General features: G+C 37.2%; 2 protein-coding genes across 3 annotated transcripts; both read right to left on the minus strand.

The window, feature by feature from the left end:
- Positions 1-6,795: 6,795 nt before the first annotated feature.
- alg6.S (ALG6, alpha-1,3-glucosyltransferase S homeolog) lies at positions 6,796-30,260 on the minus strand. Of its 2 annotated transcripts, XM_041591339.1 has the most exons (15): positions 30,109-30,255; positions 28,545-28,643; positions 24,185-24,269; positions 22,087-22,176; positions 19,752-19,840; positions 19,009-19,091; positions 18,527-18,591; positions 16,142-16,327; positions 14,921-15,056; positions 10,934-11,019; positions 9,988-10,072; positions 9,549-9,619; positions 8,454-8,522; positions 8,165-8,363; positions 6,796-7,134 (listed from the first exon to the last, which is right to left on the minus strand). In XM_041591339.1, the coding sequence occupies exons 3-15, from the start codon at positions 24,250-24,252 to the stop codon at positions 6,940-6,942; spliced, it is 1,422 nt and encodes a 473-aa protein (XP_041447273.1). In that variant the 5' UTR covers positions 24,253-24,269; positions 28,545-28,643; positions 30,109-30,255; the 3' UTR covers positions 6,796-6,939.
- An 18,745-nt stretch (positions 30,261-49,005) lies between these two features.
- foxd3.S (forkhead box D3 S homeolog) lies at positions 49,006-50,730 on the minus strand. The gene has a single exon (NM_001085609.1). It carries the CDS (start codon positions 50,549-50,551, stop codon positions 49,436-49,438), a length of 1,116 nt encoding a protein of 371 aa, NP_001079078.1. The 5' UTR covers positions 50,552-50,730; the 3' UTR covers positions 49,006-49,435.
- Positions 50,731-72,089: the final 21,359 nt, after the last annotated feature.

Consider the following 72,089-nt stretch of genomic DNA (forward strand, 5'->3'; position numbering starts at 1 on the left):
GAATGGGGGGAATGTGGGGAGAGCAGTGACATGTAGGAAGTGCTGAATGGAAAGTGAAAGTAATTGTCTGCCCCGCCTCTATGCCACTGGCATAGAGGAGTGGCAGACAATATTTGATTGACAGCTAAGATTTTTAAATGAGCTTACAACAGCTATGAATGCTTTAATAAAAAATAGAAATTGGATTTCATGTTTAATTTGAAAAGGACTTTTATTATACAAATTTTTGTGTCTGGATGACAGGTCCACTTTAAGGTCAGACGTTCAAGGTAGTCAAGAGGTCAGAAAAACCTGAAACGTGAGTATTGTCAGCATTGTCCCAGAGTTACATTTTCATCTATACGTTACAAATTAATCTGTGTACTTAATATTCCTCCTTATTAGATAACTGACATTTATATTTGAGTTATTTTTTTTGCATATGAAAAACCTGAGTGACATACAAAGTAATTGTAAAAATATTTATATAATTGTATATCAAGAATAAGAGGATTTTCTTGGTAGGGAGGAAAGACTATTTTAAAGCTAGTTTCAATAGAGAAACAATATGAATTTTACCTTGTAAAGGGATTGCTGGCTGGAATAAGATAAGACAATATTGATAGACCGATCAGTCTTTCTATAGAAAACTTGTTTTTTTGTAATAAATGTATTATTGAGGTTCTCTTTGAGGTAATATTCTTCAGACAGTGCCGGCCCTTTTTCAAAACACTATACACACAAGGTCACAGTAAAGACGATGACTTCAAAACTGGACCATCTTGGACACCCTGTTCTAATCTACTGTATATGACCCAGGGGGGATTTCTCTGTGTGACACAGTTACAGGGAGGACTTCAGTTTAAGGGCAGCCAGCTTTCAGAAACCCTGGAATATTGCAATTCCAGGTCATTTTTGAGACATGAGGCACAATGCTTAAGGAACAGTAACTGACCATTTTTTAATATAGGAGCTTAAAACCCAGTTAAAGGAATAGTTCAGTGTGAAAATAAAAACTGTGTAAATAGATAGGCTGTGCAAAATAAAAAATGTTTCTAATATAGTTAGTTAGCCAAATATGTAATATATAAAGGCTGGAGTGAACAGAAGTCTAATAAAACAGCCAGAATCCAACTTCCTGCTTTTCAGCTGTATAACTCTGAGTTAGTCAGCGACTTGAAGGGGGGCCACATGGTACATTTCTGTTCAGTGAGTTTGCAATTTATCCTCAGCATTCAGCTCAGATTCAAAAGCAACAGAAATGACCCATGTGGCCCCCCCTCAAGTCTCTGATTGGTTACTGCCTGGTAACCAGGGTAACCAGTCAGTGTAAACCAAGAGAGCTGAAAAGCAGGAAGTAGTGTATAGACTGACTGGTTATACATCAAATCACTCCAGCCTTTATACGTTACATTTTTGGCTAACTAACTATATTAGAAACATGTTTTATTTTGCACAGACTATCTATTTGCCCAGTTTTTATTTTTACACTGTACAATTCCTTTAATGTGCTCCAGTTAATGTGTGGGTCAAGTTATGGCCAGCCTGCATACAAACAACTTATAAACTATAGAAAACGTATATGTATATATATATATATATATATATATATATATATATATGTATATGTATATATATATATATATATATATATATACAGGGCCGCCATCAGGGGGGGACAGGGGGGACAAGCGTACCGGGCCCGGGCATGAAGGGGGGCCCGGCAGCGCTGCATTTTTTGAAGATCCGGGCCCCCCTTACGAGCGCCCGAGCCGTACGTCTTGCCTCTTGCGTGCCGAATGCGGAAGTGCCGATGCGCCGAAGCCGATGCGCCGAAAAGACCCGAAGTCACGGAAAAAGCCGAAGTCACGAAGCGCCGAAAAGACCCGAAGTCACGAAAACAGCCGAAGCCGAAGTCCTGAAGCAGCGCAAAGACCCGAAGTCACGAAAACAGCCGAAATTGAAGTCCTGAAGCGGTGAAAAGACCCGAAGTCACGAAAGGAGGCGCAGTTGAAGTATGAGTTCAATCCTACTGAACACCAGTTTGTGTTTTTTTTTTTTTTTATCCCCTGGCCACCAATGTATTATTTTAATATTCTATAGGCCCCTGCCACCAATCTTTTTTTTAAAACTTTTTTTTTGGGGCCCCAATTTTTTTTTTAACTCGTAAGGGGCCCCTTGCCACCATTGTATTTTTTTTTTTTTTTTATATAAAATTAATTTTCTTAACTTGTAAGGGGGCCCCTGCCACCAGTTTTTTTTTCTCAAAAAAAAATTATTTTTTTTTCAAATTTTTTTTGGGGCCCCAATTTGTTTTTAACTTGTAAGGGGGCCCCTGCCACCAATGTTTTTTTTTTTCAAAAAAAAATAATTTTTTTTTTGGGGCCCCAATTTGTTTTTAACTTATAAGGGGGCCCCTGCCACCAATGTTTTTAAAAAAAAAAATATGTAATTTTTTTTTTGGGGCCCCAATTTTTTATAAGGGGGCCCTGACCATCAATAGCTTTTTACAACTTGTGTGGGGGGGGTTTACTTTTTTAGCGCTGATGTCTGTGTGGTCTTTTAACTACGATGTGGAGTGGGCGGGATATGGGGTGGAGCTTGGTCGTCAGTGTGGGCGGGGCCCAGGGGGCCCCAAAAATTTTGTTGTACGGGGCCCCGTGATTTCTAATGGCGGCCCTGTATATATATATATATATATATATATATATATATATATATATATATACACACAAACATATAAAACAAGGGAAAGTTGTGCTCACCACTAACTTTTAAAACCATTAGGCGGGGGTGCAATGAGGGTGTGACCACAAAATACATATAGACAAATACAAGATTCCTCTGCACTCAACCCATTATCAATATATTTAAGACAGAGACATTTTGTGCATACTGCTACTGAAAAATGCCTTACCCTTTAAACAAAACAGAGATTGTTTGTCCATATATTGCAATATATTTAAGCTGGCCAACTACGTCAAGGTCATCCCATATCTGGCCAGTCCTATGCTTAATTTTCATCTGATTCATTAAGAATTCTATTGCTTCATTATACATTTTACAAAGGGACCAAGTTTTACCTGCAACTTACAGAGGACTCTTGTATTTGTCTATATGTATTTTGTGGTCACAGCCTCATTACACCCACGCCTAATGGTTTTAAAAATTAGTGGTGAGCACAACTTTCCCTTGTTTGTTATAGTTATACAGGAGCAGTGACCAGCTCCATGTTGTAGCTCCCACCCTTCCCAGCTATAGTCAGGTGATCCCACTGGTGTCTAATAAAAGGGCAGCCAAGTTTTCGAGTTTTACTTTGAAAGCAGCTAGTAAGTTGCAGGTAAAACTTAGTCCCTTTGTAAAATGTATAATGAAGCAATAGAATTCTTAATGAATCAGATGAAAATTGAGCATAGGACTGGCCAGATATGGGATGACTTTGACGTAGTTGGCCAACTTAAATATATTGCAATATATGGACAAACAATCCCTGTTTTGTTTAAAGGGTAAGGCATTTTTCAGTAGTAGTATGCTACATGCTACAGTAAGACCCCCCACACACTACAAACAAACTACAGACAGCTGCAATTTATGTCACATAAGTAATTATAGATCTTGTATCTTTAGCTACTGTTCTGTAATGCTAGAATCACACATGTCAATTTAGTTGCAACGGTTGATTCTAGAGCCTTTTCTTCTGCCAGGAGCAAGAATGTGCCGAGTCTTCCTTTGTACTTGCCACAGGCACAACTGCAGACTGCCAAAGGACCTTACTGGTAATGTGTCAGTAGCTGCGTTGCTATTAGTTGCTCATCAGGTTGGATTTTTTCATCAATCACATTTTTTGTTTTGTTTCCATCTCTGCAGGTTTTGGTGGTAAGATTTTGTACAATTTTGACAGTTTTAAGCTGCTACTGTAGAAAAAAACCCACAATCCTAATTTACACAAATCACATGGTCAAGATAATGAACGAATCAGGCCCTTTTCTATTTTAATAACTTCTCCAAGCATCTCTGAGCCTTGGGAAAATCCATCAACACCTTTCTGGGCCAATTTAGTAACACTGATAATTACAGGGAAAAGAATCTGGGCAGTTACCCATAGCAACCAGATATATGATTTGAGTTTCTTTATTTTTAACTACAGCAATGCAATTTAGTGATCATATCAACCCCAAAATGTTTTCTAAATCCATATTTGGTCAGTGTAATTTGGTCTTCCAGAAGTGGTCTTGATGAGTGATCATTCAAAACATTTCTGTATACCCTTCAATATTACTGATTTGGCCATGACCAGTTCTGATGAGACTTAGGGAACCCCACCCCTTTTCATGTCCATGAATTGTGATTCTCACTGGAATAGTCACAACTGGCTTCTATACAGAGATCCCCATGAATCAGCTATAGATGCTAAAGAACTAACAGAGCAATTTAATTCAAGGAACAATATTTGTTTGTTTCATTTAGGGATGGTAGGCTATGTCTCCAAGGAAATGAATATGCCATCAGCCACAGCCCACACATCCAAAATATTGCCATGCACAGATTTGAATAAGAGATTGTCATATTAATATGAGAGGGCCTGAATAAAAAGAGTAATAAAGTAGCAATAAAAATATATTTGTAGCCTTGAAAAGCATCTCTTCTTTAGCTGGGGCCAGTGACATGATTATGTCATAATTTTTATGGTGCAGTTTTTAAACTACAAAATTTCATTCCTAAGTAAGTTTTTTTAAGTTGTAATATTGGTGTGTAGGCAGTCATCTCAGCCTGCCTATGGAATTTTTTAAAAACATATTTATCAATGATGAATGAATAGAATGTGGGTGAGTTTTCTGTGCTAAGCTCCCATTAGGAGCAGCCATGTTGGGGCACACCCATAATGAGCGAATGCCATGACTTGATTATTATGTGTGCAACATCAGCAGCACATTATGCGTACGTGCTATGTACAACATGGCCACTCGCACCGGGATCTCCCTCCTAGTGTGAGTGTCCTAGCACTGGAGGGAGGCAATTTTGTTTGGAAAAAAAACAAACAAAAAAAACTACTGTTACACTCAGGCTCTATAAGCACAGACATTTGGTTGGGGGTTAATATTTTTTGCCCAATAGGTGTCCTTTAAGACATGGTGATCCAAATTACAGTAAGATCCCTTATCCAGAGAACTCTAGGCCCCCAGCATTCCAGATAATGGATCCCATAGATAAAATATTCTTGAATTTGTCGGTTTTCTATAATCTCTGTGATGGTATTCCTTTACTTAACTTGTAATTTCAGTCTTGGCTAAATTCTTGCCAGCTGGGTGAATGGCATGTCAAAAGGGGTGTGGTCCAATATTAAGTTAAGGTTGTGGCCAGGCTAAATTATGAATGGCATAGTTGCAGTAGGGACCCCTAAATTTGATCGTTTCTAGTACAGATGGAGATAAAACTAATAATACCATGTTAGAAGGAAAGATTGAGTCTTTTAATATAGCATTGTTTAATGAATTTCCTGTCCCATCTCTCCACTGCTCTACAAACAGATATTACCATAACCCAAATTGATGCCGATGTGATGGAATTATTAGATGGTTGGTGAAAGTATGCATAAAGGCTACCCCAGTGACTCGGATTACTTGGAGAATAAGATTTGGAACAAAAGGAGTTTAAAAATCCTGTTTTTAAAATGTGCATATCCCCAGAAACCCAATCAAACCAAACACGTTGGTCAAGGATCATAAACACGATGCATGTCATTGCTATTTGCATTGTGAACATTATCAAACAGTTCAACTAGAACAATTAGTTCCCATTGGATATTTTAAATCGCTGTTACAAACACTGAGTCACTTCCAAATATCTAACACATTAACAAATTAGTTAAAACATGAAGAATACTTCCATATCTAGTGTTGCTGGGTGCATTATTTCTCTTAAAGGTGTGGTTCACCTTCAAATACTTTTATCCAAATCAGGTGGTTTCTGAGAAACCAGAGAAACGTTCTACTTTATATGTGTAACCATTTTTTTTAATATTGAAGTGTAAATTTTAATTTTTCACCTTCTAAAGCAGCTCTGGGAGGAGGGGTTGCTGACGCTTTTACTGTTCAAAACTGATACATTTAGTTGATACATTTGTTATCTTTGCCCAAGCTGAGCAGAATCCCTGAGCTTCATTAAAGGCAGCTGTTATAATGATACAATAGTTGCTAATATTCCACAGATACTGCTGAGAAATGTGTCAACTAAATGTAGCAGATTGTAACTGTTCAGAATGCTCCTGGATTACTTGAGCTGCCAGACTGACACTAGAGACAGGAATTTTAAACTTTAAATTTACATTTTGGGAAAAAGGTAAAAAATAAAAGTTTGAAAGCAATTAAAAAAAAGTCTTTGTTTATGGAGAATAATCTGATAACAACTGAACAGGAAAAAGTATTTGGAAGGTTTACAACCCCATTAGCTGCCTACAAATGAAATTAGTCCGATTGGTTTCTATGAGTTACTGTTAGTAAATGAGCCAAAATTACCCTTGTGTATAAATTTGTTTATATATACATATATACATATAGTTTACCCTATGATATATATAGTATATTGTACTATAAACCTTACAATTGGATGATTTAAAAGTGAAATTTACATATCAAATTAGAAGCAAAAACAATTCTGTGTGATCCCAAACTTTTGAACAATAGTTTAACTAGCTAAATATTCATCAGCATTACTCTCTATGGACCGAGGTTTACGGTTAGCAAGAATAAAAGCGTATATAAAAGGAAAATACATAAGGTGAGAAGCACCAAAACACTTCCACGTGCTACAAGGAAAACAGGTGATTAAAAAATATTTTATTCATGTAAACCAAATGGCAAAAATTTTATGAGCATTTTCCAATAATTAAAAAGGGAAAATAACCTGTATCGAAATGCTAGCCATATATACATTAAAGGTATATAAAAAAACATTTTGGACTTACAGTTTTTTCTTACTACTTTCATTTGAACTATCCCAAAAATAAATAACGTTAAAATAAAATAAAAACATTAAAAAATGAACACAGGAGTAGCTGGAGACAAGTACAGGGAAAAGGTCAGGAAATCTTGGTGGTGGAACCAGGATAGCACTTGCAAGAGTCAGAGAAGCCATTCCCATCAGCGATGTGTAGAACTGCAGGCATAAACAAACACATTTTAGAGATGGATTTCACATCAGTAGATCTGGGTTTCCCACAGAACTAACATAACAAACAATTAAATGCTTCACTTTGCACCCCCGCCTAATGGTTTTAAAAATTAGTGGTGAGCACAACTTTCCCTTGTTTGTTATAGTTCTACAGGAGCAGTGACCAGCTCCATGTTGTAGCTCCCACCCCTCCCAGCTATAGTCAGGTGATCCCACTGGTGTCTAATAAAAGGGCAGCCAAGTTTGGGAGTTTTACATTGAAAGCAGCTAGTAAGTTGCAGGTAAAACTTAGTCCCTTTGTAAAATGTATAATTAAGCAATTGAATTCTTAATGAATCAGATGAAAATTAAGCGTAGGACTTGCCAGATATGTGATGACTTTGACATAGTTGGCCAGCTTAAATATAATGCAATATATGGACAAACAATCCCTGTTTTGTTTAAAGGGTAAGGCATTTTTCATTAGCAGTTTGCACAAAATGTCTCTGTCTTAAATATATTGATAATGGGTTGAGCGCAGAGGACCTCTTGTATTTGTCTATGTATATATATATATATATATATATATATATATATATATATATATATATATATATATATATATATATATATATATATATATATATATATATATATATATATATATATATATAAATTGATGAGACAGCTTCTTTTTTATGTGCATGTGACCTAACATGTATGCTTTGTTTGTGTGCACCGTGAATCTTAGGATCCCAGGGGGCGGCCCTTATTTTTTAAAATAGCAATTTTCTATTTAGGATAACACAATGGCACATACTACTAAAAATGTATTTAATGAAAATGGTTTATTTACATGATGCAGGTTTTTACACATGAGCAGTTTTATGCAATATAATTTTATAGAGACATTGTTCGGTGGGTATAGTTTTCCTTAAAGCAATATCCGCTGTAGTAATAGTAAATGATGATGCATCGTAAATCACAAGCAGTATCAGTGCGGCTATAAGATCAGACTTGACCAAATAATACTTACCGATAGTTTGATCAGATATCCTGGAAGCCTAAACCAAGGCAGATATCTCCTTACAGAAATACAGAATGGTTTCAGATTTAGAGACTCTTCCGACATATTTTCAGGTGCTGGCAGCAAAGACTTGCTTGCCAGAAGGAACAATAATGTAGTGATGATATACGCCATTAACAATCCATCCTTCAGCAAAAGGGGGAGCATGCTGTTATGTAATGCAGAACTACAGTTAAACAGTATCCATCAGCTAAAACATCTTGTATAAAATGTTAATATTATTCTAATAATGTCTTACCTAAATGTTGAAACCAGTAAAAACCATGTAGAGATCCAAGGAGCATCGTTTACTATTAAGCTGACAGGCCTAAATGCAAGAAGCAAAGCATGCTAAAGTATAGTTTCTAAATATGGATACTAATATATGTTATACTGATCAGTTACACTCTACAGTCACCACACTCTACAGGACACCTATGATCTATCTATCTATACCAGTGATCCCCAACCAGTAACTCGTGAGCAACGTGTTGCTCTCCAACCCCTTGGATGTTGCTCTCAGGGTCCTCAAAGCAGGTGCTTATTTTTGAATTCCAAGCATGAAAGCAAGTTTTAATTGAATAAAAACTAAGTATAGTGCCAAGTAGAGCCTCCTGTAGGCTGCCAGTCCACATAGGGGCTACCAAATAGCCAATCACAGCCCTTATTTGGCATTCCAAGGGACTTTTTCATGTTTGTGTTGCTCCCCAACTATTTTTATATTTGAATGTGGCTTACGGGTAAAAAAGGTTGGGGACCCCTGATCTATACCATGGCTTTTCTCATAAAACTCAGTAGCACATGCTGATGTTATGCTAAAGCATTTTATATCAGGAAAAGTACAATGGTTATACTAGTGAGTTAGCATTCTAAATCACTGTAAAATGTATTTACAAATACACCAAATATTTACATTTATCAACATTCAAATTCCACTTTTTACAGCAATTGCAGTTTTTTTGTTGGAAAAATTCTGAATATGAATTTCTTAAACTTCCAAGATTTATTAAGTGCAAGCATCTCAAAAATTCTAATACAAAAATTTGCCTCTAAAAGCGGTCGAGTTCATTTATAAGTCAATGGACATATTTAAGAATTTTTCAATTTGAGTTTTCGAGACTACTTAAAAATGTGGGTGACTCATTGAAATTGATAAATAGAATGTCATTTCAGATTCAAGTTTTTAATTAAATATGCAAATATTTGAGATTCTAGATTTAAAAAAATGAATTAGAAAAAAGAACTTCAACATTTGATTTTTGATAAATCTGCCTCAAAGTGCCGTTCTTAACTCTATAGTCTATTAATAACCTTTAAACAGCTTTAAACACTTATTTTTCAAGAATATACTTACAATGCTGCTAAAAGTATTGATTTCTCATGAACTTGAAAGGAATATAAGAAGAATGACAGTGCACAAGTAACCTGGAAAAACAGAATATGGTATTTAGTACATAAATATGTTGCAAATGTGTGCGGTATTGGGTCACATGATAAGATGATTAATTAGGGTCATACCTTAACATGCCCAAGTCCCCTTTTGATTATGCAGACAACCCTCCCTTACCAGGTTGCTTGGCACATGGGCAAGGTGGGTGACACTAGTATGCAGTGGAAGGCAGGAAAAGGGAAAAATATGTGGAAGGTTAGCATAGGGGACTATAATGCAAGGGACTGCCATAGAGCAAACTGCATATAGGAACTCTACGCACTAAGTGGGAGTAAGGTTATCTCCTTTAAACACAATTTATTTATACAATAATATTACAAATGTTAAATAGGTGAGTACTTACCAGAGCAAATTTAAATCCCCGAACAGAAGGATGCACTGTTAGTTTAATGCACGATGGCAATACACTTAACAGTGTACAAAGAAAGCTAAAGAAAATGATACAAATGTTTTTATTTGGCAAGTATAAAGAGGTAACACATGAGTGCTCTTTGATAAAAGTTATACTATACAGTGTTTATTATATATTAATTAGGTTTAACGCTTAATATAATGTAGACATTGATGTTCTAATACAATGGTAAGATAATTAAACTAGGGCTTAATTGTATTTAAACTGGAAGTGAAAATGAATTCTTAAGAATGGGTCCAGAAGACTGCGGATTATTTAAAGGTGAATTTCATTTTAAGGTTTTCGAGATAAGTAGCTAAGAGACAGGTCAGTTATATGAAAACATGCATTACATATACGAGTTCAGAAACTATGCAGGAACAGAAGCAGGGATGCAAATTGGTGTCAAACTAGAAGAGAAATATTATTTTGACTAATCAGATAACCAAACAGTTATTGTTTTAGTAGTATGCAGATAATGATCACACAATTGAACATTTAGTTCTCAGGATTACCCTAATTTGAAAAAGACTAAAAAGGGAATGCTATCAAAGCTGCTACTGGAAAAAATGATGCCCCTTCCCAACCTGGGCTGATATAGTGTATTTTAAACCTAAGCCCAAATTGCGAGGGATATGGGCAATGACATCATTGGAGGGCTTTGTATAAAGGCAGTGACATCACCAGATAGAAGGATGTGGTAAAAGTAAGCCCACAACCTGCCTGTGACAAGATTCGTTTGTCAGCCTGTGGTTTCCAGTTGACCCATGCACCACTACTACTGATGCATCACATTCATTTATGTTTAAGGCATCACTGCAGCAAACTATGAAAGCCATTATGGAACAAACAATGCCACTACATGTTGAATGACATTCAGCCTGCAAGGAGATTTTACCTGAGCTGTAACTGGGATTCCGAAGATAACACTTTCTTTAGTTTGAATATTGTACTTAAACTGCACCAAACATTGGCTACTTTGTCCTGGGGGGGAAGAAAGAGTAGTTCAACTTGAATTTAGTGTATTAATAATTTAAATGTGAAAAAAATAATAAATATGTTGCTTCCTGCTGCTTATACATGTCTGTTAGAGAGCATGTGACTGAGAGGTATAGATAGCTACAACAGGGAAGATAAGTACTGAACATGTCAACGCTTAGTAAATATATTTCTAATGGGGTTACTAACATGAAATTTACACCAGATGTCGGCAACAACCCAAGTAATCCACACATACCAAGAACATCAAAACAAACAAGTCCATAAATTAAGTTATGTGTAGTTAAGTGGAATGACACAGGGAATAAGTATTGAGCACACTGAAATGTATTTAATACTTAGTAGAAAAGCTTTTGTTTGTAATGACAGCTACAAGACGGTTCCTGTATGGAGAAAGTAGTCACATTCATTGCTAAGGTGTGATTTTGGCCCATTCTTCCACATAAACTGCCTTTAAACCTTGAAGGTTTCAGGGGCCTCTTCTATGAACTCTGGTCTACAGTTCTTTACATCGATTTTCAAAAAAACTATTACATGACGGGAAAAGCTATCTTTGCGGGTTAGCGCAAACAGCGGCAACTATCTAGGAACCCCACAGCAACAGAAGTGTGCAAAAGCTTAGTTAAGGTTCATAAATCTCCTTTAAAGTTAACTTTTAGAATGATGTTGGGAGTGATATTCTGAGACAATTTGCAATTGGTTTTCATTTTTTTATTATTTGTGGCTTTTGAGTTATGTAGCTTTTTATTCAGCAGCTCTCCAGTTTGCAATTTCAGTAATCTGGTTGCTTGGGGTCCAAACTACCCTAGCAACCATGCACTGATTTGAATAAGAGAAAGGAATATGAATAGGTGAGTGCCTGAATAGAAAGATAATTAATAAAAAGTAGCAATAATAATAGATTTGTAGGCTAACAGAGCATTTGTTTTAGATGAGGTCAGTGACCCCCATTTGAAAATAAAACTGGAATGCGTCAGAAAAAGAAGGCAAATAACTATGAAAAATAAATAATATAAACCAACTGAAAAGTTGCTTAGAACTGGCCATTCCATAACATACTAAAAGTTAACTAAAAGGTGAACCACCCCTTTAATACTACGCAAGCAGTACAGCTGCTCTTCTAGTAGTGAGTAGAAAACACGGTGAAGCAAAATGTCAATAAAACATCTTAAATCAAAGCTGTCAATCCTGTGGCCTCCGTCTGCTCAGCTACAACTCCCAGCATCAACTAATGCTTTAAAAGAGAACTCAACCCTAAAAATGAATGTGCTTAAAAATGTAATTTTATATACTGAATTTATTGCACCAGTGTAAAGTTTCAGCTTGTCAATAGCAGCAATGGTCCAGAGCATCAAACTTGTCACAGGGGGGCACCATCTTGGAAAGTGTCTGCTCTGAGCAGCTGTTGAGAAGCTAAATGTAGAGGTCGTCACAAATTGCTTTCCTCTTGTTCTTAAAGGAAGGCTCTGGCATCAGGAGAGCTACAGAAAGACCAGTGAATGCTACTTTACATTTAAGAAAGAAATTTGTATGTAAAAGACAAAATAAACCACTTCCTCATGCAGAAGAGACAGTGATACCAATTCTGGTATGGCAGTGGCAGGGTTAAAATGTAACAAATCAGGAACTGTAAAGACATTAACAGTTGTGCTAGGATCACTTTCAAAATAAAATCTGTAACCACAGCTATCATGCTCATGAAACTCATCCGTCGCACAGCTGCTGGATTCACAGCTGTGTAGACACAGAAACATCAAGACCATTTCTCGCACCAGCACATGAGCCACCATCCTAGAGCCCGAGCAGCAACACAGATTATGCTGAGGGTTACAACGTGAACAGAAGGTTTGGCAGAACCAACAAACAAGGCGCCTACATCTTGGGTTATATGTGGTTTTACTCTCTTCGTTATTTGATACCATTCCACTGAACTGGTACATGTGAAAAAAATATATATATTTTTTATTATTATTAATAATGTTGGTTTTGCACAAATATATATATATGTATATTTACTCTATTCAACTGGTGCACTCTTAACAGTCCACAACCGCCTGGGTGCCGGTCAACCCACTCATATGACAAAAATAAACAAACCCCACTCCAGGAACTTCTTATTACAAAACCAAATAAAAAATTGCAAAAAATTTGCAAAATGGCAAAAAATTCCCCAAACGTATTGAAGTCAAAAGGTTTTGTTTCACGCAACATCTTTTAAACCATGCAACTTTTTTATTTTACTGTACATTAGAGTCTATGGGGATTTTTTTCACAGTGAAACATGGTGAAATATTTCGCTCATCCCTAGCCATCAAATATAACTGGTAAAGGCTTACGATATATATATGTACACGTCAAATTCGATAAATAAAAATGAATATTGTCTATAGTACCCTTACAGTCACCCCCAAAACTTTTGCAGAAATTTCAGTAAGCTAAGTAAGTCCACATTGATAATAATGGAGATATTTACTGCCACCATTTCTGAAGAGTGATTTGCGAAGATGTTTACGTGTGCTCCATCAGAACTCAGTTGATGAGATTAAAGTGGACCCGTCACCCAGACACACAAATCTGTATAATAAAAGTCCTTTTCAAATTAAACATGAAATCCAATTTCTATTTTTTATTAAAGCATTCATAGCTGTTGTAAACTCATTTAAAAATCTCAGCTGTCAATCAAATATTGTCTGCTCCGCCTCAATGCCTAGGCATAGAGGCGGGGCAGACAATTACTTTCACTTTCCATTCAGCACTTCCTACATGTCACAGCTCTCCCCACATTCCCCTGTTCTCTTCACCATTTAATTGTGTAGCCAGGGCATGGGAATGGACATCAGGTCCCCCATTCTGGTGCACAAACAAGATTCTGAGATGATACAAGACTTGTCTTAATAACAGTGTCCCCAAAATGGCTCCTGCCTGCTTGTTATAATTATGACTTCCCAGACTGATGGAAACAAGATTCAAATCATTTATATAGTGTAATTAAAGTTCATTTTGCTTGACTAATGTAATAAAATAAGATTTTGAATAATTTTTTTCGGTGACGGGTCCACTTTAAATATCTGAATTGTGTTCTGTAGCAGTTCTAAAATGCGAAATAATCTGTACACTGAAAACAACATAATGCTCCCCTTGAGTTTAACAGAGGGAAACTAGATATGAGGCAGGATGAATGAATCTTGTACAAAATAATTAGAAGAATATTATATACAGCTTCAAAAGGTCCAAAAATAGCATTTAATAGGGATATTTGCATTTAATGCTTCATAGAGATGCAATTACCTAATATTTAATACTTATACTATTATGTTTTGGGTAGGAGTAGAGAAGAATGGCATCTTGGGCTTCACAACAGCTGAGTACAGTATGTCTTGCTTATTCATTAGCATTCCCTTTGCAGTTCTAAACGGAGAAGACTGCATCTCAGCCAGTTTTTGGAGAAGAGCAAAATTACAAATCAATTTCTCAAAATTAATTGCAACACTAAAGCAGCAAAATGATTTCTATAAAAATAATTATGACTTTAAAAAGGCAAACAATTAGCATAGTACATTACAGTGCTAAGAAAAGAGGACATATTATCGCTGATACTTTTATGATCCCATTCTGGCATGGCAGCTTACTATGGAATCTGTTTCAGTGGAAAAATGTATGACTGAAGCATGGTTTTAATGATGCAATAAGTATAATATCTTGGCAAATGCCACTGAGCTAGGGGTTAAATACAGAATAGAACACTGGCAAGAAGAAACTGTTGAACAGGCCAGCTCCGGTTACGAGCCCTGTGTTTGCATGTGTTGAAACTGCATAAGAAATCCCTAAAGGTCACTGCCAATGGATTCCAATACATCTGAAAAATAGCAGAGACTTTTTCACGTACCTCAAAGAGTCCACGGCCAACAGGGAAAAGTCTTCTAAGAACTTGAAGTATTTGTTCAGTTTCTGTCAAAAAAGGAATCCAGCAAAGAGCAAAGGAAGCAATTACGCCAACGCCAATCTTAAATAACAAAAATAAGCTGCGGAAAAAATAAATAAAGTTAAAAATTCAGAACATCAAACAAAATGGATTTTTCTGACACTAGTTATCTTGAGACTTGACTGAAGAGAAAGACAAAATTGACAGCCAATGGTACTGTGACAACATAAAATGATTAGGATCAAAGAATAAAGTTTTCTTTCTCTGTGTCAAATAAGTGTCTCCTTATTTAACAATGTTTTCTAAGATAACAAAGGACCAGAATTACAAATGGCCTTACAGTTTTTTGTTTAATTTCATTAACTGTGCTGATCAGTTGACAGACATCAAACTTTTATATCAAATGTGTTTATTTATAACGTACATGGCTGAAGGATATTGAATGAAAACGCAAAGATTGTAAGCTCCAGTGGAACAGAGACCTCTATCCATATGTGCCATGAATTATAAACTTGCTTATTATAAATAAAGGGAACCCTTCTATTTATCTTCCCAGTTCCTCTCTCATAAGTGCAGTGCCCCTTATGCTTGCATCAGTACACCACCTAACTCTCCATGGGCCACATTTACAAAGTGCACTCATACACATATCACTGTATTTTTTACCCCCCAAAAAATAATTTCCTTCCCCCCCCCCAATAATTCCAGTGTCATTTGCAAGCCTGGAGCGGGCAGTAACTTCAGGGTTCCCTTGGGTCAATGCATGCACTAGCATTATTCATTAGAGCAAAGTGGACAGTTAATTAATTAAAATTAAGTAGGGGTGTCCCTGTGAGTCATTCAATGCAGGTATGCAATCAACATTAATAATAAAATAGGTCCTTAAAGAGGATACGAACCTTACATAAAATTCTAGGGTCCCAATTCATTATGCGTCTGGCTACCTGTTCTCTGTATATGTGTTTAATCATGAAGGCAAACGCAAGCACTGAATTAATAAACTATGTTGCCTTACCTATTTCCTGTACTTCTATCAAGGTCACAGATTAATTACCTATAACAATTTACTCAGTTTTACTGGAACGCCTCCACAAGATATTATATAAGTGTATGTATATAAGTTGATATATATATAAGTTTGAAATCTTCCATGAAAATGGCACATTAGGTGAAAAGTTTACTTACCCTCTGCCTGTAATGCCCCGCTTTAAGCATTTTCCTAACAGATAGCAGAAGAATGGCAGAGAATGGTAAAGTTCCATTTGCTTGTAGTTTAGTGCACAGCAAAATGCAAATGATCCCAGCAGGTCCCATTCAAGTGAAAGTGCAATGATTCCCCAAAGTGCAAAGCCAAGGCTTACAGAGTTGTATGTGTGTCTGTGTTAAGGACAGTACAGATTGCTCCACAATTATGCATTCTCTATTATCTTCATTATTTACAGAGTACCAACAATTGAAACATTTAATTATGAAAGAATTGAGGTAAGGCAGTACAAAGTAAATAAGAAAGCCAAAGCCATTATGGGTATCAAAATGGAAATACAAATAGGAAGTTAGAGTCCTTAAAAAGAAGGATATGTTTTTTACATAGTGAACAGATACTCAAAAACATGTTTGCTTGCAAGTAAAACAATATTAAATTAGAAATGTGTTTTGTCACCCATTCCATCATATACATTTCTGTACAAGATCTATATTTGTTTGTTTCCCTGCCACATTAATCTTCAGCCTTATCATGTTTACCTATAGAGAAACTATGCAAGTGAAAATGACAGGCTAGTGAACCAGCTGATCTGCTGGCCTCTTCAAGCTCCTGTGTGTGCACTCTGAATCAGCCTTGGGAAGGCACAAGGAGAAGACTCCGCTCTGAAATCCATTGGATGTCTGATTCATCAGCGGATTGGCTGATTCTTGGCCTGCATTTTAATTCATTAGCCTTCAGCTGAAGAATAAACAAAATGATTGCCTAACCCAGTGATCCCCAACCAGTAGCTCGTGAGCAACATGTTGCTCTCCAACCCTTTGGATGTTGCTCCCAGTGGCCTCAAAGCAGGAGCTTATTTTTGAATTCCAGACTTGGAGGCAAGTTTTGGTTGTATAAAAACCACGTGCACTGCCAAACAGAACCTCAGTGTAGGTTGACAATCCACATCGGGACTACTTAATGGCCAATCACAACCTTATTTGGCATGGAACATTTTTCATGTTAGTGTTGCTCCCAAACTCCTTTTACTTCTAAATGTTGCTCACGGGTTTAAAAGGTTGGGGATCCCTGGCCTAACCTAACATGTTGCCTGAGTAATGCAGAGGATAAGTCTGGCAAAGAAATAAAGAATGATACTTCCAAGGCTTGTAGAAGAGAGCAAAAAAACAATGATTAATGCCCTACAAAGAGTTGTTGATTAAGACAGTATATATTAATGTGTTGGACTGGCCCACCGGGATACCAGGAAAACTCCCAGTGGGCCTAGGTGTCAGTGCCCCCCCCCCACCCCCCTCTGGTCCTGGCTAAGGGGGTAGTCTCACAGTTTAGGAACCACATTTATAGGCTATACAGAGCAACATTTCTTGAACAGTATAAATGCCCATTTGTAATCCTGAAAACTGGGAAGAATCTTGTGCTGCAGTCATTAGCCTTGTGGTCCTCAATGCAGGAGACAAATGTACTTGTGACATTTTTATCCATAAAAAAATACAAATGCACTGCTTATAAGTGGCACCCCTGAAATAATGCAGTAATTATCAGATAAGAAAAACCTAGAATCAAATGTTGCATATTTCTAAGGATGAAGGTATGGTATCCGTTATCTGGAAACCCATTATCCAGAAAGCGCTGAATTACAGAAGGGCCCTCTCCCATAGATTCCATTATAATGAAATAATCCAAATTTTTCAAAATTATTTAGTTGTTCTCTGTAGTAACAAAACAATACCTTGTATTTGATCCGAACTAAGAATTAATTCTAATTGGAAGCAAAACTAGCTTATTGGATTTATTTAATGTTTACATGATTTTCTAGTAGACTGAAGGATGAGGATCCAAATAACGGAAAGGTCAGTTAGCCGGAAAACCCCAGGTCCCCAACATTCTGGATAACAGGTCTAACATCTGTATTGCAGGGCACTGGTTGTGAATGTAGACCTTTAGTAGAGTACAAGTTTTTCTCCACAAGCAGTAAAAAAAGTTTGAACAATAACCTAGCAAAGTCTCTGGGAAAAGAATAATTTAAGGCGCCCAGGTCTAATATTTACTATATATACTACCCATTTTTAAACCCAGTTCTGCAATAACTGTCATTGACCTACTAAAATTTTAAAATGCTACTCAGAATAAACTTTGGTAATTAGATGTGTACAATAATTAAAGAAATGAGTGCAAAGAAAAATGGAGCTGAAAAACATCATATAAATGGTATCAACATTCATCACACTGTGCAGACAGATAATGAAGTAATTTATTCCAAGATAGAGAAAGTTGAGGTTAGCCTATAGCAGCAATTATACGCAAGCAATTCTAAGGCAAAAAACACTGCAGTAATAACAGATAATATAAATACTTAGAGAGGATACTGAAAGTGTCCATAGTCGATAAGGATCAAACCTGGGTAAAGCAAAATACAGCAGAGGAAGGAAATCTGAAAGGGAAATTTTAATACATTATTTTATGGTTTTGTTTGCTGTCCAACATTTTTTTTAGTACTATGGATTTCTAAAATAACGGTGATTGAAGCTATTATGCCTGAAGAAGGACAATTTTAAAATGTAGTGCTATGATAGCTCCCCCCCACACTATGAAGCATTCCCAATTTCTTTATACTTGTAAAACTCAATAAAGTTCAACAAATAAAAGAAACCTTACTGTAACGGCTAATGATTCAGTGCTGTGGTAGCATACCCAGATATATACTCTTCTGCAGTTACTAATGTGTGTGAGCCATAAAACGTTGCTGGCTCATTAAAAATTATTATTAATTAACATTTTTATTACAAAGATCTTCCAAAATGTGACCAGGATATTAAATAAGGATAAGGTGTTCATGTGAAACACTTACTCTTTTTTTTGAAGGTACTTCTCTCATACATAAACAGTAGACAATAACAGCAGGGATGTAAATGATCAAATCAGCTACTAAAACTACAAGACAAAAGATTTAATTCAGTATTAATTTAATGTTAGCACAGCGCTAACAGATTACAATGCAATGCTGACAGCTGTTAAATTGCAGTATTTAATTATAGTTTATGATACCAAAGGAGCAAAAAAAATTCTGATATCCTCTTCATGTCTCATCTGATCGGTGATAATTTCCTAAAAAATTTATTGTTGCTCTTATTGGTAGCAAAATGATTGGCTCCATGATTGGCAACATACATAGTTTTCAAATGCACCATAAATGAATGTGCCCCTTTGAACAATTGTTTTGCAGACTTGTGTAGGTACTAAGGTGTTCATTCTTGGGTAGATTTCAACTGATCTAGCCTGGACCTAACTGGCATTTTATAAAATATCATGCAAAATACAAGAGAAAATACAACATGAAACAAAAGGTTTCAGTGTAGGATTTGTAATTCCGTAAACGAAGTATTGGTCAAGGGTCGGAAAACTTTTGCCAAGCACTATATATATTCATGTAAAAATCAATAACGTAACTTTACACAACAGTTACAATATACCGCGTAATATAACCATCTATATCAAGAACCAGAGGTTTAGAGACAATGGAAGAGAATTTGAAAAAAACATATTCATGTATTGGTTCAAGTATATTGCCAACTTGCCCTTTAATATGCATACCAGTTGCCCGCATAAACAGCTTGTGTTGGAGAGATTCATAGCCTTGGGATGTGTTCAGGGCCACCCAGTCTGGGTTTAGTAGATGAGCACTTTAAAAAGAAAAAAAACAGCAATATCAAATTATTGCAAAGAAAATCATAAGAACCAACAAACGTATTTCTGTACTGTAACACACTTGACCCTGTGTGTGTGTATACAACTGAAATAGTTATGTTAAAGGGGTGGTTCACCTTTAAGGTAACTTTTATTATGTTGAAGAACGGCCAATTCTAAGGCCAATTTCATTATTTATTTTTTATAGTTTTATAGTTATTTGCCTTTCTCTTCTGACTCTTTGCAGCTTTCAAACTGGCGTCGCTGACTCTCTTCTAAAAAACAAATGCTCTGTAAGGCTACAAATGTATTGTTATTGCTACTTTTTATTACTCATATTTCTATTCAGGCCTCTCCTATTCATCTTCCAGTCTCCTATTCAAATCAATGCATGGTTGCTAGGGTAATTTGGACCCTAGTTACCAGATTGGTTAAGATGCAAATTGAAGAGCTGCTGAATAAAAAGCTAAATTACTCAAAAACCTTCAATTATAAAAAATTAAAACCAACTGCAAATTGTCTCAGAATATCACTCTCTACATCATACTAAACGTTATCTCAAAGGTGAACTACCCCTTTAATTGTTTCAAAGGAAGACTAAACCCTAAAAATGAATATGGCTACAAGTTCCATATTTTATATATTGAACTTAGTGAACCAGCCTAAAGGTTCAGATCTCTACAGTAATAATGTCCCAGGCCTTCAGAGTTGTCACGGGGTTTCCCATCTTGGATTTTGTTAAGAGTGTCTGCAACACACACACATCCTACATGTGCTTTGAGCAGCTGTTAAGAAGTTAACCTTAGAGGTTGTCACAAATCAGAAAATGGGGTTTGTCTGTCATACAAGCTGATGATATAGGGCTGATTATTAAATTCTGATGCTAACTGCACTGGTTTCTGAACTGTCATGTGTTAATAATTATTTACTAATCAGCTCTGCCTTTTATTGTGACATTTATATGATATATATTCAGTATATTGTGCATTGGTCTCTAAGCTCAATAAATGACAACAGCACAGAGCATGTGCAGTGAATCAGCAGAAAAGAAGACGGGGAGCCACAAGGGCATCTTTGGAGACACAGTACTGCTAAAGGTCTGCGGTTGCCTTTGGCTGGTAATGAATCCCAAAACTTAATGTACAACATGTCTGCCATACAAATCCCAATTTTGTTACAAGAATAATTTTAATCAGAATCTATTACCCTGCCAGCAACCTTTTTGAGCAGTGGTAGAAAAACATGAGAATTTACAATCCCCACAAGTTGTACCCTGATCAGAATCAAAACTAATCACAGTGTTGTCATATCATTTATATATATGTTAGGTGGTAGGGTTGCCAACAAGAGGAGTGGAAGTTGGCCCAAAAATGGCTGCTTTTGTGTTTTTAGCCCAAACTTCACTCCACTCCATGGGTCTGTTTGCAAGCAGAAGCTGCACTTTTCAGTGCACTTGTTACAGAAGTCAATAGGACTGCACATGTTTGAAAATATACAGGCTTCTGAAAGAAAAATTCTGATCTATACAAGTTTTTGTGATTAAAGGAAAGCTATATCCCCCGAAATGAATACTTAATATGATGTAAGCTGTTGCTTAAGTATTCATTTTCGGGGGTATAGTTTTCATTTAGTCACAAAAACTTGTATAGAAAATTTGCCATTTGAAGCTGGCGTGTTAAAGTTTCTTAATATGCCACTTAATATGATGTAACCTATCTGTTGCTTAAGTGGCATATTAAAGAATCTTACCAATGTAGAATATACAAGTAAATATTGCCCTTTACATTTTTTTCCATGAGTGCATTTTTTGTTTGAGTGCACCATGACTTGTAGGATTCCAGGGGGCAGGCCTTACTTCTTCAAATACGGTAACAATTTTCTATATAGGATTACCCAATGGCACATACTACTAAAACAGTATATTATTATTATTATTATTAAAATGGTTTATTTACATTAAGTAGGGTTTTACATATGAGGGGTTTTATGCAATATATTTTTATAGAGACCTACGTGGTTCAGGAGTACAGTTTTCCTTTAATAAATGTCAAACATTCGAGTCAGAAATTGAAATTCATTTGCACTCTTTTCAGCCATGGGGCATATTTTTCAAAAAGAGCAGGTGCCTCCAGCCGTTTTAGAAAAATAAGTAATTGAATGACTTTGACAGTTTAAAAAAATATTTTTATTAAATACATGCAATGTGAAAAATGTTCTTAGACTTAGGAGGCCATTAACTTACATGTGCCCACAAAGAAAACTGTGGTATGCGGTCAAAGGTGGATAATCAAGACCCCAGTACTGAAGATTGTTGTCTGTCGAATTGAAATACCTATGATGAAAAAATACAGGTCTCTTATTAATTTGAAACATTGTGTTGCAATGAATAAAAACTATAAAAACAGCAGTAGGTGTGAGATGACATAGATAAGCAAAGTTTCATTAATAGCTGCTTTGCTTTTTCTCTGCAATGATAATGCAGTAGTTAACTAGCTCAAATTCAAGCAAATGGCAAAACACTCATACTGGGCCTTTAAATGTTTGGATGTTTTTAGTAATCTTGGTCATGGTGCTCCAGATTACTGAGCGGTATACTCTGAAAAAAATCCCAGGTCCCCATCATTCTGTATAATAAACCCTACACTTGTAGAAGTATATGATTGCTTATCTGGACACCCAATAACCAGAGAACTCTGAATTACAGAAAGACCTTCTCCCATAGGGTATATTTATCAAAGAGTGAAGTTAAAGATCGCCACAGTCTGCTAGAGTGAATTTCTGCCACTCTCCATTCCAATTTAAAGGAAATAAATTAAATTTTTTAAATGATTCCCTTTTTTCTCTGTAATAATAAAACGGTACCTTGTACTTGATCCTAACTAAGCTTCATGAATCCATATAGGTAGCAAAACAAGTATACCCCAGGATCCAAGCATTTTAAATACTATATCCTTTGCCTGTACAGTCATTTGGAAAACACACAAGCAATAATGAGATTATTACCTGGCCAATATTGACATAGGGCATCAACACTGAATGAATTTTTATTCCGAGGGTAGTATTTTGTAATTCTCCAATCTATTTACAAATAATGGCAATGTCTATTCTTTTCAGAAGTGGATCATCTTTAAATATATTACTGTACCTAGACTTAGGGCTGGGATTGTGTTGCCCAGCTGGCCATCGGTACAACATTGTAGCCCAATATTGTTTCTAGCTGTCATTAAGTCTTTTCTTTAAAGGGCACCTGTTGCCAAAATACATTATCCCCACCAAAGGTGTAGGCTAATAGTGCCAGCACTCTGGTGGGGGTAACAGTAGTTTTAATTTTTTTTTTAAATAAAACTTGCCACAGCCAGCACTAGAACACTCGCACCAGGATGGAGCTCCTGGTGCGAGTGGCCATGATCAGAACGCATTTGCATAATGCACTTCTGATGCAGCAAGCAGTGGCATTTGCTCATTATGTGCATGCATTAGTCCTAAAATGGCTGTTCTAACTGGGAGCTCCCTCCTTGTGCAGGTGGCCTAGCTTTGGGGGTAATTTTTTTTCCTCAACCTTTGGTTGGGAATTACATATTTTGGCAACAGGTGCCCTTTAAGTATTTCTTCAAAGGCAGATAATTAGTGTATACCGCTTTAAGGGTCTCAAAAGCATTATAATTTTTTACACCAATATTCTAGTGTAGTGAGGTGGTTTGAGGTAGCACTAGAGCTTACATATTTTGGTCAACATCACCAGTAATGTGATAATTTTGGTTAAAAAAAGCAAAATCTAAATATTAATAACAAATGGACTCAATGGGAAATGACATTCCAGGATTTAAGAGCTTTCTGGATAATGGGTTTCCAGACAATAGATCTAATACCTGATACTTTTTAAAAAAAAAAAAAAAAAAAAAATAGATTTAATACATATGTTAACACCAATAAAATCTGAACACTTGGATTTTACCTCATTTTCAACTGACAGTATATGACCTTAATGTGGTATGGTGGCTTATCAACTTTATGATCATAACTTTGTAACTAACCCTGTTTGTGTAAACACACGCACTTGTACATATACTGAATTAGTGAGATTATGAGACAGGGGACCAGGGAATGTGCATTAATAAATTGGCCAAATCAGTAGCACTTCCGTTGTATTTAAATGTATTTAAACATATTTTAACTTAGCCATGGAGTGCTCCCACAACCCCCCTATTTTGTTTTTGTTTTTTTACACATTTTTATTCCCTCGACACCTGGCCCAGGGGTTTTATTTTTCTGGAGAGAACACTGTATTTCAATTAGGGCAACAATGTTCTGGGAATTGCACATATAAAAAGACTACATACCATTGTTTAACTGGTAGACTGAAAGTTATTTCTTGCCAGTGCCTCTGGGCTTCATAATCTCCAAACATTGGTGGTTTGTGGGCTCCTAGAAAACAGAAGGTCAATGTTTATTGTTTTCCAGTCAGATACTAATAAAACATTTTAAATACAAAATGTGAATCTATTGTCATATTTTGTGACAGTGCACATCACCTCTAGACTAAACATAAGCTGTTGCGGACGCAATTTAAACAGTAGAATTGGCAAAACTAAAACAGTTTAATTTTACTAAAAGTAAGTATTTCCTAAAGTGAATGGAATCAAGCATGGCATACTATGACAAAATATAAAAAGAAACAATTGTGTTAAATTATCTCTTTTACTATATGTATTTTTTACATATTATCATAACATAACAATACTTCATATACTTAATGTAGTCTCAGCTTCATTACAGGAAAACATATCTTGTTCCCATAGAATCAAGATGTAAAACTGTATACCTATAACACAGGCTGAGTGACCAATCAAACTGAATTTGAAGCATTAGATGCATAATAGGTCCAAACCTTAACATTCCCTTTGAAGGAGAAGGAAAGATACCATGGCAGCTTATTGCCAATAGATTAACCACAATAGTGCAAGCTATAACACTGTATTTATTCTGTAGAATGCTTTACCATACCTAAGTAAACAGTTCTATGTTAAGGATAGCAGCTGCCATATTAGCATGGTGTGAGATCACTTCCTGCCTGAGTCTCTCCCTGCTCACTCATAGCTCTGGGCTCAGATTACAGCAGAGAGGGGAGGAGGGAGGGGAGCACACTGAGCATGCTCAAGCGATTATAGCAGAGAGGGGAGGAGGGAGAGGAGCAAACTGAGCATGCTCAAGCTCAAGCCCTGGAGGTTTAAGCTGAAAACAGGAAGTCTGATACAGAAGCCCATGTGTACAAAATAGGACAGAAATGCAGAAGACAGAAGACTCAGAGAAGCATTACTTTGAGGGTTTACCGGTGTATTTATACAGTACAGACACTTCTGATAAAGCTTACTTAATTTTAACCTTTCCTTCTCCTTTAATGAACAAGTGGGAATGACTAAAACCAAGGTGGTCAGCAATATGGCAAACCTTCTTCATCTGTATAAAAGTAAATCAGAACACAACATGGTCTAGTAGCCTGAGCAAACCACAAAAGAAAAGACTAATTATGAAATATTGGTCAAATCCAAATGCCTAATTTCCTTTTGTATCATACACATGTTTTACTTAATGAAAGCTGAATAGCAAGCAGTCTGGATCTAAATATACAAGTTTTCTGAAGATCCATGTCTCCCTTTAGGTATGTGCTACACTATGCTGGATGTGCTGCATTCTGAAATAGTATGGCTACCATTACCAGAGAACCATGTAAGGCATCAGCTGTAAAATATTGCAGAAATATCTAAGACATCTTAACATACTCAGTCTTGGCAACAGAAGATACATGGTAGAGAAGTGTCAACACTTTTTTTTATGTGGGGGCAGGCAAGAAGATATAAAAGTTTCTCCACCTCTTGATTAAAATCCACACCCTTCTGCCTGATGGAAAATCTACTTCATAACACCACTTATTTAGGAGCAAGAATGGAGCTCCTTGTCTCCAGGAGTAAATGTGAAATTATGTGAAACTGCAGTCAGTGAAAGTTCTACCAGCAGTAAATCATTTATTCGTGGAACCTATGACATTATAGAATGTCTTTTATGAAGCCAGGCATGTCTTTCAGTGGTTAGACAGTACTATGGCTGGCATGGGCTTGCACCTGTTCACTTCCAACATAAGTGTTGCTTTCCTGAGTCAACACAACCGATCTACTATGACTGACTCTTCATCAAGTTTTAAACAGGGATTTTTTCATACATGATCCAGAAAATTAAAATATCTGCAGTTAATTCACAACATAAATTAGTACTGAGCAATAAACATTAACTGGTACAATAAACTGTTGCCAACATATACTGTATGTGCCATGATTGTTCCAGTCACTCTCCCATAGTTCCAGCAATATCCAAAACCATAAATAAACATTAACCTTTAAATCTCACCCTGACTGGCCTTTAGGCTGGATACCCCCCATCCACTATTTTTTGTCCCAGCTGTTTGGGAACTATTGGCATACAGAAGCAAACTTTAAACATTTTACTTATCTAGGAAAACAGACCCATAAACCTAGCAAATTTATATTACAAATAAAATGCTCCTACAGGTATGGGACGGTTATCCAGAATGATAACAAATCTTTCCATAATTTGGATCTTTATACCTTAAGTCTACTAAAAAATCATAAACATTAAATAAACCCAATAAACTGGTATTGTTCCCAAGAAGGATTAATTATATCTTAGTTGGGATCAACTAGAAGGTACTGCTTTATTATTACAGAGAAAAAGGAAATAATTTTTAAAAGTTTGGATTATTTAAATATAATGGAGTCTACGGGAGACGGCTTTTCCGTAATTCAAAGCTTTCTGGATAACGGGTGTCAGAAAGCCCAGCTGCCAAATATTCTGGATAACAGGTCCCATACTTGTATCACTATGACCATACTGACTAACAGAATGGGGGGGGGGGGCGGTGATAGTTATAACCTAACCTAATATACCATGTTCTATGATAGAAACATAACATTGGGTGAAGCCAACAAATTGCGTTTTAATTGTGCCATGTGTTTTGGAGTTATTTTAGTTTGGTTACTTTTTTATTTTAGCTGCACCAGTTTCAGTGACATTTTACAACGTCTATAAACTCTTCCCTGCTCTCTTCAATGCTCTCTTACCTACTCTCTTCAAATTTGTACAGGTATGGGACCTTATCTAGAATGCTCGGGACTAGGGGTCTTCAGGGTAAGGGATCAAGCATTTTCAAAAGGTATATCACAAATAATTTAAAAAGGAACTAAACCCTAAAATTATGGCTAAAAATGCCGTATTCTATACCAGCCTAAAGTTTCAACTTCTCAATAGCAGCAATGATCCAAGACTTCAAATGTTTCAAAGGGGGTCACCATCTTGTAAAGTGTTTGCGACACATGCTCAGTGGGCTCTGAGCAGATGTTGAGAAGCTAACCCTAAGGGTTGTAGCAAATTATCAAGCAGAAAATGAGGTTGCCCTGTAATATAAGCTAATGCTACAGGGCTGATTATTAAATTCTGATGCTAGTTGCACTGGTTTCTGTGCTGCTATGTAGTAACACTTTGGATGTGAAAGGTATCCTTTAAATAGCTACTACTTTGAACCTGAGTGGGCAAAACTTATTTAGAAAACTTGAATATTAGGAAAATGGAGAACTGCATGTAAATTCTTTGGGTGACTCCCCTTATTTTCTAGAAGCATGTTTTGACTTTCTTTGCATATTTGACTATGCACAATTATAGTTGCTCTTAGTGAACAATAATAATGTATTTCTGCAGATGAGGCTGAAAATGTAAATTAAGGTCTCAGTCTATACAGGGGCAATAAGCACATTTAAAAACAAAATCTCAAAAACGGACACACAAAAGTGTTTATGAAGGTCTTTGCACATATATATACTAACATGCCTATTTTGCCTGATCTAATAAATTGCTCCCATTTATTTAATAGGCCTGGTATAAAAACATGTTTCTATCAAGCCTTTGAGGTGTATGTTTGAATATATGAAATGCCAGGGCATATTTTAAACCTCCATTCTGACATGGACACAAGGAAACCCTGGAACTAATAGCAAAATTGACATGGCTGTACTTCCAGTGTTCCATTATCAAGTTGCGTCTGCACACACAAGATGAGGTAAACCATTTCCATATAAATGGTGTTACTGTGATCTGCACTCAATTCAGTATAAAAGTCCAATTCATTATATGGTCAAATAACATGTCTAGATTACTGTAACCCGCTACTAACTGGCATCCCTAACTCCCATCTCTTCCCACTACAATCTGTATTAAATACTGTTCTAGAATTCTCCTCATCTCATCTAACGAAGTACAGGCCCCTCTACTGCTGAAGTTCTGCCTGGCAGTCATGACCTCCCATAAGAGAAAGATTAACTTATACACGCTTTCTCAAAACCATCAAGGCTCTACCAACTGCTGATTCTCACCTTTAACCTTTCTCTCTTGCTGCCCCTTATATTAGGAATGTCATTCCTGAGATACTGTGAATCTTCTCTCAGTCTGAATGCACGGTTTTGCTGTACAGTGTTGTGTACATAAGTGGCATACACTGCAGCACTATATAGAGTAAGTGAAGTTACATTAGTACCTGCCCCAATAGAGATTATAATCTAATAATAAGCATGCATACAAACTACATACATTTATACCAGGAGACACTAAGGATAGAAACAAAAAGTAGAAAAATACCTGTAGCAAATGTGGAAACCCAGAGGCCAAATCTTACATCATCAGTCGCATGAAAGTACTTACAAGAAACCTCTCAGGCCAAAAGTAAATGTAAATATCCTAAATATTAACAAAACATATTTAACATCCTTAAAATAGCATGACACATTTCATGCAAAAAACATTAATCACAGACTTGATAAATTCTGCAATGCAGGATCTCTAACCACTGTGTCTCTAGCTATCTTCTGTTCCACACAAGGATGAAGAGCTCAAACTTTAAAATCATTTTGGGATGAGGTGCTGAAGCATGTAATGACACCACCTGCCAAGGGTCGATCTTATACAGAGTTCAAAGAACTGCAGCACAGCGCAATAATCAAAATTGTTTCAAAAACATCAGAAAAGTAACATTTCAGCCTTACTGGTCCATTTATCAAGCCTGTAGTAATTTGCACCTATTAGTAACGACGTAAAGGAGTAGGAAGTTTGGTGAAAGCTAGGGGGGCAAGAACAGGGTGGGAACATTACACAAACAAATGCTCTCTTATGTAGCAGAGAACACCTACAGAAATTAGTGTGTCCTAAAATATTTTACATTGGCAGAACCTGGCTTTCATATTGGCCCCCTGTGAAGTCTGCAAGCTGTAGAGCAGACTAACAATCAGCGCAGATGCATACTGGCATACTGTAGTATTTTCTAAATAGCCAGGAGGGTAGAAATGTAATAAACTGTAAGATGTTAGTAGTTGTGATGTCTAGTGAAGGGACAGGTAACATGTACACATAGTAACAAATTTGATATACAGTTTTGTTTTTCAAAACTTGTCTCATCAAAAGTAATTGCTAGCTGGTTGTTATCAGTAACTGTTCATCTGCTACTAAATATGTATTAATTGTACATATTGCCTATGTCTTTATTAAGGATGCACCGAATCCCCTATCTTGGATTCAGCCAAACCCCTGAATCCTTTGTGAAAGATTCGGCCGAATACCGAACCAAATCCTAATTTGCATATGAAATTTAGGGGTGGGAAGGGGAAAACATTCTTCGCTTCCTTGTTTTGTGACAAAAAGTCACGCAATTTTCCTCCCCACCTCTTATATCGGTTCAGCCGGGCAGAAGGATTTGGCGGAATTCTGTTGAAAAAGGCCGAATCCTGGATTTGGTGCATCCCTGATATTTATGCAGAAACCTTCATTTAGAGAGCACTACTAGGATACACAGCACTGCACATGTTTATAGTGTACAGAAGGACACAAAGGGAGGACAAGTATTGGGTCTTCAGATGTTAATCCGAGAGCAGCGTTTGCACCAGCTCTCATGGCATCTTGCTCACACTGCAATTAACCATAACTATAGCGCAAAACATTGAAAAAAACAAACAAATTTAATTTAGAAGTCAAATAGCTTTTTTTCACGTGATCTGGTACGTAAACTGCCGTGACACTTGGAGAAGATCAGGCTGAAAATACATTGCTATGACGCTCTTTACACATAGGCGCCTTTATATTAGGGGTTTGAAGGCCCCTGAATCTTTTATTGCACGTGAGGCTCAAAGGAAACGACCAATATCATTTTTACCTGAGTAAGAACCGAGTGACACTGCCCAGCGCACATAGAGCGCCACGAGCACAGCTAAAGCTGCTAGTGAACAAGTCTCCATGGCTCTGAGTATTTTCTTACTACACTACTTCCTCTTAATTCATCCACCTCATCTCGCCGGCACAACTGTGACGTAATCAAAAACGCGACCGTATCCCAGCGCAGTCTGGTGAAGTATAAATCGCGTCTAGGGGGTTACCATGGAAACTACACAAATAGGCGCGAGGAAAGTTGCGTGCCGCTAGGTGCAGCGGAAAAGACAAAGCAACGGAGAAATAAAGCTAGTTTATTCTGCGCAATATTAGTAGAACAGAAGATGCAGGGTTGAATTGTTGGGGAAAAAACACACGGGGTTCGTCCACCAGTTCCGAAGGGCGTTATGGTAAGCAGGTTGTGTCAAGAGAAGACACTTTTTGCGAATCTATAGCCTGCACGTGTAAGAGAGAGGTAACTATACTAAACATCAGTGGTCCCCAACCAGTGGCTCGTGAGCAATATATTGCTCTCCAACAACTTGGATGTTGTTCCCAGTTGCCTCCATACCTCCCAACATTTTGGAAGTAAAAAGAGGGACAAAAAACTTTTTCACACGTAGAACAGCGACATTTTTGACCATGCCCCTTTCTGTGGCCACACCCCCTAATTACCATGTTAAAAAATTTGGCAGGTTATGAAAGTTTGAAAATATTTCTCCTTATCCAAATTGTATTGTAATTTCCCCATGACCATACCTCCCAACTGTCCCTTTTTCGGAGGGACAGTCCCTCTTTTGACAGCTCAACCCTCAGTCCCTCATTTGTACTGGAAAGTCCCTCTTTTCTCTGCACTGAACAGCCAGAAAAAGAAACAAAGTTTCTCACTTAATTGGCTTTTAGCAGAGAGCCCAGAACAGCTAACAGGTGCAAATAAGATACTTTTTTAACAATTTTGAGACACAAAAACACAGTTTAGATAAGGAGAAATATTTTCAAAACTTTCATAACCTGCCAAATTTTGTAAAAACAAATATGGTAATTAGGGGGTGTGGCCACTGAAAGGGGTGTGGTCAAAAATTGCTGCGCTACATGCGGAAAAAACAATTTTGTCCCTCTTTTTACTTCCAAAATGTTGGGAGGTATGCCATGACAGATGTAAATAATTGGCTTACCTTACTGGTTTATACACACGAGTGAATTCATGGCATATACTCCATAGAGTATTCGGCATACAGCAACTGACTTTATTTTAAGAAGTGATACTATTACAGGCAATCCTTGCACTCAAGGCACAGGTATTAAACTCAGACTGTACCAAATAATATTTGGTCCCAACCAAGTTTCCCATATGCAGTCTCAGATCAATACAATACAGGGTGGCTCAAAGGCAATTTAGGACCATGGCAAAAAATGTTGCCTTTATGTTCTTTGATTCTTATTTTGACTGACCTCACATCTATTTTCCCACAAGGACATTTAAGTAAAATGCACTACATATTTTGTGTCACATATGGAAAAATATATATATAATGGGATAGCCCTTTGTCGGATGGTTAACCTTATCTCCTTTTATCACACCATGTGCTTCTCGCATGTGCGAGATTTCAGAGCTCCAGTTGGCTGGGAAGATATAGGTAGGAAAAGCCAGTGAAATCCAAGATGCCTGCCTCAGCTAGAACTGCAGTGGAGATAGGTGTTTTCATTTAATCTATTCATTTTCTAAGACCTAGGATGTAATAAAGCTACTTGGCCTGCAGGTGTTGGTTGGTCAAGGATACTAAAGCAGGGCCCCCCATTTAATCACATTGATTTTCCTATATATAGTTTGTACCATGTAATGAAGCCTGTGCCTCTGCTAAGATGGACTGTATTCCATTGCTATTAAGGACACTTTTATAAAGTTTGCGGTGTGCATACCTTTTCACAAATGGTTGTATTGGCCATGTTTTTTTCCTGAGCGCTAAAATATTGCACTGCTGTGCCCATCTTTCTGTTTTTTGTGAATTCGTATTGCCAAAAAATATCCACAAATGGCTCACAAATGAGATGGGTGTTTGCGTGAGTGCAGGCACTGCGCAAGGTCATTGTGCGTGAAAACAGCATTGACTAATTAAATTTGCAATTCGCAAAAACTGTTTTGCGAAGATTTTCTTTGCCACCAAAGTCCTGGTGTAACTCAAATGCAGAGTGTTTGCATATATATTTGCAATCTGCGATTTTTCTGATATTTAAAAAGATCTTATGGAGATTTGCAGTGCAAATCAAATGCAATTTTTATTCAGCTTATAAATATAACCATGTGCAGGGCAAATATATTTCCTGTGTGAACCAGTCTGCCCTGCACAAAGTTTATCTGTGAAGGCCACCAAATTCTCTAGCTCCTACAGATGTGAAAAACACAATCCAGCGACCTCCTAAATTTGTGCTAATCTCTTAAAAATATACACATACAGGTATGGGACCTGGAGTTTTCCGGATAACAGATCTTTCTATAATTTGGATCTTCATACCTTAAACTTAATAGAAAATTGTGTAAACATTAAATAAGCTTAATAGGCTGGTTTTGCTTCCAATGAGGATTAATTGTATCTTCATATGAATCAAGTACAATGTACCGTTTTATTATTACAGAGAAAAAGGAAATCATTTTAAAAAATTTGGATAAAATGGAGTTTATGAGAGACATCCTTTCCATAATTCAGAGCTTTCTGGATAACGGATTTTCGGATAACGTATCCTATACCTGTATTAACTTTTAACCGACCTCAACATGGGACACGAAGAAAAAAATGGAGAATCCGGCCCTGGTGAGCCATGGGCAATAGCTTCTTTCGCTTATTCATTAAAATGTATCCAACACTGTTAAGTGTTTTGACCTATAATGCCTATTTATTTGATTGTCAGCATTAATCATAGATCATAAATGAGTGCTGCTTGGAGGAGAGCTGCCTGCACAACTTAATCTTAAAGGGGGAACTCCACAAAAACATAACTTAAGCTTTTTGAAAAGTAAAAACAATTTCAAGCAACTTTGCATTATACATCAATTTAGAAAAATATGCAGACTTTTCATGATTTTTAATGGTTTCTGACAGTTCTCTAAGCCTAGCCCCATGCTCTTTGCTGATCTTTCTGACTACTTTGCTGAGCTGGCTGACTACTGTTACTTTGTATCAACAGCCTGCTGTCCTTAGACTGCATCCTCCAAACCCCACAATTCCCTGTGATGGGTATATTAGAGGTTTCTGTGTTATGTGGGCCTCTTTATCAAATTTTGGTTTGGAAGCCGGAGTTGCCCTTTAACTAACACATGCTTCACAGAGAAGTGTTGCCAGGAATTTTAGAATGCCCATCTGAATTATTATAGTACAACTCCCTGCAAACCTGCAACAGAACTATATGGGTATTTTGGGAGTTGTACTTGCCAGGGAGGTTAAAGTGGTTTCATGGTTAAAGCGAGTCATGGCAGAGTTGGAAAGTCAAGGAGTGGGCTTCAGTTTATTAGGAGTGCAGATGCCAAGGATTGCATACAACAGCGTCTGCTGCATCTTCTAGGGTTTCCAGGCTTGCATACTTACATACAGTTCCCTGGGAAGATGTGAAATAAAGTGTAAGATTTCAAAGAGCTTGATTCTGATCGCACATCAAAGGGCCAAGAAATGCTGCACATGCATAGATCTAATAAACATATTTCTAGAATCCCAGGCTCAGCCCACCAGTGTCTGAATACTGGGGGGCTTACGTTGTTCTTCCTGCCCTAACACTTCACTGGCTGCTATTGTACAAGAGAATTGTAGATAAAGGAGACGATGGATCACTACTTGGGGCACCTAGTTTCAAAGTAAGATTATTACTCCTTTGTGCGTGGGGCAACTGTGGGTAATGTTGCTATATCATACCTTCTAAAACTAGATACCTATAAATAACACTTGCTGCATGGCTGGTTAACAATATTGTCTGTCATATGCTGCACACCTCAATGTTTTCTGTGCTAATGTGTGATGTGTAACTGAACTGTTTATGAGTGTCCAGTTTAAAGGCAGTCTGCATCCTTAATTGGGGAAAGCTCAGAAAGCAACCAATACTAAAGCAAGATTGTTCCTTATAAAATTAATAATCACACTGCAGACTGAAGTACAGTAGACAGGTTTCTGAATATTGAAATAGGTTTCATTATTTTTGCTGTCACTTTCACATTGTCATCTAACATAATTAGAAGAACAAAACACATTTCTAAGTTTAAGAGTGTAGTGTAACTAAGTTATCAAAATGATTTACAATAGTCTGACTTACTCGGAATGTTGTCATTAAAAAAATGGGCTATTGCTCTCTGTATGTCGTAATAACCATGGTTTTAAACCTAAAATCTTTAACCAACTAGCCTGTTGGCTTTTTCTAACCTAACACCTATGAAGATTCCAGGGTTAAATACAGTTGAGCATGTTATTTATAAACTCAGTGATTAATTTTTTTATGTTGGAGTGGAATGTATGGTATCAGGCCAGCAAACAATAATTTATATTTATGACTTGGAAAATGAGTATTATATTCTTAAATGTGTCCCTGTATGTGGTAGGTAAGTCTTCTATGTCCTTCTGTGTCCCTGTATGTTGTATGTAGGTATTTATAAAAGCACAGTATTATACAGAATCAATTGTAGTACTTGAAAATGTAGTCGATTAAAAAAAACGTAGATCCTTCCATGTCTCTGAATTCTGATTTTAGCAAATTTTTTTAAAGGGGAATTGTGAAAAAAAAATTGAATATAAGCTTCATCTCATTGGATTAAGAAAGTTCCTCATATAATCAATGACACATTCTCTGCCGTTTATGAAATAATCATGTTACCCATCACCCCTCTCAGCAACCCTCTCTCCCTTCATTTTCTCTTCATGCAGGAGGTGGAGTGAGTTTTTTATTGACAGTTAGGGCAATACATCCTTTGGGGGGGTGGGTTGTACCCTTTGCCTAGAAATGTATTAGAGTTCATTCTTTCAATATAACTGTCTCTGATGGAAATCCTGTTTTGCTGTATGCAGGGTATGTGCCAGAGTCAGTTATTTTGTTAGATTTTGTTTGTGCTGGAATTGGTTATTTGAGTTAACTCTAACACGTGTGCTAGAAAAGAGAGCCCCAAAAAGACATATTTAGACCTACTTATACATCAAAATCTGACCCGACTTCTGCATGAAGAGAACATGAAAAGTGACAGGTTGCTGAGAGTGAAAGTAACTTGACTATTTCATAATTGCTACAGGATTTGCAATTTATTATATTTAGAACATGTCTTCTTGCTTATGAAGCTTATAAAAATAATTATTTTTGCAATAGATCCCCTTTAAGTATTGCCCTCTCTAACTTCTGCCTGCTTGAAAGACATGCCAGAGCTGATATTTAAAGAGGCTGGTTTTACAAAGAGGGAGAAGCTGAATTGGATTGCCATGATTTAATAAACATTTGTAAAAAGACTTTGGGGCATATTTATTATGCTGTGTAAAAAAACAGTGGGCTAATACAACACACATCGTCGGGCTTCGCAGTGTAAAAAAAGACATAAACAAATGGTGTAAACTTTTTAAAAGTTTTTTCTTAGAGTGACTTCCGACGAAAGCAATCTGTGAGTTTTGCATAATAAATATGCCCATTTAAAGTGACAGTTAGTGACGGTGGTGCTATAAAGGGGGGCAGTATAACGAGGGAGCCCAGTGACTAACACACCTAAACTGGAAGTTAAGGCCAACTAAAACGTGCACATGATATACTGTCAAACTTTAATTGCCTGATTTTAAGTTTTACCATATTTTTACACAGATTTTAGGTAGTCCTGCCAATTTTCAATGCATTTCCCTGATCTTAAATTTTCCCTGAATTTAACCTTTTTTTTTCCTGGCCCCTTCAAAAATATTAGAAGGGGGTTCTTCTGTATCTGCATTAAACTCTCATCTAACCTTCACCACTCCTTTCATCACTTTAAGCCATGCTCTGTGCAAAATATTTGTGCTCTAAGCTCTCACAATCTGGGTGCTCATGTGCAACTCAATTTTGGAAAATTAAAGTAGGGGGAATAGAGTTAATGTGATTTAAGAGTGTTAGGCCATATTGTCCATAAATTATTTGTCCATTAAGATTAAGGGAGGAGTCAGAAAGTGGGTGCTTTAGTACAGAGATGAGAGAAATCCACTCATACTTTTACTGAATGGGAAAAAGTCACATCTCACTAGTTATGCCCCCGAACGCTTCCTTAGGTAAGCCCAGTCACTGTTTACACTTACAATTTGGGACTGTTCTGCTAAACAAGTACAGATGAAAAGTATGATCTGCGCTTAAAAACAAGATTCTCTTCAGCTTAATGGAGAAACATCTTGGCAGTCTAAAAAGGTGGATGACTCAATCCTTGTATCATAAGGAAAAGCTTTTTAATGTATACAGTGCCCCTGACAGTGGGGAAAGGAGCTTGCACCTGACATTTCACAAGGTGAAAAAGCAACTGACCCAATCCTTTTTAGTTGCTTTAGAATGTTGAATTTTGAAATTTGTAGCGTTGTATCTATTGTAAGTCACTGTCTTTTATTGTAAGATGTAGTTCACTTGCACCATTCCCAAATAAGGTCACTAAATCAACACACTGAGCTTTGAGGTAAGTTAGGGTGAGCAAGCAAATTCTTTGGCGCTCATGTGTGTAACAGGAGAAAATATGTTTGTGTGTAACAAGAACTATTGAAGGGTAATATCGAAAATCCACAAAAAACATGCAACCTATTTCCATTAGCTTATTTTTCTAATATAATGAGCAAAGCAGTACTCTGTGTGAAACCTGTCAATTGAATGACCCGAATTTAAAGCCCAAGTAGGGGCATGACAGGGTGTGGTCTGGTCCAAAAAGGATCAAATCAAGGGAGGTTGACATCTCTGCTGTCTACAAATGGCAAGAGACCTCCATCATTCAGCATACAGTGTTGGAAAGTTGCACTATCCAAACGGATATAACAATAGGAAAAGGAGACCATATAACTGGAAGGGGCCCCTTGGGACCCTGATTAATGAGCAGTGTCAAAGTATTTTTGTGAAACTGTTCAGGTCCCTGTAGTTTCTATACACTTGAATTATTTGGTTGTAGTGTTTAATTACTTCTAGATACTCTAACAACTCCAGCTAATATGTAGCTTTAAGTATATTAAAATGAGAATCTGTTAATAAAGAAGAGGAGTTGAATGCCAGCTCTGCCATTCCCAAATAAGTTTTCTGTAGTGACAACTGTGACAGGCTAGAGATCAGGTTGGTCCTTTTTTTAGAGGTAGGGTGCCCATAAATGGGCAGATATCTGTTGCTAATTCAGCTTCTCTTCTCAAAGAGGCAGGCTATTCCCCTTTGCCATCTGACTGTAATGAGCAGAAAGTATGGCCACATAAGTGGACTTCTGCTGACCACACTGCATGGGTCTACTGCAAGATCTAATTGATGACAAAATATGCAAACATTACGTTGCCAAACAAATGCATCTTTGCCTGATTTTTCTACACACTGTTATATTTTAAATCAAGCAAAAGATTGAGATAAATAACATACAAGGAACCATGGAAAATAAATATATGCTCACGGATAACTTCTCTTCTGTTTATCTTTTTAAATCCATATGTTTTCTGTTATGCTCATTTGTCATTTGAATGGCCGGGCATTGGTTTTACTGTGTTCATTTTAGAGAAAATTTCCCATAATTAAATACAAGCATGTACTTACGAGTGATTTTACTCTAATTGTTAATCAATATCAGTTCATGTTATTTCAATAGTCTACTAAATTGTGAAGCACCAGTTTACTTAATTTATGTTGTCTTCTATACAGTATCTCAGCAAATGGATGACTTGCAATTAGTGAGCTAGGAACTCTGGGACTTGTAGTTTGCACTTGTATCTAGATTATTACGACTGCCACTGCAGTTGCACTTAACAGGATTCTGTCATAATTTTTGTGATGTAGTTTTTATTTCTAAATTACACTGCAAATAATTCACTCTACAATATACAATTTGATTACTGAACAGCAAGTGTAATTTTTAGTTGTAAAATTGGTGTGTAGGCAACCATCTCAGGTAATTTTGCCTGGTCATGTGCTTTCAGAAAGAGCCAGCACTTTAGGATGGAACTGCTTTCTGGCAGGCTGTTGTTTCTCCTACTCCAGGGGTATAGCAATATGCTTTTTCTCAATATTTAATATTTTGAATAGAATAGAATGCCTTCGTTGATGTAGATCATAATGGGGAAAAATCACTAAAAGTAGACCTCACATTAGTAAAGTATGGGCACTCCTGTCCTATGCAATGTAACTGAATGTGTTGCAGTGGGACCTGGATTTCTACTATTGAGTGCTGCTCTTACATCTACCAGAGAGCTGTTATCTTGTGTTAGGGAGATGTTATTTGGTTACCTTTACATTGTTCTTTTGTTAAATCGGGGAAAGGGAGGGGATGATATTACTCCAACTTGCAGTACAGCAGTAAAGAGTGACAGAAGTTTATCAGAGCACAAATCACATGACTGGGGGCAGCCGGAAAACTGTCAGTATGTCTAGCCCCATGTCAGATTTCAAAATTAAATATAAAAAAATCTGTTTATTCTTTTGAGAAACGGATTTCAGTGCAGAATTCTGCTGGAGCAGCTCTATTAACTGGTGGGTTTTGAAAAAAACATTTTCCCATGACAGTATCCCTTTAATAAATGAGCCCTAACTATACCTAGTTAAATACTACCCACTCCTAATAGTTTCAAAGCTTTCATGAAAGATTACTGCTGTTGGTTAACTGAGAAAATATTAAATAGTGAATAACCTTGCTTTGTAGCATGATAATCCATTTATTAGTGAATAATTGCAATGCAAATTGAGAGTATATACATATATATATATATATATATATATATATATATATATATATATATATATATATATATATATATATATATAATAAAAATTGCAGCGGGCGACGGCACTCCTAGGAATTTCACCAAAACAACAGTGGTATGAATCAAAAGTGAGGATTTATTAAACCTCACTTTTGATTCATACCACTGTTGTTTTGGTGAAATTCCTAGGAGTGCCGTCGCCCGCTGCAATTTTTATTATATATACCTTGACTGGCACCCAGGGTGAATATGGACACGTGGTTGTGCGCTCCTTATGCCTCTCTCTCTCTCTCTCTCTCTATATATATATATATATATATATATATATATATATATATATATATATATATATATATATATATATATATATATACTAAACTTAGTTCCTGAAGACGGCTCCAGCTGTTGAGCCGAAACGTTGATCAAATAAAACCTTTTGTTTTTTTCATATAAAGACCTGTTTGGTGTGGTTTTCTTTTTGATTATTACTATACTTTCATGGGTTAATATTCCCTTGAATTTTGGATTTCTGTTTTGAAACACCTGGAGATTCCTATGCCATCACTTGTATGCTACCAAAGCTGTATAAAGCTTTTATAAAGTGCTATCACTATCTCATTTTGCTTATGGAATCTTGAATAAAATTATGGAGAGTTTACTTAGTTGTTTAAATAAGAATAAATGTCAAGTTTTTAATATCAGGGGAATTTTTTCCCTTATACTGACCTATTTTCCCTCTGTGATTTTGAAAAAGGCAAGATTAGCATGGATATTGCATTTTCAAGGACCTCGCCACTATTAAATAGACTGTTAAGTGCATTTTATGGCCGGAGAGTCTGTTCCCAGTTCAGTACAGGAGACGTGCTAAGTTCATCTGTAGCTGCTACATTGAACACTCACTGAATAAAATTCTTTCTTGGAAGGTTATTATTTGGTGACTCGTAAGTACATATTATAAGCACATTAACCCTTTTATTTTCAGGTCTGGCTGAACAGTGTTAAATATGGTTTTCCAAACAAATAAAATAAACAGGTTTTGTAGTATTACATTTATTGCAGCACGGTAATAATAATCTAAAAATGTAATTCCTATGATTCTTTGGTCTACTTTATATTACATAGAATGTGACAGCTTTATAAAAGTTGGTAAAACCAACTGAAAATCCTTTTATCCAGTATATGAATGAAACAGATCATCAGTAAAAGCATAGAAACATGGATTTTGCACTACTAATACTTAAATGACATCTTATGACAATACACAAATTATCATAATAATGAAGTTATCTTTTGGAATCAAGAGGCCTAATTCAAACAATGAGTTTGTGTAACATTGTTTGAATTAGGCCTCTGGATTCCAAAAGATAACTTCATTATTATGGTAATTTGTGTATTGTATAAGCTGTCATTTAAGAAGTATGCTGCAAAATCTGACAGCGATGTTGTTCTTAGTTGAGTACATTATGGAAACAAAAATCTAAGGATATACAATATACAATTCTGTCTGTGCCCTGCAACCTTGATCAGCCTCGTTCACGTGCTATAAGCATTATTGGCTGTATGATCAAATTCAATTTTGGGTTTGTGATAAAAATAGTTATAAAATTTATATAATCTGTTTCTATTTTTATTAGGGTCCTCTGTTGTTTCCACTGGCATTGCACAGTAATTCTTGGTTAAAGGCCTTAATTTTGTTCCCGAAACATTGCTGTGCACATTGTAGTAACATGCCCTTTGACTGTCAACAAAGGCAATTTTAGTGGGGAGTTCATGATAATGATTGCTGAGAGGTGGCCAATGAGGAATGTGCACCTAAGAAATCCAATAGGATCGTTTGTGTGTGTTTTGCACTCAACACTGTATTACAAGGTTTTCATGAATTGTGAATAATACAGTATATCACCAGCATGTGTCTAGAGATCTGGGTCCAAGTGATATTATTTTAATGGCCTTGATTCATGAAAGGTTGATATTTCCTAATTTTTAAACTGCTACATTACTTCAAATTTAAAAAGTATCTACTGATTCGCAAGGAATGATCTGCAGTTTATAAGCTGATCTTTTTTTATTGTATCTGGTTGTAAAAACGTCTATTATAAGCAGCATGGGACCTTCCATTTTTTCAATATAGAGAAATAAAAACAACAAATGTTTCAATGAAAAAGGCTTTGCTCTGAAATGTATAGTTTGGTTACTGGAAAATAACCTCACTTAGTTATAGTGTATATTTGAGTCTCTTGTCATTTGCCACTTTGGAGATGCAGGTACATACATATATCAGGTAAATGTGATCAAGAATGAAGACTTGTCAAGTCAATATTTTACGGAACAAGGAACTAAGGCTAAATTATAATTTTTTTCACAATGTATGAATGTTCGTTATTATTTATGTTTTTTTCTGTAATCATTCTAAACATAAACACAGGTACAGATTTTTGGGGCAATATTTATGGCTGGCATAGGAACATATTTAGGTGCAATTTGTATGGCTGGCTACTGGCACAGGTACATATTTGGGGGCAATTTTTATGGCTGGCTGCTGTCAAAGGTACAGATTTGGGGGAAATATCTATGGCTGGCACAGGTACAGATTTTGGGGCAATATTTATAGAAATGAAAAGTTTCATTCAAGAATGTGTTGTAAGGTTTGTTTATCAAAAAAACGTAATGGTAAGGTGGGAAATGGTAATACAGGATGGGGGGGCACTGATTGAAACACTTGGCTAGGGTGCCAAACTACCTTGGCCCGGCCCTGTTTGAATGGCTGTCCCCATGGCCGCAGCTTGTTTATATAAAGTATTGCAGAGTTTCTGAAGCAAACACAACAGTTTTAACAGTGCAGCACAACAGTACATTATATTTGCATTACTTTAAAAGGCTCATTTTTTGCTGATAATGTGCCTTTAATATAACATAAAAACCAGTAAATAAAGTGATATCACATTTGGAGGTCACTTCTGCCCCAAAAATGTCTGCATTAGTAGCTGAACAAATGGTGGCTTCCCATGTTTTTCCCACAATGCAATGGGTTTTTTTCCCAGCGTCACTGAGGGTGCTGCGGTTTATGCAAATGAACTTCCTCTGGAACAATTGTGTTCATTTCAACAAATTTAATGCAATGGAGTACACATTTTGTCGCAAATCAGAAGTTGTGAAGTATGGCTGGCCAGCATGCAAGTGGCATCTGTGACCTGTTCTTTAGTATGCTGTTTGGGTGCAAAGGGAACCCCGAGCTACGGCTGGTCAGGAGGGGGCTGTAGGGCCATGGTTCCCCTGCTTCACAGGTGCAGCAACTTCAGTTTGGAAGGACTGAGCAGCGCAAAGCAAAACTACACAGGGGTGCAAGGACTGAATTTTGATACAAACACCTTTAAAGAAAGAAGTTTTATGCACAACTGTCTGTGGGGAATTTGTGGGGACTTCAGCTGCTTGTGGATGTTAAAGAGCCCTCTCAAAAAAAGACCCACTACTCCTATTATATTGCAATTAAAATGTATTGTAGACAAAAACACATAGCCTATATAAATAGCAACGTTTTGGTGCAGGAAATTACATTAAAGTCAGAGCAACATTCTTAGGGGCCGATTAACTAACGTCGAGTGAAGGATTCGAAGTTAAAAAACTTTGAATTTCGAAGGTTTTTTGGGCTACTTCGACCTTCAACTACGACTTTGAATCGAAGGATTCGAAGTAAAAATCGTTCGACCATTTGATAGTCGAAGTACTGTCTCTTTAAAAAAAACTTCGACCCCCTAGTTCGCCATCTAAAAGCTACCGAAGTCAATGTTAGCCTATGGGGAAGGTCCCCATAGGTTTGGCTAACTTTTTTTGATCGAAGGATATTCCTTCGATCGTTGGATTTAAATCCTTTGAATCGTTCGATTCGAAGGATTTAATCGTTCGATCGAAGGATTTAATCGTTCGATCGAAGGAATTATCCTTCGATCGCTCGATCGAACTATCTGCGCTAAATCCTTCGACTTCGATATTCGAAGTCGAAGGATTTTAATTCCTAGTCGAATATCGAGGGTTAATTAACCTTCAATATTCGACCCTTAGTGAATCGGCCCCTAAAAGTCAATAGAGATTATGATTCATATATTTTTTTTAAGCTGTTGTTCCCTATTTTAATGGGTTTTTTTTGTCTCTGATTGCTTTACAGGGTTTGGTATTATGTTGGGATTTGTATGCTTTAAAGGAAAACTATTCTCTCCAGAACAATGTAGGTCTCTATAAAAACATATTGTTTATAAAAGCTCATATGTAAATCGCTGCTTCATACAAATAAACCATTTTCATGATAATGTACTTTTTTAGTAGTATGTGCCATTGAGTAATCCTAAATAGAAAATTGCTATTTTAAAAAATAAGGGCTGCCCCCGGGGATCGTAGGATTCACAGTGCACACAAACAAACCATACATGTTAGGTCACATGAGCCAATTAAAAGACAGAGTTTTGTCTTTTGCTTCCACACTGTTAAGGTGGCCATACATGGAGAGATCCGCTCGTTTGACGATGTCGCCAAACGAGCGGATCTCTCCCCGATATGCCCACCTTGAGGTGGGCAATATCAGGCTGATCCGATCGTGGGCCCTAGGGCCCAACGATCGGATCCTAACGAATGGTAACGGGCGGTCGGATTGCGAGACCGCATCAACTAACAGATTTTTAGTCCAGGGGCGTAACTACAGAGGAAGCAGACCCTGCGGCTGCAGGGGGGCCCAGGAGGTATAGGGGGCCTATGAGGCCCTAATTAATGAGAAATGTCAATATATATATTGGTAAAACAGGACAACCTCTGGAAATGTTGGGGGCCCTAAAATTAATTTGCTGTGGGGCCCAGTAATATCTAGTTACTCCACTGTTTTAGTCCCATCCGATCGAGATCTGGCCGACTTTCGGCCAGATCTCTATCGGGGAAGCCAGTGGGGGGCCCATACACGGGCCAATAAGATGCCGACTCGGTCTGTCTGCAGCTTTTATCGGCCCTTGTATGGCCACCTTTACAGTTAGAGTTGTAGTATTTCTGTCAGGTGATGTCTGAGGCAGCACAGAGACCATCACGAAATGGTGGTTCAAGGCAAGAGATGTAAAAGGGTAAGATCCTTTAATATGCCACTTAATATGATATAAACTATTTGTTGCTTAAATATTCATTTTGGAGGTAAAGTTTTTCTTTAAGAATGTGGTTCTTACCATGATGTAATTTCTTGTTTAACCTCTTAACTGTGACCTTATAATATCATGTGCAACAGGTATGCCCATGTCTTCATAACGATGTTTGTAGGCACCTAAACGTCACTATTTGTATGGGCTATGTGTTTTTTTTCCACAGTACATTTTAATTGGATTATAATATGAGTGCTTGGTCTTTTATTGGGATATTTTCATATATATAAACCTAAAGTTAGTGTGAATATATATATATATATATATATATATATATATATATATATATATATATATATATATATATATATATATATATATATATATATCAATGCCCTGACGATGGTTATGTATATTTATAGTTATATATATATTTGTATATATTTATATGTATTTGTATATATATTTATTTATATATTTAATAGAAAAACTTTCATTGTTTACTGCCTTCTAAGTGGTTAATATTCTGGCCAACTTACTGGAACTAGTACAAAAATCAAAGTCATTTCCGAAAACATGTTTTACTTTAAACACTGGGTCTTGGGTGTCAAACATCAATTTATCACCCTCAACAAAATTGTTACTCTCTATCAATTTATCTTTTGGGGACAAATCTTAAATGGAATGGGCCACGTTGATCATAGCCAGTAGTCATGTGGAAATAGCTTATAAAAAATAAATCACCTTATTAAGATGAGAGTTACTGTGGAATAAGATGCCATGTATAAAAGTATGCACATATATCTTCGGTATAGGCTTCCTCGGTGCTGCTGAACGTTTGGGGGGCTGGTGGTGTTGGTGCTAGGGGTAGAGCTACATACATACGGAAACGGTTAGAGTGCGGAGTTTTGATCTGATAAATGACGCATAAAGTGACAATAGTCTTTAATTGGTTTAATTAGTACACAGTGTGATTAGGGAGCTACCGAAGTCGATTTCAGCAGGCGCTAGTGCACATACCTTGCCCTGACTATAAAAGCGTTTAAAATCCACTGCCCAAGCTTTGCGCTTCGCAATAAGGAAAGTTTGAGAGCGGATTATACATTAATTGGAATGCATTGCTAGCAACATCAATCTATATTTTCCACCCAATGTAGGGCTCCCACTTTGTTGCCAGGCTCACCCAGTCGATGCGATTTGTGCAATTGTAACCAACGACAAATGAAATGTTGGCTCAGTACCTTCCTATAGCAACTGTGAGAGGCCAAGGCTCACTCATTTTCTCACTGTTTGGGATCAGGTTACCTTTAATATACCCAGAAGGACAGCCTGCTATGCTTCCCACTAATAGGCATCTGTCACTAACAATGTTAGCTTTTCCCATGTTTGTCAAATAGGTTATTGAGCCGATAGAAACGCGGAAAATAAGTCTACTTTAACTTGTCTTTTGGACCCTTTGGTGCACTTGACAGAACAGCTCCAATATAAGCCTTTCTGGGGGCTTACTGGCCTCATTTTTGTGTACATCTGAATGTACCCCTACAAATAGACAGACAAAGGGAGAGATATATTTGATCATCACAGAGATGACAGACACATATGATTGATGATCGATATATAAATAATTAGATTCATAAACAGATTATAGCTGCATTATTCATTTTACGATAAACTGAGAGATGATATTTTGGGTCTTGTTAAAGGTTCAGTGAAGCACCGAAATCTTAATCTTGTGATCAGTGTGGTTCAAGGTTTAATTTTTATATTTGTTTTCTCACTGTTGCATTTTTCCATTCCTGATCATAGTTTCGTTGTGTGCAGCTCATATTGCGACATTTTAAAAAAAGTTCACCAGCAACTGGCTTTAATACCCGACTGACCCGGTATTCACCAATTTCACTGAAAGAAACGCAGTACTACGAAAATAAACGAATTTATAGTTCTATTCGTTTTCACAATTACAATTTGTAACAGTTTTCTGAAATAGAACGTTTTTCTAAAGGCACATACTGATACAGCTAGAGTTGCTCCGTGCGCTAAAATGATGTAGAGGTTTGTGTGAGTAGCAGAAATAATTTGTTAAAAACAAGGCCATCAAAGACTGGATGGGGTTGGAGTAGGCAACTTGTGGGTGCCACCTAGAGTCCTGTGTCTCTATTACAGGAGGTGGAAGGATTTGGGGGACACATTGAGCTGCACAACTAGAGCTTCCTGCAGCAGGTTTGTTGCTTTGGCCCCACAAGTGCACAACTAACAGCTGGATAAGCTCATATTTCTGTCATGTGGATAACAGAGCAAATCTACACATTCTCCTGGCAAAACCGAGCCATTGATCCTTATTTTAAGTGACACATCTGAGTAACAAACAAACAAACAATTATGTACGTGTTAAGGCAGAAAATAACCCATCTTGCAGCAGCTTCGGTACAACATTTCACGAATCACAAACACTTGTAAATTCAATATATTTCCGCTTTCGACTGTAAACTCCTATAGGCAATGCATGGCATTTTGCAAGCGTAGATTATGTGATATTTTAGTGCAGGTGAGCTTTATGCAAATACAAGGAAAAAGCAAAAAAAAAAAAAAGCATGTGAAGGTGAACACATGATGTGGCGTGCACCCCTCTGATAAGAAAAGGAATCACTGAGGAGCTGGGTCAACCAAGAAATTGAGCTTTATGCAAACCCAATAATTAAACTGTATCCAATGAAAGGAAATGTAGTCCTAAACAACTGTCCAATATACTTTAATTACACGTTTTCTGTGATTTCCAAGTTATTTGTAGATGTAACTGGTATGGAAAGCAATATATGTCTATCCTTGTCTTTCTACCCGTAACACTGCTGGTTCTGACTTTGGAAACAATATAGATGAACTCGTCTGATTTACAGACCTATGAAGAAGCATAAAAGTCTGATTTCTGCTACATAGTTTCAAGGGATGGAACAAGCAGCGCAGAAAGAGACAGAAAGATGCAGCTTTCAATGGCCACTGCATTTACAGTAACTTTGAAACCCCTTCTTTAATGAATATCTGTTGCAAAGTTGTTTAGAATAACAATTTCTTTCCTTAGGCAAACTTGTATCATTTCGTTTTTTTATGTAGATGCCCTTTAATTATAGTAATTGCTCTGTTAAAGAAACCACTTCTGCATACCGCAATGAGCATACAAAAAAGCATCTTGCAGGTTATTTGGGAATGGACTTTATTTTTTTGCTTGAGGAGAGCACAGATGCTGACACACATTGAGGTGCATGTATGTATTTTTATAAATGTTAGATTTAATTAATCTTGCGTTTATATTGCAATCAGACCGTTTAATATAACATAATACAGGATAACATTATGCGTAGTCTCTGCAATGGAGAAAAGATCCTGTCTGTGCCTGCTGTCATTCTGTGCCTCACAAGCGCTGTAGCCTGAGCCTGCTGTGCTCAGCCTGTGGCATTAAAGCTATGTGCAGAAATATTCGGGAGTAATTTTATAAGTAACAAAGGATCAGGGTTGGTATGAGACCCTGTTATCCAATGTCATTTAGAAGCACAGGATCAGCAGCTTCTTCAGCCTAAAAGTGAATCCAAGATGAGAATCCTTTCCCTTTCCCAGGGGTATCGACTAAATATAGCCATAACCTCCGGCTTGCACAAATCATGGGCCATTTGCTGTTTGTGTAAAACCGATTAACTAGACACAAGTGTGAGACAAGCCACTACTTTCCTACAGCAGCCCACACTGAGGCATTGGTTTGACCAGGAAAGGCAGTTCTCTTCTGGAGCTGCTTATATGGCGACTGTTGCTAAGTGTCGCCTTATTCACAGCTCCTTATTTATAAACCTCCAACTATCGCATAACAGCACAGCTTGTTTTATTTTGGTGTATTTACTCACATGCCTAAATGTTTGCTCACTGGGAGATAATATTTACCTTTGCAGATGTACCATATCACTAAACAGAAATTAAGAAGGCCCATCAGAACTTTGGCATTTGAAGGCGTTGCAAATAATAATGGTACGAATTTAGCATGATTACGATTTCAAATCATTTTTAAAGTATTTCAATTTCCAAGGCATCTGTTATAAATGCATGCACATCATCTGCTTGTGTGGCATTACCTTTTTTCTCATTAGGGAAATAAAAATGCAAAATATAACAAAGAAGGATGCAAATGTGCACCTGAAATAGGTTTTTGCCAGGAAATGGGATTTTCCATCGAATCTTACTACATCTACTGTTTTTTCTCTCCATTATTATGACAGTTTTATCTGAAATGCCATCGAATGTAATGAAATTAAATATATTTAGAATAGAATTGATATCGATCCTGTTAAATTATACTACATAGTAGTTTATGGTGCAATCCTCTCCATACTCTTAACAACAAACCGTAAAAATCGAAATTTCCCGTGTTTACACCAAACCTGATAATTTAAAGTGATTTTAATATCAACATACATATTAATTAGGCTTATAAAAATATTTCCTATACTTACTATAATACATATTTGGGCGTACTTATAACAAAGAGAATAAATTCTCTATGACATTTCCCAGAACATTCTCTAAGATCCAGTTGGGTGATAGATGTTGTGGAAAAGGTCTTGGGAATTTTTGAGGAAAAAAATGTATCTTGTTCCTTTGAAGTATATTTGCCCTTTAAATATTCCACAGTAATCATATAAATGAAGGATGACAACATTATCACAACCCATTTTTTTCTGTAGATCAATTATATTGTTGTAGTCTAACCGAATTCACCAATGACTTTATAACTAATACTCCTCATTTTTCATATATACATACACACACTAACGTGCATTAAAATATGCATCGGCAATAGGTTTTTAGGGTTATACAATTTTTTTGTTGGAGAAATGCAAATGCTAGACAAAGGACCATTTAAAAATTTTATTTACAAAACGGTGTACAACACGATGGAATAACATTTATAATACATATATATATATATATATTCATTTATATATAAACAGACTTTTTTTTAATAGAATTACACTTTTTTTTATTTATTTGAAAACGTAATATTTAAAATGTAATTTCCTTTGTGATAAAGGGATAGTGAGCCTTCAAAAAAACTGAAAGCTCAGGTTTAATCTACAGATATTTTTAAATTTTCTTAAAAAAATAAAAAGTGAACTCGATCAAGTCTCTTTTTTCAATAGAAATATGTACAAATAGTTGACGTGTTACCTGCACAGAATGCATTCCAGATTTGTACAGTTTAACAAGAAAAGTTAATTGAGAGTCTTGGCTTTTAGGAAAAGAAGCTGGTTTGCAAATTGCTAGAGTGTGATTGCCCCAGAGATTATTGCGCTGGCCATTTGGCTACTGCGGTCGCTGCTGTAGGTAAGAACTGTCCAGAGATGAGGTTTGTGGGGACACTGAGGATTGGGCCGATGGCTGCTGTGCTTCTGCTAAGGACCAGGGGCTGGTGGCTCATAAGGGCTGACTGCACTGTCACTGGGGGTCGCAGGAAAGTCTGGGGTGCCACCGAGGAGGCTGCTGACACCCCAATAATGTTCTCTATGCTGAAGGAGGGTCGGCTGCTGGGCTCAGACTTGATGATGGAGGCGGCGGTGCTGCTGAGGCTGCTGAGTTGCAGCTGGAGGCTGGGGCTGAGCTGTGAGCTGAAGGCTTTCCTGGTCAGTTCAGAGGAAGGCAGAAGTGGCACCGCCGGGGGTAACATGGGTCCCACTGGGGGAATATAAGGATACTGCAGGGCAGCAGGGTGAGTGTAGGCTGCCGGGTGGAGTCCATAGTGGCGCCCATAGGGACTGGCCAGGCTATAAGCCCCAAAGCTTTGCATCATGAGAGCAGTCTGCTCCCTCAACGTGTCCTGCTGCTGTCTCTTAAACCGCTTCCTCCTCCTGAGGAAACTGCCATTGTCGAACATGTCCTCGGACTGGGGGTCGAGGGTCCAGTAGTTGCCCTTGCCTGGGTTGCCAGGCTCCCGGGGGATCTTGATGAAACAGTCATTAAGGGACAGGTTGTGGCGGATGGAGTTCTGCCAGGCCGGGAACTTCTCCCGATAGTAGGGGAAGCGGCTGCTGATGAACTCGCAGATCCCGCTCAGGGTGAGCTTCTTCTGGGGGCTCTGTAGGATGGACATGGTGATGAGAGCGATGTACGAGTAGGGGGGCTTCACCACGCTGTTCTTGGGCTTGTTCTGGATGCCCTCCTGCTGCTGCTGTTGGCTCTCACCCTTACCCTCTGCATCAGTGCTACTGCCCGAGGGACTCCTGGGTATCTCCTTGCCCCCGAGCGCGTCCACTTCGTCGTGATGGCCGACTGGGCTCTCGCACTCACTGTCCTTGTCCAGCGCCTCGTCCCCCTCGCCCACCACATCAATGTCCGCGTCGTCTGCGCTCAGTACGGTCTGGCCGGACATGTCGCTGGCACTGCCGCTGCTTGACAGGGTCATCCCTGCTTAGACTCCACAGCGAGGGGCAGAGAATAGAAAGAGGCTCAGTATGGCAAGTAGTAGACAACTTGCAGTGAGTGCTCTGTCTTCAAATCCTGTGCATTGCCCCCTCCCTCCTCCGTGTTGCCCGCTGCTGCTGCTTCTGCTGCTTGACTAGGGACGCGCAGACACTTTCAAATTCCCACCTTTGGAAACACTGTCTGATAGATTACTTTCCACTTAAAGATATACTGGCCCGGGCCGTCACGTGACTGCCTGACGTCACCCACCCCCTCTGGCTAAACCCGGCTCAACTCAACTTGTTTCATGGGATTGTCAACAAAAGGCACAAGAGTGACACAACTGATCCTGTGCCTCCCGCAGCTTGCCATGGCTCTACCCGGGGACTAGTAGTGCCCAACAGCTCTACACACTCTCCTCCTAACGGCAACAGGCTCGGGATGTGTCAAGCTCTGCTATAGGTAGTGTCCTATACCGGCGGCTGGATGCTGAGATCACATGGATCCCTGGGCTCGGGGAACCCAATGAAAAACTCACTTAGCCCTGGTAGCAGAGAATCTAATGCTAACGAGTCAACGTGAGCGGCCTTAGCATGTGAATGGGGAGGAAATAGGATCTGTCCGGCCGCTATTCACTCCCTGGGCCGCCCGATCCTTCTCTCCCTCCCTTCTTCCCATTACAAAACAATAAAGTGCAAATGGCCCAGGATAGGATAGAATCTGGTGTTTTACGCACATCTTTGTTACACGTGCCATCGCCTTGTGTTTATATATATATATATATATATATAGATATAGATATAGATATAGATATAGATATAGATATAGATATATATATATATATATATATTGATTTAATCTCATCTGTATATACATACATTACATACATATAGACACACACACACTGTATATATTTAATTATATTATAATGAATTCGTATTATAAGCAAGGACACTTACCTTTCCCATTCTCGCTGCCATTGATCCTGCCTGCACTATTTCCCTTCCTGCATTAATTAAAATATCCATAATTGACAAATGGATCAATGCCCTGTCCCACCTCTCTATTAACACCCAACAGAGGAGTGTCAATGACTTTACGATGGGACTTTAAATAACCCGTTAACCCTGACAAGGTTTATTCCGCTCAAACAAAGCCAGTGCGGGGAGCTGAAAAAGATAGAGTAGCCCATGGGCGAGGGACTCTACATTAATGACACGCCGGTCTATTCTCACATTTCTGCCAGCAGCAGTTATTTCTCCTTCTTTTACTGGCTGTTGCTGATGAGAGAAATTGAGGCCATACCGTTGTGATACCCCTGACAGAAACAACCCACTCGCCTGTTTTATTTATTATTTGCCAGACTACACGTTCATCGAATCAAGTCGGAAGCCACCAAACATAGAATTCCATGTGCATCGAAATTCAATATTACATTTTCACCGAGATCTACAGTATATATATTTATATATAAATATACATATTTTTTTCCGGTTATTTCTTCTGCTGTATTTCGTTGTTTCATGGCTAAGTAGAGTTGCATGCCAGATAAAATCATATAGAAATTGCTTAACTTTTAATTGATCATTTAGATTTCACGTGAATATTACCAGGGTGCCTACCTGTCTCGTTTATTTTATTTTGCTGTAAAATGATCACTGCTTTGGTCTGCCAGACTGCCCAGGCCAGTAACATCATCATTCTCCTTGTTTTAGATCTTTGGACTGTTGTTGCTTTTGCATACGAAGAGACCATAGTGCAGGAATCAGGGGTTCGTTTGCTGATGATCTGCAGAACACAATTGGAGTGAAAGCAATTGATTCATACCATTAATTACTGTGCTTAGCATGAAAAGAAACGTTTCCCGTCGATTAGAGATGTATTGTGCTAATCTGTTGTTTAGTCAATGTGCCATCTGATCCGCAGAACTTCCAGGTGGAAGAAAAAATAAATAAACCTCTAGCACTGATCCTCTTTATTCAAATCCAATATCTGTCCTCACGTTTACTTAGGTGGTAAAATAATCGTTATTTTTGCCACTTTTGATTTCTGCATTTGTTTCTGTTCTCAGCTATTTACATGCTCTGCTTTAGGAGCCACTTTTCATCTTCCTTTCAATACACCACTTAGTTTTATTTATTTTTTTATTGTACATATGACAGTACATTGGTGTTAAACAAATCCTGTTGTAAGCCTAATTGCAGTTTGCTATTAAACTCTTTAATCACAAGTGCCCAGCTTAGCCAGGAAAACCCTTTCACAATAATAAGCAAGGATCAGCCAGACCTTAGTAGGAGGCTGCCACATTCTACTTGTCATATTAACCTATACAATAAGGGCTAATTCCAGCCTTAGAATTCACTATGGAAGCTGTTACATTGTGTAAAAACAATATATATAATATAATAGCACTATTACGTTATGACACTGCTACATTTTGAGGCAATAATATTTATAGATACATTTTTACATTAGACTTTTTTTGTAGAGTAGCAAACATTGTGCTTCTATAATTATGCACATGTATATGTATAATAAAACCAATATTAACCTGATCATATTACAGCCAATGATTTTACGTTTGATCCTTTTCTCTGTGTTTTTTTTTTTCTTTTTGGGAATCAAAGGTGTCCTTCTTTATCCATTGTTTAAGCCTATTACTTTCACTAATGACTTATTGCAATCAGTGACCTTTGCTTGATGGGAGCCTTCAGTTGGGCTTTAGGAATAGGAAGTGCAATGAACAATCCAGGGAATAATGGCAGTAATCAGATAGTAAATATATCCAGGGGATAAAGCTGGTGATCAGAAAGTAAATATATTTGCACACTTTAATCCCCTGCTTGTCCACTTCTCTATCAACAGCAGCCCCTGATAGGAGTTGGGGGTTTATCCTAAATTAAATTCATATATTAGCAAAAAAAATACACCAAGATAAAGCTTAAAAAATATCTAGCACTCCCCAAAAACGATTTTATTGTATGTGTTGTATTATGAGCTGAATGTACCAGCAAACCTTCACCAGCTCCTTGCAGAAGACAATGCGGCTAAATCGCTGCTGCTACTTTCCAAATCGGGATTTATTTGTGCTGGAAATGTCTAAACATCCATTTTGTGAAAGGCAACACGTTTAATTAACGACGAGAGAGCAGTTAGGGGCAGAAAGCTAGTAAAATTGTGGGATAAATTTATGGCATTGTTAGCGTGCCTTTAATTATGGCTATTATGTTAATTATTTCACATTAGCATGGAGTTATCAGCATGTCAGATTTCATCAAAACGAGCCTTTCTCTAGAAAATCGTTTGTTCCATTCTAATCAGAATCGCGGTGAAGAAGGTCTCACGTCTAGTCCGGAGCCCTACTACTCCCGTTGGACTACACTTCCCAGCATTCATCGGCAGCCTGGGCTTGTTAGGGGGCGTCAGGTGTTATAGCCCGACAACAGGTAAGCTGGAGGGCTCCAGAATAAGAAGACAAATAAATAGTTCTGCTAAAATGAATGCTCTCACCCACCCCACTTATGAACCCACCGCAGTGGAATCCCCTCAGGCTATTAGTGTCCCAGTAGCCTGGATGCCAAGGAGAGGATTTTAGGGATTCACCGTGTTTTATCGCCCCCCTTCGGAGAAGCTGCTTTATCATCTCAGATCTGTGTGTCAAACAATATGATGCTGATCATTTTTATCTGTCCCCTTGTACAAAAAGCCCATTCACAGCCCAGAGCGATTAGTGGTCCTATTGCTGCAGCAGCACAGCCCTGAGAGCATCAAATCGCTTTGGCATGGAAATCGCACTTTAAGCTCTTCCCAGGAGGGGCACTACCCCTCCATTTGCACATCATCAGCTCCTGACCAAACCAACCGACTGGAATGCTGAGGGGCCCAGGGGCCACTTACCTAATACCTGTTCAGCCTTACTTCTTTGGTTATTACTGGGGAAGCATTTAGAAATGTTTAGCTACATTGCACCTAATATGACACTTGGGGGGTTATTTATCAAGGTCCGAATTTATCTGAGTATTTCTAAGTTAGAAATCTAGCAACTCCGATTGCCCGAATGGACCTTGTTTATGAAGAAAAAAGCCGAAAAAAATAGGGTTGGGCAAACTTCAGAACTTTCCCAAAAACTCAGAATTGTTTGTGGTTTCTGCGCAAAAAACTCTGAAATCTAGGAAAAAGTCATAGTTTTTGGAGTTTTTTCTGCAGAAACCACAAACTCATCGGATATTGGTATTGACATCAGCACAGACACTGGGAATTTCCCAATTGACTTATACAGGAATTCAAGAGCTTTTAGATGCCGGGGTTTCGGATTCGGAGTTTTTAGACCATCGGACTTTATTAAATCTCGAAAAATTCAGAGTTTTTTTTCCCCTCAAATTATTCGAGGTTCGAATATTCGGACTTTGATAAATAACCCCCTTAAAGATTTAGATCCCATTCCTTTAAGTTCACTAAGGGGGTTATTTACTAAACTCCGAATGCAAAAATCACGAAAAATTGATTTTTTTTAATAAAATCGGACTTTTAAAAAATCATGAATTTTTTGGAATTTATTAAATCCCGAGGATGGAAAAGTCAGAATCTGAAAATCCGGCGTCTCAGATCTGTCGAGGTTGCATATAAGTCAATGGGAGCTTTTTTGATGTGTGCTGGGTTTCGGCAATACCCCGTGGTTTTGGGAGAAAATTAAGAAAAATCGTGAAAATCGTATGAGAAAGTCAGAAAAAGGAGTGAAAATCTGATTTTTTTTCCCGCACAGCAAATTTTCGGGAAAATTTAATAATAAATAAAAAACCAGAGCGGATTTGATTGGAGTTTGTAGCAGAAAATATTGAGATAAATTTGGACTTTGATAAATAACCCCCTAAACTTTACCAAAAGCACCATCTCCTAGATTCCCTAGCAAGTGGCCATTTAAATATGAGGAGTTATTATCCCAATTCAATGAACTTTTTGGGAAGAAATATTCTCCAAAAATGATATCAATCTGTTTATTAACAGTAAAGTCAGGATTTTAGCTGACAAGTATGTCAGACCTGGCATTAACATAAAATTTTTTTTTATAATTTATAATCATCACACATGCTCAAATATAAAGAGCTATATGTACCTTTGTGATATAGTGGGTGACTATTGTTATCTGTTATTTGTTAATGAAACAAATGTTATGGTATCAAAAATGCATTGTTTCGCCCACAATGCATTGCAGATATCTGTCATTGTAAACTCCACAGTGTAAAACACTTAAATTATACTTTTTTTAGCACCTGATGGGCCAGATTCATTAAAGGTCAATATTTCAAGATTATTTAAGGCAAAATGTTAACTTTTTAAAAAATAATAATAGCTATTTTAAGAAACAACAACACTTATTTTTAAACCAATTTTCAGTAATTTATCATGAATTTCAAAACATATTGGAAAGCGCCTGGGGACTAGCTGAAAGTTTTGGGGGCCCTAAAATGAATGGTCTATGGGACTTAATAAAATGTATTTATGCGACTTGTCTCTGTGAACTGTGATTTATTATAGTCATAGAAAATTCTGTGCTGCAGACAGGAGGTGATTATCATTGGTTTTTAGTGAATTGGACACATTAGTTGCCAAAAAACAACACCAGGTGCTGGATTCACTAAAAACAGTGAGAACCATCACCTGGTTATGGCACAGAATTTTGAATTATATTCTCTGAGATAATTACTCATAATAACTTTTGATCTAAGCATTCTTAACAGGATAATTTAAAATAAAATATATTTGAAATGCATTGTGGGTATTCACAGCTAACCTGTAAAAAATTACTTTAATTAAAAAAACGTACAAAACAGCTTTAGTCTCCATTGCACACAAGCTCATATGATTATGTATGTGAAAGTCTGCAGTAATATCTGGGTCCTAATTTAGTAAAATTAATATTTGCTGTATAATGTCAGGTCTGACCAAAAAAGATCAGTGAATTGGGAGTTATTATCTCAGAGATTGCAATTTACAATTTTAAATGCTAAAGAAACAGTCATTTTTACCACTCATTAGTAAATATGGCCTTAAATGTGATCTATTAAAGGCTATAAAATACACATGGACTACTGTACACACACTAAAACTATGCCCTCCTAAAATAATCTCAGAAAATGTTTGAGAAATTCTACAGATTTTGCATAAATGTTTCTATAGAGTCATGAGCAGAAACTGCACTTTATTAATAATAGATGAAGGCAAAACTTTGTGCACACACACAAAGATGCACTCAGACCCACACCATGGGGCAAGACATTACTGGGCCACACAAAAAACTCAGACACTAGTGGTGCATGTAGAATACAAAAGGGTCAGTGTCATTGCAGAGACCATGAAAACTAATATTAAGCATAGTTCAGTAAAACAGTCCAAGAAGCACTCGCACACCCTGGCCTTCACCAAAAGAAGAAACCCCTGGTGCACAGCGAAATGGAGGAAACGGCAACCTCACTATCCAGTAGCGACAAGAATTCACCGGCACACAGGTAATGCAAGCAGGTTAGACCTTGCTTACTATTTATTGCAGCATGCAACGTTTCGGGGTTACCCCCTTTGTCAAGCTTGACAAAGGGGGTAACCCCTAAACGTTGCATGCTGCAATAAATCTTAAAGGAACAATTCATTGTGAAAATAAAAACTGTGTAAATAGATAGGCTGTACAAAATAAAAAATGTTTCTAATATAGTTAGTTAGGCAAAAATGTAATGTATAAAGGCTGGAGTGACTGGATGTGTAACATAATAGCCAGAACACTACTTCCTGCTTTTCAGCTCTCTAACTCTGAGTTAGTCAGCGACTTAAAGGGGGCCACATGGTACATATCTGTTCAGTGAGTTTGAAATTGATCCTCAGCATTCAGCTCCAATTCAAAAGCAAAAGATATGACCCATGTGGCCCCCCTCAAGTCTCTGATTGGTTACTGCCTGGTAACCAGGGTAACCAGTCAGTGTAAACCAAGAGAGCTGAAAAGCAGGAAGTAGTGTTCTGGCTATTATATTAAACATCCAGTCATTCCAGCCTTTATACATTACATTTTTGCCTAACTAACTATATTAGAAACACTTTTTATTTTGCACAGCCTATATATTTACACAGTTTTTATTTTTACACTGAACAATTCCTTTAAGCATAGTTCAGTAAGTCACAGAAGCCCCAAAATGATACATATGATAAGGCCACAGGAAAATGTGGTGTTATGATGGTTGGCCTGTGTCTATATGTTTGCATCACAATCTCTCTCTCTCTCTATTTTTCTCTCCACTTTCTATCTCATTTACTTTTCCCATAACATTTTTTAAATGATGCACCACGGACTGTGAATTACATTCACTCAATTATCAATAAATACTGGCATTTAGTGACCATACTGCTGCTAACAGATATAATAAACAAGCCATGCTCCTTTAATTAGCCAAAGTTAACATAGGGCATGAGCGCAGTTAAAGAGGGGCAAAATGGGCTCTCCTCACAAAAACTTATGAACAGTATGCAATACTTACAAATGGGATTAAAACAGGTATAGCATGTATTATTCACATTGTTTGGGATCTGGGGTTTTATAGATAAGGTATCTTTCTGTACCTTGGATCACTATATTTTATGTCTGCTAAAAACATATAAACATTGAATAAACCCAGCAAGATTGTTTTTCTGCCAATATGGATTCATGCAACTTAGTTAGGAACAAGTTTCACATACCTGTATTGCATTTGTTTTAGGATAGCTGTAAGTTACATATGCAATGATACCTCATAAACACTGGTTAAAATGAGCACATCTAGACTAAAAAGCACTAGCACACTAGTCACCCTCACACCTAGCCAGACAAAAAGTATAGTGTACTGGAACTGACATACTGACATACAAATACTATATACAAACAGAAATATATAATTAATATATTGCATGCACACATGCACATTGGATACTCACACAAACATTCATTATGCCCAAACAATGGCACATGCAAGCAAACACAAAACACAAACAAATATACAGGGATGCCGAAGAACAAATAACTGCAACTACATTTTTACTTATGTCACATTTGGATGGTTAGACAATAATAAATCATTATTTTTAACTAAAAGTTCTCAGAATATTCAAAATATTCAAGTACAGAATAAATATTTTGCATAGGGTGTTAAAATGACTTTTAATGAATAAGTTTAGGAGCAGCGCAACCCAAATGAAACTGAAATAGTGAAATAGAACGTCTATATTATACATTTGCTAATCAGACACCTGTCCAGAACCCAGTTTATTAACATTGCAGAAAATGGGTCACATGGATAGGAGTTGGCACAGAATTACCCTGGCAGACACTACTATGCCAGATTGAGGCAATATATCTGAGTCACAGACACTAGTAGAATTTACAGGCATTCCACAGGTTTCAGCCCATCTGCGCTTTATATGCTACCTTGGTGAATGTCACCCAAATTAATATCAGATTGGACTGAAAAAAGCACAAGGTGGTACATTGGCAGCATTGTGCAGACTGGAATAGCAGACTTAGAGAAGCTGACATAGTAGCTGCTTGTACTGACACACTTTGATGTTTTTTATGGAACATCAGAATGCCAAAATCCATATATATCGTGCTGCTCATCATTGTGCAAGACTCTCTATAGCTGCAAAGCAACACACTCAGCTCTGTGAAGGCAAACTGTCATTCCTGCCCAAGGTATAATCCAGAGTCCATGTACAATTTACTGTATGGCATTTCAAATAACAAGACATAACAAAAGCAATAATACTGAAGATGTCCAAAAACGCTCTGCCTGTTCAGTGCAGGATACTAGTGCAACTTTCCTCTTACAGGTCACCACTTTCCTGATATTTATGCTTTTAGTATACGAGAAATGAGGAGAGCACTCAATAAGCATAAATGCTGTGGTTACTTTATTCAATGCCGACCACCAGTACACGACATGTTTCGGGCTTCCTTCCCACTTGATAAAGGGCAAGGAAGCCCGAAACATGTCGTGTACTGGTGGTCGGCATTGAATAAAGTAACCACAGCATTTACACATAACAAAAGCATACAAGTCAGATTCCTGCCACTGACAATGGTAATTGTTTATTGCTTTGTTAGTATACACAATCAGATGTGCATGCACATATTTACTCAAACACATACACTCATATGCACATACATATTATTATATGCCTATACACAAGCATACACATAAACACTTGCATACCTTTCTGCACACAGATACATAGAAACACACATGCTTACACACAAAGCTATAAAAAGGTAACACAAATGATTCAAGATTGGAGTCTCTGTGTAAGGCCAATGGGATCATTTATTATTGCATCATGAGATATCATGTTATTAACTAACAGCTGGTAAAATACAAGCCAATGTAAAATCATATTCCATTAATTTTGTGGCAAGTCTGCCTTTATAAACAATTAAAAATAAAATACAAATGATGTATGGTAGCAATTTAGGGAGTGACATGACGAGGTTTTAGCCATATTCATAGTAGGTTTGATACACTATAGCCTATGACTAGGAGCCAAAGAACACTGAAGTGCGATAGCAAATCTATTAGGGGAATGTTATAAAAGGGGAAATGTAAGGAATGTAATAAAATATGTGCACTGCAAGCATTTTTTTTGTACAAATGTAATATAAGATTTGCAAACCTGCGAAAATTTTAATTTTCTATTCTTGTTTATGCATTTTTTTCCCCAATACCATCTTTTATTATATTCCCTCAATCATCTCCATTAAATGTGCTTATCCACTTGCATTTTTCCCCTATTTTGTGTGTGGGTCATAAGTTATCTGCATGCGAAATTAGCAGCTATGCATCTACCACTAAGCACATTTATTTTTTATATACATTTCTTTTTTCTTTTACTAGATATCAGTTTTATGCTTATTAAATACATCTGATATGCATCATAAATATTTGAATGCTATTAATTGGTTAGATTTAACTTTGTAATGCTGGGGTAGAAGGCTTCTTTAATTTACACCACCAAAATCACTAACTACCATTAGAAAATGTATTCAAAACAGAGGTAGATCAAATGTTGGTATTTCTTAATCAGTGCACTGGAATTAATTTATTAGTATTTGCTAAGTATACAGTATGTACAGTAAACTCTTGTACTCCTTTCTGAACTCAGATCATATGCCACTTATAACAACCAATCAAGTACATTGTGTGTGCAGCAATAACAGAGACACCCAGCAGGAGGAGAGATTGTCCCTCACCTGCTGGAAATGGCTTCTGGCGTCTTCCACACTTCCATTGATATTCACAATACAGCCTGTTTACATATAGCACCTAAGTATTAATTGCTACCCTTGTTTTTATCATTGGCTATTGTTTGGCTAAAGCTGCACCGACTAAAGAATAATCATTGGAAAACAGCCTGTAGCAGAGTCTGTTTAGGTCACATTTACTGAAGGATATCATTGTGTATGCGTGAAGTTTCCCATACAATGTGACTGATTCTTTTACACAGCAGTAATCCATGGTTTCTCTCTCTTTCAGCTGTCCTGTACTCACAGCATGCCACAGCATATGGGCAGGAAAAGGCACATAGTCAACAAATATACAACAATATACGTATCTTTCTAAAAAAAAATTCTCTGCTTTTGTGTAAGGAAAACCATTTTTATGAACTGGCATTCATACATATGGGGCTAAATGCACAGGGAAAATGAATAATATCATAAATTATTATTTTAATATATTTATTGTGTGGATATTATAATGCTGTGTATTTATGTGCAATTCTGAAGCAATTCATTTGCAAAGAGTTTGCTCTATATTTGTTAAAGGAGAACTATTCTGAACAAAAACTTTAACAACAGATCACTTATATCTTAATACATGACCTATGAAATGACCTGTTCAAGGTGGCATATTCTTATCAGTATGCATTTTTCCCACCTACATATTAATACAGCGAGCCTACATTTTGTGATGATCTGTCCCCTCCCCCACTAAACACCTGACAGGAAATAATGCAGATACTAAATGCAACAGGAAGAGGTGTGTCTGTCCATTCATTGGCTGATGTAACCTAGAAGGTATGCATGCTCTTGACTTTATGTGACTCTAACAGTGCCTCATACAAACCAGATAAATGAACTTTAACTGCCAAACAATGTGCGATTGTCCAGTAGTTTACTCGTACTAAAAAAATATATATATATTTCATAAAAAGGCTTTATTTATGTGGGTTGTTTAATGTATAGAGACATACAATGTCCATAATTATAGTTTATCTTTAAAATAAATTGTTTTCTGTTAGAAGCAATTAGTTAGCACTAGAATAGGTCCAGTTTTACACATATTACTTTGCTTTATTATGGATTTGTAAAGGCAACATGTGAAATTTGTCTGTAAATTAGATGCTTTCAGACCTTTCCGGTTGTCTCCCCTTTGGCTTCCAAAATATATTCGCAGTTGCACCCCACCCTCTTAGCCCATAGCAAGGTTATGGATGTCGAAAAACATTGCTATGTCACGCTGCTATGGATCCAGTAGAATTCAGAAAATAAGTACTTGCTTCAATAACTGCATGTTAGTTATTGCACATTTCAGAAGTGCAAGTAATAGCTTGTTAAGATAAGCAAGCATTGGACAATTTTGTGAAGAAATAAACACATTCTATGGAAGCTATGAAACTGGTAACTCTGGTGGAAAACAGTATGGCAGCTAATATTAATAATTAGAACAAAGTTTCTTGAGCTTTTGTAGAAAAATACCATACACATACCATGCTAACACTATGCCTATAAATAGGGTATGTCTGGACAACCTTTGTTAAAACTTGACTGATTTCAACAGAAATCTTTTTTTGGAGGTTACTTTCACTGAGGTGTCTTTGCATTATATAAACATTTTTGTGCATATGAAGTTGGGGATGCTGGGAGCTGTATTTCACATAAAAAAGTGTACATGTATTCTTCCTTGCTCCGTGCTCTTGGTACACTGCACATTTTAACCCAAGGGTGTCCAAACTGCGGCCCGAGGGCCACATGCAGCCCAGGATGCATATGAATGTGGCCCAGCTTGAAACGTTTGGTTTCCGAGGAAACGTCATGTCGCAAAGGATATAGGAGGAGGAGGGACTCTGCCCATTGCCCAGTTAGTAATAATAATATAATAATAAGTGTATTTAATATCTAGGTGTCCCATATTCCGCTGTATAGCTCCATTTGGTTATCCAACTAGCATTGTAGTTCTTTTCTGTGTATTTCCTTTACTTTTACAAATCAAACGTGTTTGTGTATATCTGTGAGGAGCGCGGTCCAGCGCGTCCTCCCTCGCCGGCGTCCTGTCCAAGATGGCGGCGCCCAGGGCGGGTCACGTGGATCTTCCTCTTCGGCGCCTCACCTGGACGCGGCGGATTTGCGCCTGCGCCAAGACGCCAGTGCAAAGACGCCAGCGCCAAAACGTACAGCGTCAACACGCAGCGTCAGCACGCAACGCATGACGTCACTGCGCACGTTTTGGCGCCAAAGAATTGTTTAAAAGGCCATTTGTGACTCTCTGCCTTTGCCCGTGTATAGGTTCTACTTCATTGTGTTCCTGGGTGCTATTATCGTGTTTGGATTCTTGTTATTTGACCTCTGCCTGTTCCTGTTTACGACTACTGGCTGCCTGAACTGATCTCCTGCCTGGCTGACTACTCTTTCTCTTGATCCCTTCCTGTACCGCGAACTTTGGTGTGTAACCTGCCAGCTTCCTCCTTGGTCCAACACTTCAAACTGAGCTTTCGGGCCTGACAATTTCATGTGTGGCCCCAGACAATTTTTCTTTTTCCAATGTGGCCCGACGAGCCAAAAGTTTGGACACCCCTGTTTTAACCACTACAACCAGTTCTCTGGAATGGGAAACTTTACGGCAGGCGTTGGCTATGTCAGGAGGCGATCACTTTCTTCAAAAGTAATATACAGTGTTACAATTTAGTCCTTACCTGACAGCACTGGGTTTTCACATGTAATCAAAAGAGAAACAGCTGTTGGTGTTAGTTAAAAAGGGAATCTTCTTCTTCTATTTTAAAAGTATCATGGCACATTGGGTGCCTATGTCTTTCCAGTGACCTGAATTTGAAATGCCTAATGCACCGAGGCATTTCAAGCCAACAATGCTCACTTGAATGTTTTAAGGATGAAAATCATTGGCTCATGGGGATTCCTATTTAGTTCAGTGGGAGTTGGGAGTGGGAATCACTTTTCAGTCCTCCGTCATATTGTGTGCATAGAACAATTCTTATTGGAATATTTGCCTATATAGATATGAGATAGAAGTTGCCATTTTGTTTCTCATGACAGAGGCCTTCACCTCTGTTTCATTCATGTTTATGGAAAATGCCATTGCAGAAGTAAGCCATATAGCAACTGCCACTTTTGTATACATATATGCAAATGAGTAGAAAAAATGTACAGTGTCAAGGAAAACATCCATGGTAATGAGCTTCCTAGTATATATACCTACCAAAGTATAGGGGTATAGGGTCAATAAAGTCACTTGTATAAACTTGTCTTTGCAAGATAATTCAGTTATGAGGCTGCCAAACTTGATTTTATAGGCTGATTTGGCTGATTTAGTCCAAATAACAAAAAAAAGTGCATCAGAAAAGCTTTGTTGTGGTGGAATTTAATTTTGTCACAATTTTAATATGTAAATAAAACAGTTCTACTTTCCAAGAGCATAATAATAGGACAAACAACCACAAATGCTCATAGATTCCGGCAAAATAAAGTAACATTTATTTGTCCATAAAAAGGTATGTCTTGGGGGAATGCCAAAAGGATTCTTTGGGGCACCTTAACTAGTAGTTAATGTCCCTCTATTTCCCAAAGGGTTTCTGGAGTTAAAGGAGTCTTTAAAATATTCAGCTTTATAACACATTAAAATTGTATTACTCCACTGACCAAGTCAAACCGATCCACTGGTTCATGGCCCATACTTGCCATGGAAAACATGCAGTTTTAGAACTGCCCGTTGATCTCCACACTACCTAATGGGAAGCATTAGTAGAGTATGGAGGATGTAAAAAAGGCTCCACATCATCTATTAACCAATAGCAACCAATAAGATGTTGCTTTCAAACATTACTCCCTAATACTAACCAGATAGAAATTGTAAGAGTATAGTCAAATTTATTTATGGGCAACCTGTTGTTGTGGCAACAGTAAAGCTATTTATATTTGGAAAAAGAAAATCAGTGTCAAGGATAAATGTTCTCAGCAGTTACTTGTGTTGTGCTTTCCACCGACAGAGGTGAATTCTGAATAGTGAAAACATAAACCAAGGATATTTCTGACATTCAGCATATTCATCTGTTCTATAGGATCCCAGTGTCACTTAGGTCCTTTGTTTGGAATTCTGTAAGCTGTAGGTTAGCACATGTATGAGGGTTTAAACCTGCCTTCCTGCATTGCCCAAAAGCTCCCGTCAATTCACTTCCTAATTAAACCTGCCTTCCTGCATTGTCAGGGACCCCTTAGGGTAAGGCCAGACGAGGAGATTCGGGGAGATTTTGTCGCCTCAGTGAGGCAACTTTGGGCGACTATTGAAAACGCATCGCCGCGTGTGCATTAGCGCAGGCGACTTTTCATTCTAGCCTATGGGGAAAAAACGCTGAGGCAGTTCGGGGAGATAGTCGCGCAAAAGACGTGGCGATAAGTCGCCAGGCAAAATTGCCTCACTGAGGCGACAAAATCGCCTCACTGAGGCGACAAAATCTCCCCGAATCTCCTCGTCTGGCCTTACCCTTACTCTAACTCCATACCTGCTATCCCACAGATACTGACCCATAGAAAGGAATGGAACAGCTTTGCTGAACAGAAGAATTAAACATTACATACAGTATATTAAAACACTCTGCATGAACTCAGCATTGTTCAGCATTGTTTAGCAATACGGATGGTCTTCTCCATTTTATTTTGTGTCCAGAACAAAAGATACAATGCGCAGAATAATAGATTGTAATCAATAATAAAACAACCTTGTGGATAATGAAACAGATGTTTGGTTTAAAAAACAGTTACGCTAAAACTGCAGCTATTAACGTCTGGTGGAAAGTGTCTCAGGCTTTTTTCTACTGCTATTTAAAAAATAAATAAATAAATAAACCATGAAAAATTTACCTGTATAACATTACCCAAAATGCTGATTTATTAAGCCTATCAAACTCAACACTGATTACATGTAAAAGTTATCTCCTGGATGATAGAGAAGCATGCAGTCCTTGGTATAAATGGGCACAGTTATTTTTTACATTTCTACATTTTAACTGTTCATCTTTTGTCTATAGACTCGACCTTTACAAATGACTTTAACAGACTGCGGAAAATGTTGGCATATTATAAATACATTTTATTAATAATAAAAATAAAAACAATATATGTATTGTATGATTTGTTGGGACACATTTTTCTTTAGAGCAGGGTCGAACTAGGCCGGCAGGACACCAGTAAAAAACCCTGACCCTCGTGGGCCCTGCAGTCCCTGAAGACCCAGGCACGCTCTCCCTAATGAGAATTGCAGGCGCTGTCCGCCCCTTGCACCTGATTGTTGCAAGAGGGAAGTAAAGTAAGTAGTATCCAGTTGGTGTGTGGGTGTGTTAGCCTTTGGAGGAGCTGGAGCTCACGACTGGGGTGGGAGGCCCCCAGATGGCAGCCCCAGTGGTCCCCACACAACTCAGTCCAACACTGCTTTAGAGAACATTTATGTGCAAAAGTCCATTAGCTGCCTTGTTCTTTATTCAAAAGTAGGCTATTAGTTAATTATTTTCAGAAAAATTAAAGTGTAATTGTTCCCTAGAACAACTCATCAGTATAAGCAATGGTGTAATTTAAGACCCAGGAGCCAAAATCTATATTTGAAGCTATAGATGGCAGGTGCTCAGTATGACTACCACAGAATCCTAATGCAGGGAAGTGATATTGGTGGTTATTCTGAAGGGTTGAACTTGATGACAACTGTTTTGCCAGAAAAAGTTAGGAGACATTACCATTTCACTGCAGTTGCTGTAATTATTCGTGAGTAATTAACTTTTTTCAAATATGAACCACTTACCTTTTTTTTCCTAACTCTACCCTCCCCCCCAATACTACACTTTAGGATAATAGGACTAAGTTGTTAAAGAACCATGGACAAAGGACTTGTAATTATACTTATGATACCTGACTGAAAATCAATCATAAGGGTGGCCTGTACTTAATACCAGTTGTTAGTAGGTGGTAAGTGCAGGGATGCCTTGTGCCCCCCTTCCTGAATGATGTACAAGTTAGGGGCATGCCATGTCCCACCCATAGTAGGTAGTGCCACAGAGAAAAACGTAACATTGATCTCCATTCTGGAAACGAAAAGAGTTATATGTATGGGCGCTGCTCACAAATTCCAAGGGAGGGCAAGATGTAAAGGACAACAAACATGGTGTTTTTTTGCCATCCCCTTTTTAAAGTGATTACTGTGTTCAGGTACAAACATTGTGCCTTTTTAATTTTTGCTTTGCTTAATCTGCAAATTTATATGGCTATCCTATTGAAGTCATTAAGTGATAATCTCAAATACCCTGTGAGGTATCAACAGATACAGATATGAAATAAGATGTTACTTTTAGATATTTTGCATAGCATATGCACAATATTATTTGATAACTCCCAATTACTTATTCTTTATTTCATTTCAGGTAGAGGGTAAGGGGTTCTAAGACACAGAAACGTCCTTCTACTCTTTTTAATGATGATGATGCATCCTTTTATTGCCTCAAATACTTGACTTTTTCTCACCACACTTTGTAAGCTCTCCATTTCTGCTTGTTGTAACTTTGTAATTGTTTTTCTTTAGTCATTCTGTTTGTGTTGTCCCTAGTACACTATACACCACTGAAAATTATGTTGGTCCTTTCTAAATAAGATATAATAATAAAAATGCCTGGACACAATGGGGCCACATTTCATGAACAAGCACAATGCAGCAATTGTTAGTCAGCAGTAAAGGTCATTGTTCATATGCAGGCAACTTTTTGATAGATAATCATTTAAGATGTAAGCTTACTAAAAGAAACGAAAGCCAGTTCAGAATAGTACAACAATAAATTTAGGCAAAGTGACACAAAATGAATAAGAAATCTACTCTCTCCTGTTTGAGGCTGTTTTTACCACTTAATTGTGTAATAAAATGTCATGATAGTTTCCTTTAAGCTAAAACTCCTGTACGGTTGGTTAATTATCCACTAGGCATAATTTGCATATTAATGACCAGAGAATTTTAAAATATATTATCTGTATATTTTTTCTTTTACTAGGGATACAATTTTATTATTTTTGGGTAACTTTTTTATACAAGTGTTTTACGGCAGAAATATTTTTAATTCATACCATATTTTGATTTGCATCCTGAATTATTAAATGAAATCTAAAGTATGCAAAACAGTTTAGGGAATGGAGCTCTTTACTTTAAAAATAAATATTCTCCAGTATTTCAGAAATCAATAAGAAATACAGAGACCATAAACTTGGGTGAAACTTTGTTGTTCAATATACCCTGAACTTAAGCTTTGTGTGTTCAGATCTAGACAGTGAAGTCAAGGCCACAATACATATGTTACTTTTTCTTAAGCCAGGTACACGGTCAATTGAATGTCTCTTGGGTTTACTGCAACATTTGCTATCCCCTTGATCCCCAGCATTTACTTATGGAGCAGCCTTACTAGCATCCATGCATTTAGCATCCTTTTGTTCTACGTGCACATAAATGTAAAATTTTAGCAAAAATTAACATATGCCCTGCAAGGTGGAAAAATTAAGAACTATGGGGAAGAAAATGGGAATAGTGTGAAATGAATTTCAGTTCACCAGCTATGGTTGTTTTGATATACTTGCTGCTAAAGCCGGCAGACCCCGGCCATCTCCACACTTTCCAATAACCTGACACTTCACCAGTACTTATCTACCTGGTGTGGATCTGGGTGAAGAGAATGACGTCTGTAGAGATGAAGGGAAATTAATGTGAGAGCAATTTTTTACACTAATAGAGAGGAACTTGCTCAAAGAGAGCACAATTTATGGCACTGCTGCCACTATAGTGGCTGTGGACACTGTAACAAAGCAGTTACCACCCAAAACATATAGCTATTAAAACCAGTTTACATTGAGTGCTTGTTTTCTGCCATGTATGGTTGATTAAATATGTAAGTAATTATGAGCCTGGGGGCAAGTGGTGGAAAAGGTCTGAATTTCACTTACGATTAGATTAGATCTAAGATGAAGCTTTTGGAGATATTTGGTATTTTTAACAAATGGAGCCTGGACAAATAGTCTAGGAAAACTGACATGATAGCAACAAGTTCAAAAGGAATTATTGAAGAAAATACCCACTGGTTTATATCTTCCTTAGGTATTAAGGGGCTGATGCATCAGGGGTCTAATATCGAGGGTTAATTAACCCTCGATATTCGACTGGGGAATGAAAATCCTTCGACTTCCTATATCGAAGTCGAAGGATTTTGCACAAAAAGTTCGATCGAACGATCGAAGAATAATCCATCGATCGAACGATTAAATCCTTCGAATCGAACCATTCGAAGGATTTTAATCCAACGATCGAAGGATTGTCCTTCGACCAAAAAAACTTAGCCAAGCCTATGGGGACCTTCCCCATAGGCTAACATTGGGTTCGGTAGCTTTTAGGTGGTGAACTAGGGGGTCGAAGTTTTTTCTTAAAGAGACAGTACTTTAACTATCGAATGTTTGAACAGTCGAACGATTTTTAGTTCGAATCCTTCGATTCTAAGTCGTAGTCGAAGGTCGAAGTGGCCCATTCGATGGGCGAAGTAGCCCAAAAAACACTTCAAAATTCGAAGTTTTTTTACTTCGAATCCTTCACTTGAGCTTGGTGAATTGGCCCTTAAATGTATTATTAAGAAACCTACTGTACATTTTATATATGAATGCATAAATACTTTCTTTTTATCAAAAGCATACATAACTATTTTCCATTTATCAAGGTGAAGGTATGTGGGTGCAGAATTTGCTGACTGACAACATTCCCTTCTGCAGTATGTAATGGATAGAAGTTTCAGATGGTGCTGCTGTGAGTCAGTGTTATTCACTGTTACTGGTTTTATCTGAAACTTGCTTATTGGAATGTACAGTGATTTGCAAAATTCTTACTTTATAAATAACAGGTAAAGGAACATACCTATATATTCTTACATATATTTTCATTTCTTTCAGGTGAAAGAAATAAGAACAAATAAAAAGAATATATAATAACCAATTTCAGTATTTGCAGCAAAAAAAAAAAAAATGAATTAGAGAACAGTTTGTGTATTATGTAGCAATGATTAACTCCCTCTCCTGGAGCGAATAGGAATAGGCAGGCAGCATGAATTAGCATGAAATCTCTCCTATTGTAATTATTGAGCAGGAATTGCTTAGATCTCTCAGTGCAGAAATCAACAGAATACTTTGTTATTTTTCAATACAATTTCAATTTGTATTGAAAAAAACTTAAATAAAGATAATATAAAAAAAAGAATACTTTGTTATTCTGTATTGTGTAGCTAGTTACAAAAAAATGCATCCAGTGTTGCTGTGTTATTTTGTTTTTATGTACAATGTAGTATGGATTATGAACAATGATGAAAGCACAGTATATAATTTCCACTAGGGATTTCCTCTGCTTAAAGTATCTGTTTAAACCAGACTGCTGCTTGCATTTTGGTGTTTTTTTGTTTTTCTGAAAGATGCCCCTATTGTTCCAGACAGAGAAAAAAACACATTCTTTCATCCTGCTTCTTGCAATACCAAATTTATACTTTATTCTCCCCCACAATGTGATCACATTTCAAATCACTACAAAGAGGGCCATCCAAGATTTGGTTGATGAAGGTTATTTGCAGGTTAGACACAGAGAGCAGAGCTGGCAAACAACAAAATACTGGAAATATATTGCATATCATTAAGAAAGTTGCTTCCTTGCCTTAATGTTGGAACCATGTTGTCTGGAGAGGCAGTACAGATAAAACAAAAGTGCCATTGTTACTGCAGCGAGTGTTTGCTATTTTGCAATTAATATACCTACTTAATTTGTACAAAAATAATGCAAAAAAGCAAACACAGGAAAAGGGTAGTGTTTCTTTCTACACCGCTACACACAGACCTATGCAAGTATTGTGTAGGTCAGTGAAATGTAGACAGACATATATACTGTCCTAAAGTGTGCATAGTCAGCTAAAGAATGCCAAGGCTTGAAGGCTGGAAGGCTAACCAGAAAAAGGGACAGCGCAATTGAAGAGATAGTGCTTGACGTGTGATGCAGTTTAGGTGCATATTGCATTTATGAATTGTGTCCAAATGCAATCTCTCTGCCCGTGAATTTCAAAATGTCCTGTTGTGCTTTTTTTCAGTTACTAACAACACTTTATTATAGACAGATTTGTAAGCATGAGTATACAATGGAAATGAATATGGAAATTATTCTCTCCTATTCTGTAAAAATACTGTAATCTGTTATAGCATGTTTAAGGGGGCATGACAATTTTCATTACACCACTGTATTTGTTTTCATGTTTTCTATTTTGTTTACTTATCAGCTGGTGGTCAGCTTCATTAAGAAATCCCATGGCTCCTCAAACTGTTTGCCATAACAGTGCAGTGTCAAGAATCCAACTGATGGTATTATCACTAACCCAAGCCTGAAATTTAGCTCTATTATATGAAAGACATAATCCCATTACAAGACAGAATTACAAGGCATTTAATGCCCAGCTGGAAGTGCTGGAGGCTTGAGGCAGCCCTGAAAGGCTTTACCCTACTTAAACTAACAAACATTTTTTATTTCATCCATAGCTGGCATATTCTGAAATTTTCAGTTTAATATTCTAACTTCTTCAATCTGTTTCATATGTAATTTTTTACTCCTGTGAGCTTCAGACTTTTCAACTTTTATTGTGAATTTCACACTTTAAAAAAAAAGAATCTGCCCTCAAATATATAGGAATTATACAAAATATTCTTACACATAGCAGCATATTCTTTATCATTTTCTATTAAAACCTTTTGAGAGATCATCACATTTGCCCCTGGGTAAACCTGTCATCCCCACCACAAAAACACAGGGAAGCAGAGCATTTCTGTACCCCATGACAAAGTAAGCCCATTTTAATAGTTAATTACCCGTCATGTTTAAATGAGCAATAATAATCATAAAACATCTGTATAGCACAGGAGTATACCTTACTACACATTTCATAGAAAACTGGTCCTGCCTGTAATTAATAACTAAAATATTATGGCTTATTTTTATATTAAAGTGTTGGCTGTCCTTTATCCAACAATTAAATAACTAAGGCAACTGTAATTCCTTGTAAAACAGCTTGCATTTTATGTAACTGTGTTTTTACTCTGCTTGATAATTAGGTGATTGGTGTCAGGCATTTCCATCCATAATCCACAAGGGATAAAGATATTGATTTATTTGTTCTTGCTGCTTAACTATATAGTGCATTCACAATATGCC

Source organism: Xenopus laevis, chromosome 4S (assembly GCF_017654675.1).
Source record: "Xenopus laevis strain J_2021 chromosome 4S, Xenopus_laevis_v10.1, whole genome shotgun sequence".
In the NCBI taxonomy this organism is placed as follows: Eukaryota; Metazoa; Chordata; class Amphibia; order Anura; family Pipidae; genus Xenopus; species Xenopus laevis.

Excerpts from the sequence above, each read along its gene's own strand:
- alg6.S (XM_041591339.1), bottom strand. The coding sequence starts at position 24,252 with ATGTTTGGAGATTATGAAGCCCAGAGGCACTGGCAAGAAATAACTTTC. Across the intron at positions 19,092-19,751 it reads GCTGTTTATGCGGGCAACTG|TTTTAGTAGCTGATTTGATC; the intron begins GTATGCATATTA and ends TTTGTCTTGTAG. Across the intron at positions 10,073-10,933 it reads GAATCCCAGTTACAGCTCAG|CTTTCTTTGTACACTGTTAA; the intron begins GTAAAATCTCCT and ends CATTTTCTTTAG.
- foxd3.S (NM_001085609.1), bottom strand. The coding sequence starts at position 50,551 with ATGACCCTGTCAAGCAGCGGCAGTGCCAGCGACATGTCCGGCCAGACC.